At 35.1% G+C, this 72,089-nt stretch overlaps 2 protein-coding genes, 1 long non-coding RNA gene and 2 other non-coding genes across 6 annotated transcripts in view; 2 read left to right on the top strand and 3 right to left on the bottom strand.

Moving 5' to 3' along the window:
• The window catches only part of LOC140012589 (uncharacterized), a 2,319-nt gene extending 1,345 nt beyond the window's left edge, over nt 1–974 (bottom strand). Inside the window, exons 1-2 of one of the 2 annotated variants that reach the window (XR_011819767.1) lie at nt 844–970; nt 1–462 (exon numbers count right to left, since the gene is read on the bottom strand). The exon at nt 1–462 is cut by the window's left edge and continues 825 nt beyond it. This is a non-coding gene — a long non-coding RNA (uncharacterized lncRNA). Of the gene's footprint in view, nt 463–843 lie in introns of both variants that reach the window. The other variant, XR_011819766.1, reaches the window with a different exon arrangement.
• A 27,624-nt stretch (nt 975–28,598) lies between these two features.
• On the top strand, nt 28,599–32,252 carry LOC113703843 (uncharacterized). Its single transcript, XM_027225325.2, has one exon. It carries the CDS (start codon nt 28,599–28,601, stop codon nt 32,250–32,252), a length of 3,654 nt encoding a protein of 1,217 aa, XP_027081126.1.
• A 7,937-nt stretch (nt 32,253–40,189) lies between these two features.
• Nucleotides 40,190–40,296, bottom strand: LOC113733593 (small nucleolar RNA R71). Its single transcript, XR_003459098.2, has one exon. It is a non-coding gene; the product is annotated as a small nucleolar RNA R71 (small nucleolar RNA).
• A 541-nt stretch (nt 40,297–40,837) lies between these two features.
• Nucleotides 40,838–45,004, top strand: LOC113729309 (uncharacterized). The gene is made up of 4 exons (XM_072061878.1): nt 40,838–41,209; nt 41,324–43,741; nt 43,926–43,960; nt 44,359–45,004. The coding sequence occupies exons 1-4, from the start codon at nt 40,838–40,840 to the stop codon at nt 45,002–45,004; spliced, it is 3,471 nt and encodes a 1,156-aa protein (XP_071917979.1).
• Nucleotides 45,005–51,822: 6,818 nt separating this feature from the next.
• On the bottom strand, nt 51,823–51,929 carry LOC113705120 (small nucleolar RNA R71). The gene has a single exon (XR_003451768.1). It is a non-coding gene; the product is annotated as a small nucleolar RNA R71 (small nucleolar RNA).
• Between the last annotated feature and the right edge of the window lie 20,160 nt (nt 51,930–72,089).

The raw sequence follows: 72,089 nt of genomic DNA on the forward strand, positions 1-72,089 counted from the left end.
AAAACAGGTGCATCATTAAGACTCTCTTGTTGAAGCATTGACAAACAAAATTTGAGTCTTACCAATTTATTGTCATCAGTAAGGTGAGGCTTTAATGCATTTGAATGTGCTTTGATAACACCTTCTTTTATTCGTCGATGAAGAGTGGACTTGGCAACTTTCATTTTGGTTGATAGAGAACGAATATTTGTTCGACACCGTAGAGGTATTTCCATGATAGTGCTGAAGTCTATCTCTACCCTTTTGCGTCCTGCCCTCTTAGGAAACCTGCGAGAGATGTCAACCGAGCCTCCATTAATAATTGAAGACTTTGCTCTTTCCCAAATTCTTTGTACTGTCCTCGTGCTGATTTTGAACTGTGTTGCAATAACTTTGGTTAATCCTCTTTCTAGTTGTCCACCATAACTATATTGCAATAATGCTTCAAATATGGCTTGCCTTTGCTGATTTGTCAACTTTTTCCTAGAGATTTCATAATTTTGAAAACTATGATTATCCATGTTCACTGGGGAATATTATCAAACAGAATTTGTGCAATAGACGAATCTCTCTATAATCTCATTATATAGAGAATAAAGGCATCAGAATTATCAGCTTCCAAAATCTATTTATAAGAAACGTGAGAAACAAAAAGCTTAAAAAAATGCATCTACAAATTTTCAATGAACCGCCAAATTTCAAGAAAAAAAGGGAAAAACAACAAATGGCGCCAAATAAAAGATTAGCTAAATTATGCTAAGTCTCAAGATTATCTACTTCAAATTGATCAAAAGATCATAAAACAAAATGAAAATAAAAAAAAAAGCACCAACAAAGTGATAGACGGAATTGTAGAAATCTTACCTTTTTCCATTGTCAATCTTCTGTAACTGATCTTGTTGATTTTATGAAACCCAAGCATACAGAGGAATAGCTAGAGTTGGAAACGGATGTTTGCTTTACTTTAACTTGTCTTTGCCTTTTAGTCAAATGTCTTAATGGCAAGTGGTCCCCAACACCCAACAGCTTGTTATTTTACTCCACGGACAACAAAGGGCACGATTGGAATAATCAGATAAGTGTGTCCCATTATGCTACTGTACATAAAAAGTGTGTTTCCCAAAAAGCGACCCAAATTTTGGGACGGAGGGAGTAATAAAAATAAAAAAATGAAAAACCAATTCAGGAGCCGTAGAGAGAAACTAAGTTACCTAACTTCTCATTAGAGCTAACTCCTTAGGAAATTAAACATAATATCTTTGCCATGGCTAAACTAGGCTAGTACATATCTGAAGGCAGCAAAAAATATCCAAAAAGAAGTAACACAATGAATTATTCCAATTAGAAGCAAGACAATATAAAAAGTGCTATAATGATTATTATAGATAATATTTCAAATAATAATAATCTAAACACACTCAATATTTGTTTTGTCAATTTTGTAACCTTACCTTGTTTTCACTACAACAAAAATGGCTTTTCAGGGCATTTAAAAGTGTTAGTATAGATAATCTAAACTGACACTTTACCTTTCCTCACATCTCGAACGAATGTCGTCCTTTCCAATATAGGGATAGGCTAACAGTATTCAAATGTGTCAGGAAAACTATATTGTTACAACATTTCATCTGCCAACAAAAATCCCTTTTCTTGATAATCGAAAGTGTCAGAATAGCTGTAGTATCACATTATGATATCGAATTCTATGAAGGCATCTTGAGTTGTCTTAATATATGACTTTTAAGGACACTTAGCCATGTCATAAAACATTGCTTTGGATGACATTCTCATGTGTCATTAGATATTGCTTTAGAAGCTGAACTACACTGACACTTTTAATTGCCAGGAGTTTTTTTTTTTTTTTAAATAAAGAAGCAACCTGGAAGTGCTCCCTGCTATATATTCCGTCAATCAGATACCCAAAGACTTGTAAAATTATTCCGAAGAACAGAATGCATGCAGTAATTTAAAAGCAAAAGTCAATGCTCAAATATCATTTGTTGAATTAAAAGTCAGTAATAAGTACTAACATAGCTAATCGAAAAAGTTGTTTAAAATAGTGTAACAATGTTAAACAACGCCACTAGCTAAATTAAAATAAAAGATTCTCCTAATGTAAAAAATTGAAAGAACTTGCAATAGCTTGCAAACTTTCCAACCAAATGAGAGCCTTCAGTCATAACCATGAAGACACCTTCAATCTTCAGTTGGTACCACCTGTGCACAAAGTAGTTTAGTATAAGAAATAGATCTAACCATAAATATTTTAGTTTGAGCAACAAGCGGAAATAAAGCTTCAAAAACAGGAATTTTCCCTCTATTAACTAATCACAAAATATAATATGCAGTATCATTCATTAATAATCAACCCAAAACAGTCATACATACTACAATAATTTACTTACAAAAAATTCTGATTTACCTTAATCACATATACTAGCTGATTATTTGTGAAGTTAGAAAGAGAACTACTTGGACATTCCATACAAGGTGGGGATCATTAAATCATCATAGCTAGCAATAAAATTTCAGAAAAGCCAATGAGTAAATAAGTACATATATTACCAAATAACAAGGCCAAGCAATTAGTGCGCTAGGTACATCTTGAATTGTTTATTGCAAATCATACGGTCTAATCAATTGCTCACTTGGACTCATTGCAACTTGTATCTGTATCTCACACCAGTTTGGTCCAAGAGCTTGTCCCTCGACCTCATCCAATGGATTCAGACTATGTAAATATCCCTTTGCCATGATTTTTGTTGGGTCAAAGAAACTTTTCAGTGAAACCATATTCCCTACCTAGTAAAAGATCCAACAAGTACAAGAATCAAAGTCATGCTCAAACTTTCGACCATGTGCACTTTAAAAATTGAAGAGTAAAATTTAGATTAACCACTGAAATCAAGGTAGCAATTTTTTAAACAATTTAGCCACTACAATTAACTGTCTAAATATTTTAATCCTTTTCTTTTATTATCCTGATTGCTAGCTAAATTCCAGATTAACCACCTAAAAGTTTAGAAGTTGTAAAGACTTACTCGAATAGGTCGCGTTGGAGTATGGTTTGAAACATCGTTGGACGATGATGAAGGATATCTCGGGCTATCAACTGTATCGCTCCTTCCATATTGAACTAAAACCATTTTCTTCAAGTTGGCAATTTCCTCATCTTGTCGCTAAAGCCTTTCCTCCAAATGGACCAATGTTGACTGTTGTTGAATACTTATACGGTAATATGTGGTACGACTAGGAATGTCTTCCCATAAATCCATTAGATTCACACCTTTGCTAAACAAGCAAACATGACCATATTTGTCTTGCCCAATCACCTGGGCAAATATATCATTTTGACCAACTAGATCTTGAGAATCCGATGGAAGTTGATTTTTCAACTCATTCATTTTTTGCTACACAATAAAGGAAAATACTTGTTATTGCAAATATAATGAAAACAATGGTAGAATTTGAATGCTTGTGTTTCAGGGATCCTTACCAAATTCTCAGCAACGATAGTACTTGATGGAGTTCCATCGGCATGGGTATAAAATTTATTGAATATTTCTACTCTAATAGGATGTCTTTCCAACTGTTTGGCCCATAAGAAATTTAATTTTTTTTAAATTATAGTTTTAGCATCTAGCATTTAATAAAAAAAACAAAACTAACATAATCAACCATGTATAATTAAAAAAAAAAAATTAGCAACTAAAAAAGTCAAAGATATCACCATGTTATTTCGAAGCTAAGCAAACGACTTTTTTCCGGTTGTGTGGTTCATTTTTTCTCCCCTCTAGCTTTCTTGTTCCTCTCAATTAGTTTCTAAAATTGAAAATCATAACCAAGATTATGCCATTGAATAAACATAACTTTATTAAGAATGTTGTAGCGGATTTGTACCTTTGCTTCTTCACTTTTCCAATAAGTCCAAAGTTTTATCCATTGCTCTTCTCGAACCCTTACATCCTTTTGAAACATATACACCAGTTACAATAATTGGAGAAAACTTGAAATTGTATTTTGTCTATCACAATGTACTTTCTTAACCACATAGCTGAGCAAAGTTGAATGTAACTTTAATCAAGTTCAAGACTTTACAGTTTACTAAATCAAGCAGCCGAGAAAATAAAGGAAATCAACAAAATGCAAAATTTCTCAACAATCTGTAAAATAAGAAATTGCAAGCAAGCGGATAGAAATTTTATTTACCTGATAACAGAAGAAAGTCCTTCGTACCAACTCCTGTGCTTGCGTCTTTGCAAAATTCCTAATTTCAAAGGTTAAACGACACAAGAGCGTGAGTCAGCCTCTGTTTTTAAACTCGGATCGGACTTTCTGACCGAACGAACCGGGAACCGGCCAATTGTCCGGTCCGAGTTGACTCTAAAAACAGGAAAATCATAAACTCAGTCAAATTAGGTCAAAAACTGGGTTGACCGGATTTTGACCGGAAAAATAAGAACCGGGATTCCACTATGCATCTCACGCGAGGAAAGGAAAGAGAGGGTCCCCCTCCTCTTGGCTCCATATGCCCAGCCAAAATCCCAAAACGCAACACACGATTTTTGTAGTGGGACATGTATGCACAGTTGATTACTGCTGCAGTGCTGCTACATCCTTGGCCACAACTCGCTCGCGCATGTTCATACAATATCCATAGCTTCTTGCTCCCACCTCTCCATGCATGTATATAGACTCTTTTTTTTTTACTTTTTTTTGAAAGGTCAAAATATTTTTAATATTATGTTTTGACCCCTAGGTTGTTTAAAATTATTAATATACCTCAAATATTTCATACATTATAAATGTTGTCTTAAAATTTGGTGTTATTTTTCAATTAAATCCATAATTTTAATTCTAAACTTGTTAATGCTCATTAAATAATATAAATTGCTACTTGATTATTCTAATTTCTTTGTATTTTCTTGTTAAATATATTTGAAACATTGAATATATATGAATATACCTTTATTAATATTAGCATGTTATTAGGTATTTTACATACAATATTTTAATTTTTAAATAATTTTTATTTATGATATCATCCGGTTTAACCCTGATCAAATCCGATTAAACCCATTGACCCCTGACCCCTGAGTTCGACCGAGTTGATACCTGGTCCGGTTTTGAAAACATAGGAGTCAGCATGATATTCATAAAAACCTATCTACTTAAAGAGAACTTCAATTACAACTAAGTTTCACGGATTAACATTAAAAGAAATTTGAAAAAAAAGAAAAATAGGGGACTTGACATTTTATCGAACAGGTTATGGACAACAAATCCATAACAAATTAATCACATGAATCAAGTAGATAGCCGAGAGGAATCAAGATGAACAACAAGTACACTCAAATCATAAATTATTACTACATCCATTTCAATCTCAAACAGATGGGACAATCTCAAATGTAATCAATTTAGGGCAAACTTTGAAACTTAACCCACCTGGAGTCCATTTTAATCTGTGTAATTTTGCCAATTGGCTGGATGGGTGTTTCTTGTGGATCCCCCTTAGATTCAACCCTCGGAGTGTTTCGGCTCATTTTAATCTGTGTAACTTTACCGTTTGAAAAAATTCAACACAATATAGTACACAACTTCAAGGATAACTAATAATGTCGAATATAATCTCAGAAAAAAAAAAAGAACAACTTGACGAACAGACAACTTCTTTACAGCGAGATTCAGCAAAAACATTATCTAATAACTCACAAAATAAAAAAATTTACTATGCAATTACATACCTTTAATGGGAAAGCAAGGATAGTTTGTTTGTGGAGAGATTTAGTAGAAAAAACTCCAAGTGTTTTCGCCAAGAGATAATTTGCCCTGATAGCTTGTTTGCGGAGAGGTTGTTTCTTGTGAGAGAGATGAGAAGAAGCAAATTTTCACTAAGTCTTTTGGCCGGCAAAATAAAGTTTTGAGTATTTTACTAAGTGTTTTGGAAAATGAATCTTCTGCCAAAATCAAACAATGTCGTTTTGTGTCTTTCTTTTTTTCTTTTTTCTTTTTTTTTTTATATATCTCACATTTTCTCAAGTGTTATGATAGGTAGTCTAAAGGCACATTATTATTTTTATATCAGATAAAATAAAAAAAATTAGAGTATATATTATTGAGTTGATAACAAGTGTCATGATAGAAGTGCAATAATGATACAAATCAATAAGTGTCCTCATAGGTATGTCAGGAAAGGCCATTTTTGTTGTAGTGTTTGGAGTTTGTTTCTTTTGCAATTGACTCTTGGATTGTGGTTGGAATCCGGTAATGTTGAGCTCTATCCAATTAAGGAAAATGTCGGAAAAATCTAATTTCACGGATTTTGGTTTTCTCCAAGATTGACTTTCAATACGTGCAGTGTACGTGCAAAACTTTGAAAAATAAAAGTTTTACAGCCGTATGTTCTTAAAATTATGTTACATGGCATGTTACTTAATGGATACTTTGCGCAAAGCATGAAATTTTCAGACACATCATAACTTGTCACAGAAACACCTTTTACTAAACCAAAACAACTAATTTAGTTCATCGTAAAATTGAGATTCAAGAACGAAAAAAGTATGGAACTGTGTATAATTTTCCTACAGTAGCTAATTTGCCTGGATCATGGAATGCGCAATATGTCCTTCATGGTTTTTTCACATGTATAGAACACTATTATAAATAAACACCTAAATTTTTAAAGAAAACTAAATATGTGTTTGGAAAGGTGGTGAAACAATTTTCTATTCAGAAAGAAAGATAAAAAAGATGAATATTTGACATTATATTAAGGCAAAACATATTTATCATTTTTTTCCTACAAAAGTTACATGAAGTCTCCCTATAAATTAATTCGTGCAGCACTCGATCGTCAATCAATCGAAAGTCGGATAACTCAATAGTATTCACATGGATGAACAATTTTAAAATAGCTTGCTTGAAGCACATTTCTCTTAGGCCGATTCGATGCTCCATGCATGAATAAGTTCCAATAGATAGTCTAATGATTATGCATAAATGATGTAATAACTATGCACAACTCATGTAAATCAAAACAAAGAATAAGTAAGGATAAGGTAGAATAAAGTACAATGCTGAGTGTGCTCTGAAATATGGTATACTAATTCGGTCATAAAGGTGGCAGCCCGGGGAGAGGGAGATTTGGGTTCAGTCGTAACCATAACTCCGCCCTCCGATTGATCGTCGCCGTCAATTTGAAATTCAGTCATCGAATCTGCTGAAGCTAAGGCTCCGCGAGGAGAATTATTAGGAGCGTCAGCTTTGTGCTTTTTACTTCGCTTATAGAAGACCAGGACGGCAGCCCGGGGAGAGGGAGAGGGAGATTTTGTTGGGGGGGCGGGAGGTTTGGCATGAATAGGGAGGTACAGCGGTTGATGCGACTGTTGGTTTTGGGGCAGAGATTTGGATCTCCATTGCGTAGGGAGGTCCAGCTCTCGTTTCATATATGGTTGCGTGTTGTTGGGTTCAAATGATTGAACGCAACAACACGAATGAATCTGTATAACTATCGGCGTCAGTGTGTGAGGATGAGTGGCAAATAGGCCTGTGCATGTAGCTTGAGGAGTGTGAATTTCCAGAAACCGCAACAACACCACCACTGCGGCCACCACCAACTGCACTTGCTGCCTCCACCTCTTCCTAGTGATGTGAAGAAGATGTAGAAGGACTCTGACTCCTTATATTATCCAGAACTGGCTTGGGCTCACTATCCTTATATTATCAAGAAATAGCTTGCCAAATAATTATTGGTGTTTTTTATTGTTCCAGAAGAAGAAGAAGAAACGTTGCATTAGAAATAGTCTAATGGTGAATGGACTTATGAAAAATTAAAAATTTTTGCTTTATTTCATTGTAGACTCTCATCTAAAAGAGCAAGAAATGTTTGTATTAAAGCAAAAAAAAAAAAAAAAGGCCTGCACGTGTCACGTGCGTGCAAATGATCCTTTCTTCATGAGCCTTGAATTAAATGACACTGCTGTTGTGGTTGATCAGATCTTAATCAAATTTTCAATTTCACCCCATGATTTTCACATTTAAACATAGTCTGAGAATCGCTAATTAGACAATATATACACATTCATTGAAACGTGCAAAATGAAATTAACCATATGTACCTTATAGGAGGAGAATATTAATGATTTTGTACAAAATATTCTTTATCGTTGTGATAATTTGAGAATTCAAAATCTTATGTTCCTAGAGTTTTGATGCATGCCAAGTAACAAAGTGAAACAAAATTAATTGCTTTTCTACACTTAATATAAAGTTTTACATATGGAATTTTTAAAATTCTTTTTTTTTTTTGTTATGGTCTTTCATTTAGATCTTTAATATATGCTTTTGATTTTAAAACAAGAAATTAAGAAGGGTTTTGTGCATATCTTTGCAATAACAAAAACTGTGGCTCTTGCCTCAGAAGTCATCAATTTCTTCACTCTACTATAGCTGGTATGGAAAATTAAGCAAATCAACTTGAAATTATAAAAATAGAGTCCCAAATAGGAGAACAAGTGGAGGTGATCATGCAACAAGCTTTTAAGATTTGCTATTATGAGTTTTAATCAATATAAAGTGGAGAACAAGGCCCTCCTAAAATAAGATGTGTCTGGACCAATGGTAAAATTTGATCTCATGCATCAATGTTGCTAAGCACCATTCGGTACAGCCTTTGATTCCGATATTTTACTTTATTTTGTACGAATTAGCTGATACATATGAGATTGATGGTTAGTGGACTAAAATTATATCTATTGGAAGTTCCAGTCGAACTACTTTGTTTACTTCCCTTCAATTGAAAAAGTGGTGCCTTTCTGGTTGGTGATTTGAGGATGCATCAGGAATGGTCACCATTCAAAAATTGGTATAAACTAGAAAATTCTCTTTTATCCAGTCCTCTTTGTATGCAATCAGACATACAAACTAAACACAGAATGGAACAGAACTTTAACAACCAAACAAATAACAAAACAATTCGACGTTGGACAATAATTAAAGCAATAATGACAATGAAACATTGATTGCTTACGACATACTGGCAGTGTTACAACATTGACGTACAGATCACAAGGGTCCTGCAAACAAATGTTTTACTTATAATCGACCAAACAGAGTATGCATTCATCCATTGAAGGGGATTCACTACATTTTTTTGTTCAAAAGCCATGCTACACATGTGGTTAAAAGTAGTAATCGAAAGAAGCAATGAATGGAAAATAAGCATTAAGAGTACATAGAAAAACAGGGTTACAGAACAAGAAGTACGATATCCAGGAAGTAGAAGTCCACTTGTATTTGATGGATCAATTCGATGAGAAAATTTGTGAGAGTAAAAATCATATCAATTGTGATTAGATGAAATAGAACCAATTAGGAAACCGATCAGAAATCACTTCAAAGAAAGTAAAATTTAATGAAATGAAGAAGCAATTTCGAAGGAGAAGAAGGCTTCTATTTTAATGGAGTCTGTTAGAGTTCGTGAACTATTTGTGCATAGTTGTTGTAGGTTGTTCACGATTTGGTCAAGAATAGTGTCATTCAATTACAATTGGTGAATTGTACTTGATAGTTTGGTTTTGCTCGAGTGAGCTAATTTATATTTTGTTTAGATGGTGTCTTTTATAGTGTCATTGAAGTTTTCAAAAACACTGTTCAATCATCTCCTAAGCTAGCTTTTTGTTATGTTATTATTTCATAGATTATAAAAATGATTCTTTGATTTTGGTATATTATTATCTCATTGATTTTTCATGAGAATAAAAGCATGATTGCCGCAACAATTATAAAATAAAAGTTGAGGCGGTCCTGGTCAAGTAGCTAACCTAAAGTCTCAAAATTTAGAGGTTTTGAATTTAAATATCTACTGTTCCTTTTTTGTTTCTTAAATTTCATCTCTCTTCTATTAAAACAAAAAATATATATATAAAATTAAAGAGTGTAAGACATTCAAATATGTCCACAGATTAAGTTATATAAGTTATGGAAAAATAAACGTAATTGACATGTAGTAATATCATTTCGTTTCGTTTCTGTCCCTAATCCAAACAATATTTTGTGTATCTTCTGTTTTCCTTGCCTTTTGATCCAAAAAAGACGGATAGAAACTGTTTTCTTCTATTCTGCTTTCCTTTTTTTTTTTTCACTATAGTCATTCTTTTTCCCCTACTGTTTCTAGCCGTTAAACCAAATGAATGCACTAAATTAAAATGACAACTCAAATCTATCAAGTTAATTTCATTTTGTACCCTTAAAATTATACTTTGATTCTCATTTGATTTCTAAACTTTAGTATGAGATACTTCATTATCTAAAGTTTTAAACTAGCCCCTTTACTCTGAGCGCTGATGGAATGCACGATAACTAACGAAACAGCAGCTACTTTTTATTGCCTTATTGTTAAAACTAAGATACTTCTTTCACAGAGAGTGGCCTCATTCCATTGGTATTGTTGATCTAAACTTTAGTAGCTCAAGTGTTTTGGTAGTTGATCACATGAGCGAAGGGAGAAAAGTTTTAAAAAAATATAAACAAAATGGAAAAGTAGAAAAAGGTTATAAAATAATAATTAATATGGAAGGGGTACTCTTGTCCTAAAACATAAAATAGGAAGCAAAGTGCCTATTTATTGAGTTGAGGGGAGGTAAAGTGCAACTGAGGATAAAGTTCAAAGGGAGTTTAATGTGGCAACAAATTCTAAATGAAGAATTATTGAGTTGACTAGTGGGCTTTGGCGGATAACAAATTCTAAATCCTACATACTATGAAGCCATTTTTCCCGTGCGATATTCGTGAATTATTCCAATTAGAACTTTTGTACAGTTCAATGTTTAAATGCCCTAAAACTTTTCTTACGCATTCATGTCAAAATTAATTGAAGAAAACCATGATGAATTATCAGAAGCATCCTCATCAAACAAGGGTAAAAGGAAGAAGAAAGGGTTCCAAGATGAATCAAAGTTCAAGATGAGAAGAAGCTTCCCTGGTGATCATGCAAAGAAGAAGAAGACACCACCACAACTCCAATTGGAGGACTTTTTTGCTACTGCCAACGAAAATCCGATGAACCTGTTATCACCTAAACCTGAGGCTAAGAAGGTTGAGAAGAAGAATAAAAACCGGCACATTTCAGCCGATGCACGAGAAAAATTTCTTGGAGGTTTAGGAAAAGAAGGAAATAGGAGCAAACATCAAGAGGTTGTTGGGAATCAAAGTCGTGGGGAGATTGAGGAGATGATAAATGAGCTTCGCGACATTGGAGCTGATATTCTGAAATTGTATTCCTCCAAAATTCAGAGCCACGAAACATCCAGCAAGGTGGGATCAATCCAGAGGCGCCAAAATGCTCATCATCTAGCTAAAAATATAGATCAGTGCACGATTGAAGAGAGGACGAACGAGCTTTATCAGGCAGCATTTGATACTCCTAAAAATCTCCAACATCCATAGCCGCCTAACTTTCAGCAAGGTGGTAATCTACAGCTGCGCACAAATCCTTAGCAAGCCAGTAATATAGAGCTGCTAAATCCTTGGAAACTGACTGATCTAGATATTGGTTATGAACTAGGAGCGGTCAATGAACTGGGTGAGGAAAAAACGGAAATAGAGAAAATTTTTAACTGAGGTCTAGATAGATCAAGGATAATGTCATATTAAGTTCTGTCGCAAAGATAATCAGAGAAATTTCCAAGTTTGTGATGGATTTCAAAAAAATCCTACAAAAAGGGTCATTTGGATGTGGAACTCTGACAAGTGATCTTCACATTTAGGGAATGCAAAGTTAGATAAGCTAACATTTGATGAATGAGAACTCACCTGAGAAATGGGATTGAAAATATCATTTTTAAATGCGAGCTCCCAAAAAGATTTATTTAAGAATCTTTTTTAGTTTGGAGCTTGCATTTAGTCCTAGGAAATTATATTTAGAAAATATTTTTTTGTGGAGCTCACATTTGATTCAGTAAACTTTTATTTCAAAAATTTTTTTTTATTATGGAGCTCGCATTTAGTAAATGACTAAATGCGAGCTCTTAAAAATTAGGATTTAAAAAGCATTTTTATTTTGGAACTCGCATGTGGTAATTGCCAGCTTCAAGAAAATTTTATTTAAAAAAACTTTTTTCATTCTAGAGCTCGCATTTAGTAAATGTTGCTGCTTATGGTATAGGCGTTAAAGCTTAGTTTGTGTTTAAGATAGAAAAGAAGAGAAGGAAAAACTTTAAATGACATACCAGAGAGGAGAAGAGATTCTAATATTGTTTGAGTTTTGGAAACAAGTGCCAATGATTTGGACATGCAAGTCAATAAAACTTTGTTCTGCAGCTTCCTAAGGACAAACAGGGCGCTAAAAAGAAAATAGGTGTGGGCGAGCTTCCAGCAAGTTTCTCTCATTTTCTGCACTTCTCTCATTTTCTCTCAATACGTGCAGTGTACGTGCAAAACTTTGAAAAATAAAAATTTTACAGCCGCATGTTCTTAAAATTATGTTACATGTCATGTTACTTAATGGATACGGGTAACTTGTTTAGATACTTTGCTTGCATGCGTTGCAGATGCCTCTTATTCCCTAGCTGTTTTCTAGGTTGTAAATTGTTAAGAGGAAGCGTATATAAGTGACAATTCCTTGTGTTTTAATCAAATAGCCCCTTATCAATCATTAAACCACAGGATATAGTCTCAATGGGCTAATTTCTTATTTGAGCAGTCCTATTTAACAGTCAACACAAAAAATTAGGCTAAATTTTATTTTGGTTCCTTAAATTATATAAATATTCCTATGTTATTCATTAAATTTCAAATTTGAACACTTTATCCCTTAAATATGACATTTCTCTAACTTTAGACCTTAAACTTCAATTTTAAATACTTTACACCCTAAAGTGTGAAATTCATCTCACGAAATTGTCAAAACTAATAGAATAGTGGGTAAGTGATGGTCAAAATTTAAGGGCTAAAGTGGAATTGTTTCATACTTTATAAGGTGTCCAAATTTCAAGTTCAAGGACTAAAGTATGATTGATTTCATAGTTTAGAGGGAAGTTAGGACTAAGGTGAAAATACATTTATTCGGTCATAAAAGCGGCGTTAAGCATGTAATACTAAACGGCATAGTTTTTAATTTGTAGATTGCACCGTTAAGTAAAAGGTTAGGTACGATATTTCACCTTATTGTTGAAAAAAATGGACTTAGTTCCAAATAACAAAAAAAAAAACACATAGGACAGCATGCAATGGATAATCATATATATATATATATATATATATATATATAATAAAGTCGTATTCTCATCCTTATCATTTTATTTTTTCTCTTTCCTGCGTGGCTTAACGACATGGCAAGTAGGTGCAACGCGCTTTATGAGTTAACCCCCTAATAACTTACGTTATTCCATCCCTCTTTTTTCTCTTGCCTTTACAATTCTAGATAATTCTTCCATAATTATCTCTTCCATTCTTTCACCTTTTTTTTTCCTTAACCCTAATCGTCAAGCCTAAATTTCCTGGGGATTAGTATAAATAATTTTGAATTATGTTTTTAACTCTCTCTCATCTTCAACTCAAAAGTTTGAAATATCAATTCAAATATCAGATTATCGCTATCGCAGATACTCTACATTTTTACTCATATATATGGTTCTCGATCTATTACTCATCACTTTATCAAGCAGTGAAAATGTTTACACTTTTCCACCAATTTTTTTGGAAAGTTTTTTTTTTTTTAACTTCAATGCAAGGACCGGATTTGGAACTTCGTTTTTATTCCCTTCAATGGAAGGACCGCTTTTGGACTTTGTTTATGCTCGCTATATATGGTCTGTAATTTCCTACACCTTCTTCATAGTTAGGTCATTGAATTTGAATTTTCTAAATAAGTCTTCAAAAGTTACAGTTTGGTTTTTATTTCTGACAAGGTTTTTGTAATTAATTTATTATTTCAATTTATGGATTCACTCTTCAATTCAAGTAGAACACATATTGCTTTTTGGTTAGTGATTTAAAAGTGGCCTTTTAAACTATGTGTTTTCACAAGACTTTTTAATTGCCTTTGACAATTTATTAATTGTCTTCAACAATGTACTAATTTTTTTTTATTTTCTAGGTTTCTGGGGTTAAAAAAAATTTTGTGCAGTTTTCATTGTTTTTTTTTAAAACTTTGGTAGAAAGCTTCTAAAGAACAAGAAGGTGTCACTGATTACATAAATGGCAAGGCATCAAATTTATTGTCATATAGCAGTTCACGTCATGCAATATACATCAGATTATTTAGATTTTTTATGTTTTTGACTTAAGAACAAAATACATCTTATGTTTTCGTTTAGCTTCTATTAGCCGTGAACAGATTTAGAAGGTTGCTGTGTTCCTATGACTTGATTGATTCTGAATTCTGATCTTTTATTAATACTTCATTCGGCTTCTTTTCTTTTCACATTAATCTTTAAGCCATTTATATTGAGTACCAAAATTGATGTTTTGGTAACGGGTTGGCCATTCTTTTGTTTACAGAAGATCAGCCAAGACTGATCTTGCCTATTTTCAAGTTTTTGAATGTTATCATATCGTCGAATGTTTTTTTTTTTGTATTTTTGAATTATTAATCACTGAATTAGATGTTTAAATTTACATTATAAGACTATTTTTGAACAACAATGTACACATAGTAATGTGTTTAAGAAAGGTTATAATAGATTATACAATAAATTTGTATTTTATGCAAATATTTTTATGGACTACACTAAATAATTTATTATTTTTAAACAATTCCCATTCAACGAATGGGTACAAAACTAGTTCTACATAAAATGACTTAAAAATTCTGTCCAATTTCTTAAAATAATATCTATACCATATATAAAGTCTAAGGGTCCTCAGAGGTCACGTCAATTTTTTCATCTAACACTTTTACCCAAATTATTAAGGATAGAATGGTCCCACTTTAGTTAAAATTTTTATCTTATTTTTTGAGTTTATGAAATTTAAAGTTATGTTGATAACTATACATAATTGCAAATTACAACCAAATATCTAATCATCTACACATTTTAGTTTTCATCAAATTAATTTCCAGAGTGTTAAACCAAATTCTGTGAAAAAGTTCTTATAGATAAAAATATTTTTATTATTTGCAAACACATAAAGTGTGCCTTAGTTATCAGTTATGATAATTAATCCCTATGGCCAAGATTCTTTGCTTGATTCATTAAATAAAACCAGAACAAATTTTAGGATGTTAGAAGCATAATAGATGTACTCCGTTTAAAAGATGTTAAACGCTCATACAAGAAAAGGAAAACAAATATAACCTAAAATTTGGAATCAAATAAACTCTTTCAGAACAAGATACTAATTAGAAAATGGAATGGAAAATATATTCAAAAGTTGACTTGAAACTAGAAAAGCAGTTTGTGACATCCCCAAGCAATATGTAACTAATATAATCGAAGTTGTGCCTCATTTGAGAGACTATATAGTCTCATCTAAAAGAACAAGGAATAACTTACCGAAAAGAAAGAAACAGTAAGGATGCATTTGATAAAATTAAAATCTGAAAATTAAAATATAAAATCTGAAATCTAAATTTATTAAATTACTGAATTGTTAAATACTTGAGTGTATGTCACATTAAATAATAAGTAAATAATTTATTACTTATTTGTTAGAATAAGTTTTGCCTAAAAAATTTAGGTTGCTTAATACATTCAAATATTTTAATTTTGACGATCAAATGTGTCTGAACATGTTAAGATCTTAACACATTAAGTGCTGAATTAAATTATCAAACAGATTTTAAGGCTATAAGGTGTTACGTGCGTGCAAAACAAACTTTGTATATGAAAACTGATTTGATTGATATTGCTGTAGGTGTTGACTTGAATTTCAACCAAAATTTCATCTCTGACAAAAATTTAAAAGACAAAGTTTTGCCCTAATACTAAACACGCGGGCGAAATGAATGGCAAATTAAAATGTGATCTAATCAATGTATGCCTTGCCTTTTGGAATGCTAATGTTACAAACAATGTATTGAACTAATTAAAGGTATATAAAATTTTAGACAACAAATGCTATTTGCAACAAGTAGTGCACAAATTTTAGAGTACAACTTTAATGGCACAGGTTGGAGCTCATATTCGGCTGCAAAATCCAACTCAGATTCAGCTGCAACAGTTGAGATGGTGATCGTAGAGGGGCTTCTTGGGGCCATTTGGTGGATGAATTTCGTGAAACCGCCGCCACCTTGGTTGTATCTGTAGAGGCAGAAACAGCATCGCCATCGCCGCCTCCAGCTCCACCTCTACGTGTTCGCCGCCGGCACCTCTTCCTAGTGATGTGAAGAAGATGTAGGAGGACTTTGACTCCTTATATTATCCAGGACGGATGTGGGCTCGCTGTCCTTATATTCAAGAAACAGCTTGCCTTGTAATTATTGGTGTTTTTTTATTGTTCCAACAGGAGGAGGAAGGAGAAGAAGATGATGAAGAAACAACTATGCAAGTCTATTTCTAACACCCGCTTCCCCTGAAAATCAAAGGGTAAGGTGATCCCCTTCGTTTAGAGAAAACCACCCATTTCACTATTTCTTCCCAGATTGGAAACACCACGAACCACCAAAAGCAAAAGGAAAGAAAGAAATGCAATATATTTCAAATTATATTGACTGTCCTAAATTTGAGAAGCCACTACAAATCTCTCTAGAAAGTAATCAAGTAAAATACGTGTAATTCAAGAAGCCCACTTCAAGAAGCGGAAGAATCAAGAACTAAGAAAAACCACCCAATAAAAAAAAAAAAAAACCACCTAAATCTTTACATGTCAGCTAGTTTTTTGTCCTTTTGTTGAATTTTAAGCCCAGTCAATGGTTTTAGCGACTCCGCCATGAACCAAATTGGCCCAAAAAAATTTCTCGGAGGACAACGTCGTCTCGTTTTGAAGATTGATCAAGAACTGAGTCTCAATTAGTAAAAGAACGAAAGACGATTACTTGGGCTATTTGCTCTTTTTTATTCACATATGTACATAACAAGAGAAAATTTGTAAATTTGCGCCAAAGGTGCATCATCACTATGAGAATTCAAGAAATCAGAATTTTAGATTCCTACAAGTAGAAGTAACAAAATGGATATATGGTTGATAAATGGTTTTAGTTAAATGGATAGTGGATCAAATTGATCCAATCCAATTAAAACCATTTAATAAATGGATCTAAATGGATGTCATTTAAATGGATAGTGTAAACCATGATCCATATCCATTTACTCTCCCAAATCCTAAATTTAAGATCCAAATGTTTTTTTCCAAAAAATACATATCCCCAAAGTTCTATCCTTAAATCACCTAAAACCTTTTGGTAATAACAAATGCTTGTACTATTACTCTATTTCAGTTCTTCATAAAATTAGTTTAGTTCCAAGAAAATTTAACTGCTGTGGTCAATTTAACCTTTCATCATTACATTAAGTATCATTTTGTAAAGTAATGAACAATTAAGAACTTGGCTACATTTTTATAACTTTTGGGTGAATTGAATACCGCTTTACAGTGAAAAGAATTTTACGTTTCCAATTTTTTGCACTCCTGTTCAAGAGGGATGCCTTGAATAAAAGTGGAATTCTAATAAGAAATCTTATGTTATTTGACAAGTAAAATATTTTCATCGCATGTGCACGTAGTACCTAAAAATGTATGAAACTCCTTATGATACCATTGATATACAAGTTACCTTATATTACCTAGTAAATTAGGTGTCTTTTTTTTTTTTTGATAGTTGGGTTGGGTGATAAGGGGAGAGGGATTATAAGTATGAGGATTTGGATTCAAAACCTTCCACTTATTAAAAAAAAAAAAAGAAGGTGTCATTTACATATTTTAACCAATGTTGCGAGAACACTCGTTAGAAAAATTCTTTTTATAAATAAAAGAATTAAAAAAATAAAAAATTATTTTGACACTGCATGATGCATTCTCGCTTTTTCTTTACTTAAGAATGTAAATGTTTGTAAATCATTACTACATGAGAATTTAATTAAAAAAAAAAGAGTAGAGACTAAAATATAATTTTGAAAAGGATGGAAGAAGTCTAGGAACTAGAAGCAAATAAAATGCAATTAATGTTATTGGCAACTTAGCATGTGAGGAAGTTATTAAGGAAAGAATAGGTGGTCCCACAAAATTAATTTGACATACGAGGAAGTTAGGAAGAAAAGAATAGATGGTCCCACAAGATTCTATCCCACTTTTTTTATAAATATTTGCAATCACTATGTGTGTTTTCTGTTTTTTAATTTAAGTGGATGTATATGGATGACATGGATAATCCATTTAAATCCACCAACATAATTGGATTTAAATGGTTATGCATTTAAAACCATTGAATTTATACGGATCATCCAAATCCATTTAAGGTTGGTTTATATGGATGGATTGGTGGATATGAATCCATTTTGCCACTTCTACCTACAAGTATGATACATGCCAAGTAACAAATTCACAAACAAAACCTGGTTTTCAATAGTTATATGAAGAGTTAAACACGGAATTTTTGGCATGATACATACTCTATCATATATCTCTATTTTTTTTAACAAACAATTTAGAACGATTTTTTTTTTACAAATATTAAAAATTAGTATTCTTGCCAGTCATCAACAAATTTCTTCACTCTTGTAGTTCCCTAGGCAAAGATAAATCGAATCATCTTGAGAAGAGTTCCTAGAGTTATGATGCATGCCAAGTTACAAAGTGAAACAAAACTAATTGCTTTTCTACACTTAATATAAAGTTTCACATGGAATTTTTAAAATTCTTTGTTTTTTTGGTTAAGGTCTTTCGTTTAGATCTTTAAAATATGCTTTAGATTTTAAAACAAGAAATTAAGAAAGGTTTTGTACATATCTTTGCGATAACAAAAATTGTGGTTCTTGGCTCAGAGGTCATCAATTTCTTCACTCCACTATAGCTGGTATGGAAAATTAAGCAAATCAACTTGAAATTATAAAAATAGAGTCCCAAATTGGACCATTGAAAAATTGGTATAAACTAGAAAGTTCTCTTTTATCCAGTCTTCTTTGTATGCAATCAAACATACAAATTAAACACAGAATGGAACAGAACTTTAGGTTTTTTTTTTCTTTTACTTTTCGGGGTTCTTCTCCAAAATTTTGGTATTACCACTTCGCTTTTCCTGGTGTTGCATACAAAAGAATAAAAAATAAAAAGAATTGCCTAGTCCATAAATTTAATTTAATATTGTATTTTCAGCTATAATTTATTTTAAAACGATCCATCAAAATATGCATTGGGCTGAGTGAATGGAAAGTCTTAATAAGAAAAAAAAGTAAATAAGAAATTGATAAAGTATCCTTTTTGCGTATCTTCATTTGTGCCCTACTTTCTGTTTAAAATGTGGGCTTAATGGTACGTATGAACGAAGTGAAACTTTGAACATCCTTATGAATTTGATATTTTTCTCTTTATCCTTCCTGGTTTGCTCCTCGCTACAGCTTTTGTTTGTGGATCTGTTTTTTGATATGGGTTTATTGTTCTATTTTTATTTTTCTTTTCTTGAACTAGATCATGTTGAAGCTATCTCGTGACAGCACTTCTTAAGAGCTCACGGAAGGGCCATCAACAATGTGTGTGACAATTGTCTAAATATAATTGACTATTTATTCAAAATTGATTTAAAACAAGAAAATAAAAATAATTTAAAAGTAAAACTGTCAAATGACAATTTCCTTTCCAAATGGAACACATAATTTTATAGTTCTTTTTTCCCTTTTTTTTTAGAATGAAAATAGGTGTCATGTTCTCTTCACTGTCTTCTAGTCTAGGAATAAATGTGGCCTTGGAGTAATGCGGTGAGTTGCAATGCTAGCAGTGACGGAGCCAGGATTTTTTTTTTGGGGGGCCAAAATTGAAATTCCATTCAAAGATGACTAATTCATATATATATATATATCAACTCTCATAATATAAACTAAAATTGAAAAAATTTAGGGGGGGCCAATTTTATTTTACACACATATTTACATATTATGAATTAAAATTCTCAAAACTTAGGGGGGGCCATGGCCCCCCTCTGCCCCCCTCTGCCCCCCCTTGGCTCCGTCATTGAATGCTAGGGTTAGAAAAGTTGTATGTAATACACTTGTCTCGCACCTACCTACAGCTGCATTATGAGAAATTGGAGAGGTCACTCTACTGGAGAGGAAGATCATTAGGGTTCTCATATTCGGTGACATAATATATAGGTTCATTGGATGGATTCGATTTATTTTGTCTCCAAAATTATACGGAAAAAAAATTTAATGCTACTGCATTTTTAAATAAACACTGTCCCTTCATTTTTTTTTTTTTTGGGAAGTAACTAGTTTCAAGGATTTTTGCATGGGTTTACAAATTAACCTAAGTTATTTCTTATTTTTCACTCATCAAAAGTTTTTCAATCAAATGCTCGAGCAGTTGAAGTGTGAAGGGGAGATGCTGGAAAAGATGACAGCCGCGGAGGACTGTTGAGTTGACTTGTAAGTTTTGGTGGATAACAAATTCTAATCTTACGTACTATGAAGGCCTTTTTACCCGTGCAATATTCGTGAGTTGTTTCATAAAAGGTTCTACATAAGTTGTAACAAAAGTTTAGAAGTTTAGTTGTAGATTTAAATCAAACTGTTACTTCTATACGTATGCATTTATGCAGGAGATCTTGTTAAAGGTCTTGTACTTTAAGCATTTAAATTTAATAGATTTTTTGCTTTCTATAAGAATGATTTTGGTGTTTAAAATTTTAAATTGTAGATCAATTTTAATGTTACACTGGCTTGAGTTTTATGAAACTACATATACATATAGTACAAAATTTTGGTCCAAGGCAGCCCATTCTTTGCGTGATTGATGATAACTTGCTAGAAATAAACTAGAAGGAATCAATGGCTGTAAATAATTCTGAAGGGCTACCTTTGTATAATTTCATTTTATGCTTATTTTTCAATTCACTAATTAACATTGTCTTCGTTACTTTCCTATAATTTGGCAGCGAAAACCCTTTTCTTTGCTCCTAGTTTCCGATTTTTTAAACTTGATTCTTAATAAATTTTAGTAAATTGTACCTTTTGTTCAATGTAAGGAAATATTAGACAAATTTGCCACCAACAGCTTCAAGTTGTTGAGTTGCATGGATTGGACACTGTCGTGCGATTGCCACGTCCAAAAGGCATAAGCGTTACAATAGTGGAGTGGATGCCAATATCATTTTTTCCTTTGAACTTTTATTCGTTGAGAAAGCTAATTATCGATCTCGATGGGGGCAGGAAGTTTTCTTTCAACATAAAATTGCTCAGTGCAGGGTAATGGAGTCTCTGAATATTAGCTTTATTTTGTTTTTGGGCAATCAAGTTTCATTGCAGAGCAAAGATGCATAATGAGCTTACCAAAAAAGTGAATATAGCTACTTAAGCATTTGTAGGCGCTGTTTCTAGCTTCTCCCCCATCACCTGCAGCCCTGCTCTTTGTTCTTTTCCTATGAAGATGAAATCTAATTGTACATCGAGGACAATTTTCTATGTAGGTTTTCCATTAGTCTTCAATGCAAGAATTGATCCGAATGGCAAAGTCTACCATTTTTCCAACTAATTTGTCAATATATAACTCTTACCTCTTCTTCTTTTTTATTTGATTTTTGGGGCTAGTGGGGGCTAGAATGTTAAAAAAGGAAAGAGAAGAAAAGAGGGATTAGTTTTCTTGCTCTTGCCTCAAAGAAAGCAAACAAATTCATTACTGTAATAAGATTTTAGTGTATATTGATCTTCAAAAGAAACCCTAAATAGAGGACGTGGCTACTTGAAGTTCAGGTGTGTTTCGAGATTATGATTTTCTTTAATCTCTATTCCATAATTTATGAGATCCCATGTTATGAAATCTGATAATTACTAAGAATTCACCCACGTACGGTAGGCTAATTGCAATTATAATTTCAAAAAATTTTATCACAATCCGGACTAATTACTTGACAAGTCTAGTAAAATTGATTTTCAACTAATGAAAATATTCTAAATAAAATTTTAGAGCTCGTTAATTTTATATTATATACAATTTGAATAAGATTGTAAGATCCTTATTTGTTCATCAATCACTAATTCACTTGTCAAAGACCTAGTAATAGTTAGTCTAGAGTATAATAAAAAATTTTCTTATAGTTTCCCATGTTCGTGTATAATGCATTGTCAACTTTTGTCTTTCCCACAGAATCCATCATCACAGCATGGAGCTAGTTTGTTGCTGTTAAAAAAATCCCTTTGGACTTCAACTGTGGTTTCTTGTAGTGAGAAATAGAACAGAATAGGGAAAAATAAAAGATGACTTGAATATTATTATATTTCTTTTCTTTCAAGGCTAGAATCAAATTGGCGTGCGGTTTATGTGTTTCTTTCTCTCTTTTTTTTGAGTTTTATTTTTATATTCATTTTTGAGTCTGTACTTCTCTATACATGTACAGAATTCTTCCAGAAGTAAGGAGTTTTTTTTTTTTTTTTGGTACATTCTGTCCTTTTATTTATGCTTTTGATGTAGTCTACCACTTCAATTACAGATCGAAAAGTTCTTGGGCTTGTTTGATGAGAATAAAACTGCATTACAAAGATTGTTCATCATTTCTACATCCAATATGATACTGATTACAGAAAAGCCTTCACCAATTATTAGCTTTTCCATTTTTTCCCTAAAAAGTAATGGTATTGTAAAAACGAAAACCAAATCCAATTCAACTAATTTGCCAAGCTAAGTTTGCACATTAAGGTGCACAAAATAGTCATTCCATGCTAATTGTATTTATCCTAAATCTATACTAAATGAAAACGTGACAAAAAACAATACTAGTTGTATATATGTATAGTCCCAATTATCATTATATTGCTAATTTCTTGTGGTTTACACCTATAACTTTTCTGATATAAACAAAATCCATAAATGGACAAATTTCTACTTAAGCAAAGCCTAGTGCACTATACATGTACTAGAATTCCATCTTGAACTTGACAATAAAGAGAAACTAGTGAATTTACAAAAAAAAAAAAAGTCATTTTGCACATTTCTGCATTAATCCTATAACCCAGAAAAAAAAAGTTTGTTTAAGTATCACCAATATGATACTAAGCTTTTGAGTTTTTTTTTTATATTCATTTTTGTGTTTGTAGTTCTCTACACATATACAGGATTCTTCACTACTCTAATGATAAGTGTTAGAAGACTAATTGTGCATTATACTTATGAATATTTCCCCTTTATTTTGCTAAAATATGGTGTTAATTGATAGATTTTACTCATGTTTGATTTTTGGTATTGTTTCTAGGAAATTGTTGTGAAAAAGGGAGTAAAACGGACATTAAAGCTGAATTTTCAGAAGACTATATTCTATAAAGCATGACCACGTCTTATCCTATTACGGAGTCTGAATCTTGCAGGACACGAGATGAATCTATCGTTCGATTAAGAAATCAGCTACGTCTCTTGGTTGTCCATATTAGCCACGAATTAGGATTTTACGTGTTTACATGTTTGTTTCTTTTTTTTTTTTTTTTGAGTTTTTATTAGCGTGCAGTTTACGTGTTTCTTTCCTTTTTTTTTTGGGTTTTTATTTTTATGTTCATTTTTTGTCTGTAGTTCTCTATACATTTACAGAATTCTTCCAGAAGTAAGGAATTTTTTTCTTTTTTTTTTTGGGTAAATTCAGTCCTTTTATTCTTCCCCCAGCTTGTATCTCCTCTGCATCTTCCAACTTATTTATGCTTTTGATGAAGTCTACCACTTCAATTACAGATCGAAAAGTTCTTGGGCTTGTTGGATGAGAATAAAACTGCAGTACAAAGATTGTTCATCATTTCTACATCCAATATGATACTAATTACAGAAAAGCCTTCACCAATTATTAGCTTTTCCATTCTTTTTTCCTAAAAAGTAATGGTATTGTAAAAATTAAAACCAAATCCAATTCAACTGATTTGCCAAGCTAAGTTTTCACATTAAGGTGCACAAAATAGTCGTTCCATGCCAATTGTATTTATCCTAAATCTATCCTAAATGAAAACGTGACAAAAAACAATACTAGTTGTATATATGTATAGTCCCAATTATCTTATATTGCTAATTTCTTGTGGTTTACACCTATAACTTTTCTGATATAAACAAAATCCATAAATGGACAAATTTCTACTAAAGCAAAGCCTAGTGCTCTATACATGTACTAGAATTTCATCTTGAACTTGACAACAAAGAGAAAATTAGTGAATTTATGAAAAAAAAAAATCATTTTGCACATTTCTGCATTAATCTTATAACCCAAAAAAAAAAATTTTTGTTTAAGTATCACCGATATGATACTAATTTTTTGAGTTTTTATTTTTATATTTAATTTTGTGTCTGTAGTTCTCTATACATGTACAAGATATTTCACTACCCTAATAACAAGTTAAATATGCACTATAAATTACAAATTGGCAATTTAATTGATATAATGTCTATGACAATACGGGAAGGAATCATCAGCATTCATAATCTATTATATTCTACAAATATACTCTATTCTATAAAAGAATACGCGGATGGAAGGGACAAAAATAGTTGTCAATACAATCATACATGTACAATTTAACAATTTTTACACAATTTAAATTTCAACATTACTAACTTATTTTGAATCATTTATTATTTGAGATTATTATTACTGATAACCGTTCATGCCCTTAGTCCTCATCCAAGAGAAGACAAAAAGACTACAATTATTATTGGTATTAGTAAAGCTAAAAAAGCCCACAGAATGTTGTTGTTTTCTTTTCCAATACGTACTTGTCCACTTTGCCCCGTCACTCCACAGTCATTACTTTAACTTTCATCTCTTTCGTCGTCATCATTACCTTTTCATTTTGTCTCTATCTCTTCTCTCCTCAGTAACAATTGGAAATTAGGGAATTCTAATTTAACAAAAGGAACCAGAAGCTATTAAGTTTATGCAATAATATCAGGCTAAAGGGAAAGTTTCACAAAACCAGATCAAGGATATTTGTTTCTTTGGCTTTTTCTTACGTGCAAAGAACGGGTCAAAAAACTAAAAATAACATTAAAAGGATATATGATTTTCATATTGTTTCTAGCATGTTATGAACTTCTAACTTACAAACTCCTACGAATAAAATGCTACAAAAAAAAAGAAAGTTATGAACCTTATGGTCATGTATATATGTGATCAAGAGTATGTGAAAATTGAACTTTTTAAAACCGAATTTCCTCACCAATCTGAATTAGTATAATCCGTGAAAGTTTAAAAGAGGTCTCCTTATCATTTACATAGGTTTTAAACGTGAATATGCTTGAGAGGAGAAATTTTATAAAAAAAAATAATGTAATAATTTGATGTATGTGAGATTAAAAAAATAATTAAAAATATGTCAAGGAGATATTCTAAAATTTTTCTATTGAAACTCATGATCCAAACGTAATTTTTCTTAACCTTTTTATAAATGCTGACTCATTTTCTTCTTAGAAAATTTCATTGGGTTAGTCTCATAAGAGAGGCTGGTTGAGGGTATCCTTCAAATTGGACTCTCATTATCCAACCTGCTGCTCAAAATTGGTTCATTTCTTCAATCTTCAATAACCGTAGGTTGATTTTAGTTTAGGCGGTAAGCACAAATCGATGTATTAACAGAACTATTAGACAGTTTTTTTTTCTTGTAGAGAAAAGTATGAGAAAGTAAAGGAAAGTTAGTTATTTTTTCTTTCATTTATGTTTGGTTGGCTGGAATGTTAAATAATTTTCTTGTACTTTTGTGCACTTCTTGCATTTTGTGTCTTGCAATATTTGCAGGATTTTGAAAGAAAATAATTTTTTTGATAAAAAGTAAATTTCATTAATAGATTGCTGAAAATCAGTCCAACACGATTTGAATTACATCATTACCCTAATGACATGATAAACATTTACTAGAAATTGTAGATTTATAATTTAACAGATACAATAGATCTGAAAAATTATGAATAGTATCTAAAAATACAATAAATTTTAAAATTATCTTCTAATGGATAAATCGCTAAAACTCCCTTTTTCTGCATATTATAATTGTCAAATTTGTTGATCAATAGCTTTAAATTTCAATAATGATAATGAGATTTATCAAAATAGATCTAAGATCCAAATGAATTTCAAATCTGACTACTAGAACTGAAATAAATTCAGATCTAACAATAAAATAAGGGAAAAACACAAAAAATCTCTATAGGAATCCCTAAGAGAACTAAAAAAAAAGGGCAAATTACATTTTATCCCCCTGTGGTTTAGAGCATTATCCAACAACCATTGTGTATTTTTCTCTCTCTCTCTCTCTAAAAATTTCTTCAGTTTGCTCTACGTTTCATGGCTGCCCTTCAGCCGTCGGCTGAGGGGCAAGGATCTCCTACAAAAAAAAAATCTTTCTCCCAACTTTTTTCACAACCTTCAACATCATTTATCCCAATTCGGCAAGCGACTGTCTACAAAGGTGAAGCTGCAGTCATTTTCTCTAGAGCAGATGCAGAAAAACTTTCGGAGCCGTTTCGATGGTCTTTAGTTGGAAAATTCTCTCATGGGAGACCTTCTTTAGAAGATATTCGCAAGTTCTTTGCTTCATTAAACCTAAAAGACCACATTTTCATTGGCTTGATGGATTACAGGCATGTTCTGATCAAGTGCTCCGCTGAAGCAGATTTTAACAGGATTTGGACGAGAGGGATTTGGCAATTAGGCAAATTTCCAATGCGTGTATTTCGATGGTCCCGGGAATTTCATGTGCTCAGAGAATCCTCTCTGGTTCCAGTTTGGGTTGAGCTTCCAAATTTACCTATCCATTTTTTTGATAAACATTCGTTGTTTTCCATATTATCTCCAGTAGGAAGACCATTGTTTTTGGATTCGGCAACGGCTGCTGGGACGCGTCCTAGTGTGGCAAGGGTATGCGTGGAGATTGATGTAGCAAAGCCTGTTTTATCGAGAATCTGGGTGGCGGTTGAAGGAGAAACCGGCTTTTGGCAAACGATTGTACCAAATGATATGCCAAGCTATTGTTCATCTTGCTGGAGATTGGGTCATTCATCTGAAAACTGTAAGAAGAACTTCATCGATGGTGGACATCAACACCAAAACAATCAAACCAAAAGGACTAAGCATGGTTCAAAGCTATCTGGAAATACTCAACATAAATTAGTCATTACAAATGAATGCAATGACTCAGAAGCTAAAGAAAAAATATCAAAAGAGGGTACAACAGCTCCTGAACAAATGCAAATTTCTGGTGAGACAAAAGACGAAGGAATTACAACAGCTGTAACAAAAGAATCTGAGGGAACTGCTGACAAATGCAACACTGAAGCCAAAGGGAAAGCATCAATGGAATTCAAGTCAGCTACTGAAGAGGTGCGACTTCCGGGAGTAATTGAAATTGAAAGAACGTCAATAGGTGCAATGGAGCAGTCTGGAACACCTGAGCAAAACGATGCAGATGCCGACGCTGATGCGGTCAAGGAGGGAAAAAAAACAGCAGCTTCAAATACTGATGCACATCCACAGTCGGTTGCTGATGTCGCCATGCATGTCCATAAGGAGCATTCGGTCATGGAAGACCAATTGACAGTTTGCTATGGAAATGATTGTGAGGGGCCACAAATTCTCAGGAAACATAACGTGGGAATGGTTCAGCATCAAATGATCAGCACCACAAGCACAATTAACCAACAGCCCGACAATTCCAATGGGAATAATTCATCGGGGCCCCAGCTTATTGAGGAGCATAACTTGGGATTAGTTTATCATGAAAGGTCCGACACCACTGAGATAGATAATCTTTATGTCGAATTGCGTGGAGCTGATGATGAAGATTCCAAATCCAATGCGGCTGATGAAGTAGCTTTGCCAACTAACGTAGGAAATCTATCTCCGAGATTGATTATACCACGTGAGAAGTCGGCTGAGCCATCAATACACACGCTAAACATTGACCAATCTGTAGGTGTTCAAATGGATTGCCGACAAGATCGTGTTAAGGGTGTGCGAGCTGGCTTCCCATCCGACAGACAGCTACGTTCAGCAACATCATCTCAAAACTCTTTCCAGGTTTTTTCTCATGATTAGTGGTTTATTTTGGAATATCAGAGGGGTTGCTAAAGCCCCTAATCTAAGAAGATTGATAAATTTAGTTCGTGCTCACCATTTGAAGTTTGTTGTCATTTGTGAACCAAAGTCAGACGTGTCCAAAATTGAGTCCATTCGTCTACGATTATTATTTGATTATTCATTTGTTAACTTATCGGGTGATATTTGGATATTCTATAGTAGCCCTTTTGTGTGTTCCATTATTGGTAGTTCGGATCAGCATATTTCCATACAGGTTCAAAGTCAATTGTTTTCTTCTCCAATCATCATGTCTTTTGTCCATGCTAAATGTTCATTAGAGGAGCGTTATGGCTTATGGTGTTCATTATTAAATGATAAGCCTGTTTCACTACCTTGGTGTATTGGGGGGGACTTTAATGTTATTTTAGCCCCTCACGAAAAACGAGGTGGACGTCCGTTTGCTATAGCGGAAGGAGCGGATTTCATGTCTTTTATGGAAGAGGCAGGGGTTTTGGATGTCGGCTTTTCAGGAGCTAGTTTCACATGGTCTAATAATCGGAGAGGTAGAGCTCGGGTTTCAAAGAGATTGGATAGATTCTTAATTAATGGGTCTTGTTTGGATTTCTCAGACGTGATTTCTGTACTCCATCTCCCAAGACATCCCTCGGATCATGCACCATTGAAAATTACTTTTTCTGATCGATCAGACAATAGTCCACGACCTTTCAGATTTTTGAATGTCTGGACGACCAAACCAGAACTATTGGATGTGATTCGACAGGCTTGGAATCAAGATGTGAGTGGATCTCCGCTACGTGTTTTGTGCTCTAAATTATTGGCAACGAGGAGGGCTATTCATACATGGAACAAGCAACATTTTGGGAATATATTTGATGCTGTACGTTCGGCGGAAGAGGTGGTCAAACAAGCAGAAGAATCGATGGATCAATATGCATCGGAGGAATTTCAGGTTGAGCTCAGTAAGGCTCAGGCAGAGTTGCGGAATGCATTGTCAATAGAAGAGCAATTTTGGAGCCAAAAAGCCAGGGCAAAATGGCTTAAACAGGGAGATCGCAATTCAAAGTATTTCCATGCGGTCGTAAGACAGAGACGGATTAAAGGAATGATACACCGTATAAAAAAGTCAAACGGAGTTTGGGTGGACACCAATGCTGATATAGCAACTGAGGCCATATCATATTTCTCTGATCTCTTCACTGGCTATCTTGAGTCATCTTCTGGTATGCGACATATGATCCCGCACATGATATCGGAAGAGGAAAATAGAAAATTGGAAGAAGTGCCTTCGATTGAAGAGATTCATCGAGTTCTAAAGTCAATGGATGGGGATAGTGCTGCTGGCCCCGATGGCTTCACAGGCAAATTTTTTAAATTCGCCTGGGAAATTATTGCCCAAGATGTCTACAAGGCAATTCTCAGCTTTTTCTGTGGGGCAGAGTTGCCTCGATTTATCACATCTACCTCAATTGTATTAATTCCAAAAAACCCAAATCCTCAGGAATTTTCTCATTACAGGCCAATCAGTCTGTGTAACTTCTTCAACAAGTTGTTATCCAGGATCTTAGCTGATAGAGTGGCTTCTCTTTTGCCCAAAATTATTTCGCCCCAGCAGACAGGCTTTGTAAAGGGCCGTAATATAACAGAAAATTTTTTGCTAGCACAGGAGGTAGTGTCGGGTATTGGGAAAAAGACTAGAGGTGGTAATGTGGTAATGAAGTTGGACATGTCTAAGGCATATGACCGAGTGGCATGGGATCATATCATTGGTGTTCTCAGGAGATTTGGCTTTGGAGAAAGATTCATTGATTTGGTTTGGCGATTGATCTCCAATGTTTGGTTTTCCATCATTATAAATGGGGCATCACATGGTTTCTTCAAATCTACACGAGGCCTACGTCAGGGTGATCCATTATCGCCTGCCTTATTCATCATAGGAGCTGAGGTGTTATCTAGAGGATTGAATAATCTTGCTATGCAACCGGGGTTTGTGGGTTTCAAAGTCCCCTTTGCATGTCCTACTATAACTCATTTGGCTTTTGCGGATGATATTCTAATTTTTTCAAATGGATCCTCTTATTCTCTAAAGCTTATCATGCGGGTGCTAGATGCGTATCAAAGGTGTTCTGGACAATTGATAAATGTGCTGAAAAGTTGTTACTTAGTACATCCTTCGATATCACTGGCACGAAGAAGGGTGATTGAACGTATAACCAAATTCAATTATCACCCATTTCCGATACGTTATTTGGGATTCCCCCTCTACTTTGGCAGATGTAAATCATCATATTTTGGGGAAGTTTGCCAATCTATCCTAGGGAGAATAAGGTCATGGAAATCAAGGATGCTTTCTCTTGGAGGTAAAATAGTTCTAATCAAACATGTGTTAGCAACGATGCCAGTACATCTGTTGTCAGCAGCGGTTATCCCAGGTAAGGTATTTAGAACTATAGAAAAAGCCTTCTCGACCTTCCTATGGGGGTCATCCTCTGAAGAGTCTAAATTTCACTGGATACGGTGGTCTCAAATGTGCTATCCGGTAGATGAGGGAGGAGTTGGTTTTCGCAGGTTACAGGACATCTACACAGCATTCTCATTCAAGCTTTGGTGGAACTTCAGAAAGGGATGCTCGTTGTGGGCTTCGTTCATGAAAGCTAAGTATTGTAGACTACTACATCCTTGTCAGGTAGAAATCAGATCAATGGATTCCGCAATCTGGAGAAGGATGGTCAATGTAAGTCGACAAGTGGAACTATCTATGCTATGGGATATCAAAAACGGAGCTTGTCATTTTTGGTACGACAATTGGTTGGGAGGGGGTGCCTTGTTTCTCCGTATGACGGTGGTCTCTAATTTGTCGTTTGGTGATTTTATCATCAATGGACACTGGGATGTGATTAGATTATATCAAACATTGCCTACAGATTTGGTTCCCTCTATTTTAGAGCATCCAGTCCCGGAAGACTGGGGTGAAGCTGAAGTCATTTGGATGTCCACAACATCTGGAAACTTCTCTCTAGCTTCGGCATTTCAGGATATTAGGCAAGCACGAAACAAGTCTATGGTTTTTGATAGCATTTGGCATCCTCAGATCCCACTCAAAATTTCATTCTTCATGTTAAGATTGTTGCTGGAGAGGCTACCTTTACCGGATAGGTTATGTAAACTTGGTTTACATTTACCATCAAAGTGTTTCTGCTGCGATTCCGCTTCTGAGGAGTCAATTGAACATTTATTTTCCAAAGGCCATATAGCTTCAACAGTTTGGAATTATTTTGGAGCTTCATGTGGATTGACTTTTCCTGGTTCTTCTTTACGCTCCCGTATAGTGGGTTGGTGGTTGCACTCATATGATTCAGAGATACAGCGATTCATTGGACGAATTCTTCCGAATATAGTATGTTGGCAAATTTGGAAAGCAAGAAATAAAGCATTATTTGAGGATGTCCACATGAGATCGCGCGCCATTTGTCTTGCCATTTCCTTGGAAATTCAGACCATTGTGGAAATTTATTTCAAACAGGTTTTCAAGGCTCATTCATTCTATCATTTGTACGATTGGCCATATTCATCTCACATTTATCTCACGTACAAACTTGTTTATTGGGAACCAAAGGAAACTGGTCGTTTTACACTAAATACAGATGGCTGTTCTAAGGGTAATCCAGGTTTGGGTGGAGGAGGTGGGGTTCTTCGGGATTCACATGGTATTCCTTTGATTGGTTTTTCGGCATATCTTGGAGAAACTACATGTCTAAGTGCAGAGGCCCGGGCTCTTCTTATTGGCATTCAAACATCCATACATAGGGGTTTTGAAAATCTCTATATTCAATCGGATTCTTTGGTATTAATTGGAATTCTTCAGAAACGTATACACTGCCCTTGGAAGATTCGACGAGAGATTAGGCAGATTTGGCAGTTCGTGGAAGATCCTGATCGTTTTTCACATTGTTATAGGGAAGCTAACACAGTCGCTGATGCATTGTCCAATGTGGGCGTCTCTCATCCAGAGCATCAACTCAAGTTATACGACTCCTTCCATATGTTCCCAACTATGGCTCGTGGAGCAATTCGCCTCGACAGATTAGGGATGCCTTCAATTCGGAAAATTAAGCGTATGAAGGGCTGAGGATTAAGGAGAATTGGAGCTACTTTGCTTTTCAACAAAGCACCAAACATCTCTGGTTCATTTGCTGTCTTTATAGTTCGATCATGTACTTCAAAATGATGTTTCTCTGTGTGTAACAATTATTCTCATCAATAAAAGACTACAATTTAAAAAAAAAAAAAAAAAAAAAATCCCCCTGTGGTTTAGCATTTTTTTACATAACCCCCCTATGATTTCAAAAGCTATACATAACCCTCTCATGATTTGGATTAAAGTGTCAAAGTGACGGAAATAGTCATTCGTAACAGAACTTCTAAAAATGTCGAAATTACCCTTATAAATACATGACACATTAACCCCGTATGATTTTATATTTTATCATATAACCCCCTTATGGTTTAATATTTTACCATATAACCCTCTTATGGTTTTTAAAATATACACATAACCGCCCTTGGTTAATAAATAATTTTGAACTTTACATAAGGGTATTTTTAACATTTTAGGTGACTCCGTTAAGAATGATCATTCCCGTCACTTTGACACTTTAATCCAAATCATGAGGAGATTATGTATAGCTTTTGAAATCATAAGAGGGTTATATAAAAAAACGCTAAACCACAGGGGGGTAAAGTGGAATTTGTCCAAAAATAAAATTCACTAGGATCCCCAAGAGAAACAAAAAAACTCTCAATAAAAAAAAATAGGAGAAACTTTATTAGAAAAATAAAATAAAACAAATTTCATGGGAGGGAGACCATGGTGTAGTCTCCTTCTGTAAGGGAAAGCTTTTGAAAAAAGAAGAAAAAATAGAGAAAATTTGGAGAAGAACAGAGGTAGAGAGAAAATTTGAGGTACTGAAAATAGTTGGCTACTCACAGAAGTTTTAATAACTGCTACTAACTGCCGTTAACTTCCTATATTTTCTTAATTGTTTCTAATAACTAAACATGAATGGAAAACTCATTTTTATTTTCCTTTACTTCACTTTCCATCACAATACTTTCCTATATAACATTCCTTCTGTACAAACGGAATGCTTGGGCTTACAAAGATTGCATGATTGCTTTTTAAGGATGCAAAACAAAGTTTAGAGACAACCTAGAAGGCAATGTTACTAATTTCAATCGCAACTAGCTGTAGATAAAGGGAAAAAAACATCTTGGCACAATTTTGCATTCTGTACACTTGGATGCTAGCTTTATCTACGGACCCTTTCGAATAAATGATTAGATGCATTTGATCCATTTTTAAGCTTTTGCTATAAATTTACAACTGGCTATGAGTTGTGGTTGGGATATAGCCCAGAATAAGCTCACAATCCTGTGTCAGTGGTAGAAGCTTAATTACTTCATCCTTAGTTTGATGAACGACAGAGAGAAATGGAAATGACAATACCTACCAAAAAATATAACAAAAATAAATAAATAAAAAGTCACAAGCCACCTAAACCGCACGCCATCTAGTTGCATGTCGTGATGTGATCCTGCAGAAAAGACCAAAAAACGACAATGCATCATACCCAAACATGGGAAACTATTGTGAGGACTTAGCCTATGATTTGTGAATTCTTGATCTGGAATTTGATGAATTGTCGACTAGACATTCAAGAAAGTCTCCAGACACTTAATTTCAATTGGGACTTTGACGACTTCGCTGTCAATTCAAGAAACTCTAGTTCTTGATAATTGATATTAACTAATACAATGATATAAAAGCATTCAATTAGAACATTAATCCAAATTCACTTGATTCCTCTCTTCAACTGTCACAATTGTTTGGAAGCATACAAATCTGGTTCATAAATTTGTCGATCACATTTTTTGCATCCCAACACCACTTCATTGAACTAAGAGAAAAACGTATTTTGGTATATCCTACAAAACATGTGACTGGGTTTTGATATACGTACAAGTTAAAATCCGATTTACACCCGTTTCACTGCAAATATACAGGTCAACTAGTAATTTAGGGCATATATCGGGTCGATCCCACGAGAAAGATTGAACAATTACCGGTACTACTAAAGTTTCTCTATTATTTAGACTATCAATGAAATATAAAAAATGAAACCTACTGAACTTATGCAAAATAATAAAAACTCCTTAGGTTATGATATCCCTAACTACTCATGCAAGTGCTATATTTGGATCATTGAGAACTACTATCTTGGCTAGCTATGGTGTAATTTCCTTATGCACATGAATCCTACTTTCGTAGTGAATCAATTATACTCATAACTAATCTATACCTATTCTCATGGTTAAGAAATTAGTTACAAGTTCATTTTTTCAATGAAATTACATGAAATGAATCACTTAAAACCGCATAGGTGCACCTCTACTCTCGTGAGTGTACTTTCTATGTTTAGCACTTCTTGAACCAGTGTTAAATTTCAATTTTTATTGCAAAAATAACACCTTAGATAATCACAACTAATGGTACCAGATTAATCATGATTTTAAGAGTTAAAGTGCTAAATAACTTGCTCAAATAATAGCAATCAAATAGCCAAATAATAAACACTAACAATCATAGGAAGTTCAACCAAACCCAAGGTATAAACTTTAAAAATACATAATAAATATAAAATCCAGAACTTGCATATTAACCATACTTAAGAATCCAATACAAAAGATAAAGAGTTTAGAAGGAATGTAACCCTTGTCACATGAGTTCATCTCCTTGCCTTCTTCATCCTTCATCTTCCTCTTCATGTAGCTAACATACAAGAAAGGATGAACTAACTAGCTAAACTATCCTACACTAAGGTAATGGAAGAACTACATTTTTGCAGACTCGAAGCTTCTCCCGTTATGTCATCTGACCTCTATTTTCTCTCTGCCTATAAACTGATCAAAAGCTCCCTTTTCCACCGTTACATCTCCTCTTGATTGATTCTCAAATCTTCATTTTGTTAAGAAAGTCAAAAACAATGGTTTTTGACTTGGAACTTTGGCTATACCTCTTCCTTTTTGTCTTCTGAAGCATGTGCAACCGAATTCCCTTACCAAAATTAGCTGGAAAGTGGTGTGAACATAAGAGAAATGGCTGAACAAATTGCAGAATTTCGGCTACAAAATGCGACTTGACAAAACGCGGCTTCAAGCCACGTTTTGTTGACTCGCGTTTTCAACTCTGTGAAATTGACCTCATTTCAACTGCGGTTTTTTCTATGATCGAGGTCGAACTAACCTTTGTGCAAAACACAAAAGTTGTAGTCCTTTAAATTAGCTTTTTTAAGAATCATCCAAATCGGAGTTTTGTAGATTGAGATATGATCAAAATACTATCACCTAATCAAACCCATGTTTTCAACTTTGGACAGCAGTGTTGAATTTTGGTATTTAGACCTTTTGACTGAGAAAACGGCTGAATTGGATTCTGATGTCTTCATACCAAATTTAGATCTATCTCTTAGCTTCAAAATGGTGTAAATATCATCTCAATCCAATATGTGTAGCTCTAGATATAGGCAAAATACGAAAATGTGTCAAAGTTGTTTTCACTTGCATTTTTTCAATTCACTTCATTTCTTCTTTATCACTTAAATTCATCACCAATTATCCACTTTTCCCCTCAATTGACATCCTTTGGTGATTGAATCATTACTCCTGCAAGAAAATGAAGTTTTTACCATTAAAATCAATAGAAATGCAATGTTAGCCACTTTAACATAAAATGTAGATTTTTACCAAAACCTAGTTATTTTAGTTATAAAACTAAATAATCAAATCAAAATTAACTAATGAAATGCACTTAAAAATACATAAAATAAACCCTTATCAATATGTACTATATCTTTATCGTTCTCATTCAAGAAAATGGACGTGAGGTCTAAGCCATAACCTTAGAAAGAAAATATCATTTTCGCGCTTCCTTCCTGGAGGTGTGGAAATGGGGAGATCGGCGTTTAAAGCTCTGAAATTTTTGGTGATCGACACCGGGGAGAACGTAAAGAATCTATTGCAGTCGTGGGATGGGAGAATGAAGGCCATTAAGGAGAATCACATCCTTTCTTTCAATACAGCCTCTAACTACCCCATCGATTGTGTTGAGTTTGATGTTCAGACAGATATTTATTATGAGACGAATTCGTTGGAAGAGGCCGTGAAGCCATGCTTCGAAGGGGGATTGCAAGGTATTGTTTCCGACGTGAAAGGCATCTTCAGAAATCCAGGGGCAGTCAACAAGATCAAAGACTCGAAGCTCTCCCTAGTCCCTTCTAAGTTCTAACATACGGCCAACTGAATAATGTGCCTGGGGCCGTCCACCTGCAATATTTGATGGGCATTGAAGGCGTGAATGCGACTATTCATTGCATCCTTAGTGTGCTTCCCCATTTGGTAGATTTAGACATGAAATTCAGACGCTTCTTGAATGTGGATAGTCATTCTCATGCTCTTATTCATGTTCTTTAAGCAAAATACAAATCCTTCTGTGAAGACTGCAAAAACAGATTGGATTGGGAGGAGGCTTTTGAATGCGCAGCATGCAGATTTTATCTCTGCCCAGATCACGCTTTTGAGAGAGAATTGTGAGCGTTCTAACTACATTTAATTAGTTACTTTGAAGAATAAGAAAACACACACTACTGTCATAAATTCTTTTGTAGGGAATGCTTATGTTCATTCCCGGTTTTTACCTTCAAAGTACGGGCATGCGAATAAGGAGCATACTTTTAAATGGAAAAAGTTGCTAGAAATAGGTTTTGGGAACAAAATAATAAGGTTGATCTATATGAGGAAACATTTTACACCGTTTTATAAAATATTTGTACCAAGGTCATATAGATATTTTATAAAATTCCTTAACGCACTTGTGCTGCACGATTCACCACTCAAAATTTGAATGATAGATTTGTAATACACATTATTTGTGAATGTTTGTACCTTGCGAATTAGGTTTCTTATTAATAGTGACAGAGCTAGGATCCAAGATTAGGAGGGACAATTGCTATTTTGTATAATACACTATAACTAATGGCAATATTTTTTCCAACAGTAACTAATGGCAATATTTTTTTTTCCAACAATAACTGCATAGAAAACTATAAATAACTAGTATGATAATTGTCTTAATTCTCTTGAATTTTACACAAAATTTAGAATAATAACAATATTGAACAAACTGGATGATAATTATTTTTTGGGCAGAAGATCACCAAAAAAATTGTTTTTACTTCAATATTCCTTTTTTTTTCATCTAGTACTTGGTTTTGTACTTAACATGCCATGGCATCATTTTTAAAGTAGGTGATGATTATAGATTTCAAGAACTTAAGGATTCAAAATAAACGAAAATAAGATATTATAGAAATTTTAGGAGGTGCAATTGTAAAACAAGATTGAAAATTTAAAATTTTTTCAAGTCAATTTTAACAATTTTTTAAAGTTGAGAGGAGCAATTGTTCACCTTCACTTGAATGTGACTTCATCACAACCCAAGGGGAGACTCCAAGGTTGATAAAGGGAAAGAGAGAAAAGGAGGACATGAAAGTCGATCTGCAGGAGACGTGGCTACTTGACTAATGTTTTGCTAGCAAAGCTAGGCAATAGTGTTAAAAATGTGTATATTCACTTATTCACAAAATCAGACCACCTAATTTGCATTTTCCAAGTATAAAACGTTCAAATGAAGAATTGCACTTCAAGTCAGTTTTGACACTCTTCAGTATTTTGACCATATCTGGAGCTACACTTATCGGATTGAGATGATCTTTATACCATTTTAAAGCTAAGAAAGAGACCTACAATTCGTATGAAGACATCGAAATCCATTTCTGCCATCTTCATGGGCAAAACGTTGGAATACAGAAGCTGCATTCTGTGGTCGGAAGTTAAAACAGAGGTTTGAACAGGTGACAGTATTTCGATCATATCTCAGGGTACAAAGCTCCGATTTGGATGATTCTTGAAGCATTGGAAAGCTAACTCAAAGGGCTACAACTTTTGTGTTTTGCACAAAAGCTAGTTCGGCCTGCATCATGGAGAAAATTGCAGTTGAAATAAGGCCAGAGTGAAAACGCGAGTAGACAAAACGCGAGTTATGCCGCGTTTTTTGTAGGCGCGTTTTATAGCCGAAATTCTGCAATTTGACTCAGTCAATTCTCTTGTGTTCATACCACTTTCCAGCTATAAGATGCAAGGGAATTCGGTGCACATGCTTCTGCAATAAAAGAGAAGACCAAATGAGTGTGGACAAAAGGAAACATCATATCTTTGACTTCTTTTTACAAAATCTGAGTGGAGGAAATTATGAAGTGAGAGGAATGGAATTTCTACCACCTTTTATGCAGAAATATGGGGAGAGGTCTGGGAGCCATTCGTAGCTTAGCTTCTTACAGAAAATCATATTCTCTCTACCTAGGACTTGCAAGGGGCAATTGGGATTTCATCTTGTAATCATCTAAGTTCAAGACAAAGGAGATTTTTGGAAGGCTTCACCATATATTGGCTAAGACTTTCTTTACTCTGTTTGTATTTGTAATTCATGATGATTTACATTAATGAAGTTATGAGTGTTTTATCATTCATGAGTAGCTAATTTCCTTTATCTAGGGAGTAGATGAAGCTTATGGCCAAATGATATGAAGTGATTGTTATTCATTCTTGTTATGTCTTGTATTAACTTATCTACTTGTGTATGTTGGATTACTTGTTGTTGCTTGATCACCAATAGCAGGTTTATAGTTATTTTTATTCATTGAGAAATGGTAAAAATAATGGAATGACACAAGTAGAACTTGAGTTGTATATTCATGAGAATAGAAATACGTTCAAGTGGATGAAATCTGCATTTCATGTGTGAATAAGAACAGATTTAGTATTTACCAAGAGATTAGGACAAACTAATCTGTTTTAACCCATTATTATCATGAGAATGTGATTTTGGTATTTCTGGAAATGAATCCTTGGTTAAACAAGAGCAGTAACAAGTGTTGAATTAATTCATTTTAGATCTTTTGTGTCATAAGTGGAATCTACATCCCTAGATCTTAATATTTAGTGAATTCTACTCCCCTTGAGATATTGCATTTATCTATTTAAGAATTTTTGTAGTTGAATTAAAATCTGAAGTTTCTGCTCAAATTAATTGTGAGTCTAAATAATAGAGTAAATTAGTATCTAATAATTGTTTTAAATTGCTCCTCGTGGGATCGACCCGATACACATCTCGTACTACAATTGCGACCTGTATACTTGCAGTCCAACGGGTGTAAATTCGGAATTAAACTTGCACTTAAAGTAAAAACCCGTCAAGTTTTTGGCGCCGTTGCCGGGGAGCGGCAATATTAGAGCCTAATCATCTTTATTAATTTAGACAGCTTTATTTTTTAGATTATATTTAATCTTGTATTGTAATCAGTTTTTTTTTTACCATTGAAGTTGCATAATATCCCTTATTTCTGTTTGTAGTGTATGCACCGGGAGTCTCGAGAAGTCGCACCTTTCAATCCAGAAATTGAGAGGACACTACATAGACAAAGGAGGCACACACAACAGCAAGAGGAACAAGAGATTTGGCAACCGATAGAGGAAATTTTGATAGAACTACCATTTGCGGAAGAGATGGCCGAAAATGACCCAAATAGGCGAGTTCTACGAGATTATACTCTACCGGGAACACAAGGATCTCAAACAAGCATAGTAAGGCCTACGGTAAATGCTAACAATTTTGAGATTAAACCATCACTTATCCAAATGGTTCAACAATCTCAATTTGGAGGTAATGCAGTAGAAGATCCTAATACACACTTAGCTACATTCTTGGAAATTTGTGATACAATTAAAATGAATGGAGTTAGTGATGATGCTATAAGGCTAAGATTGTTCCCATTTTCATTGAGAGATAAGGCCAAACTTTGGCTACACTCTCATGCTCCTAATACTTTCACTGGATGGGATGAACTATCAAGAGCATTCTTAAATAAGTATTTTCCACCAGGTAAGACTGCTAAGTTTAGAATGGATATCACTAGTTTTAGTCAATTGGAAGGAGAATCATTATATGAGGCATGGGAAAGGTTTAGAGATTTGCTTCGGAAATGTCCACATCATGGACTGCCGGAATGGTTAATCATACAAACCTTCTATAATGGTTTAGTTTTTTCTACTAAAACTATGATCGATGCAGCTGCAGGTGGAGCTTTAATGGGTAAATCACCCCAAGAGGCTCATAATTTGATAGAAGAAATGGCAGCAAATAACTACCAATGGGCCAATGAGAGAGGTAATACAAGACGTCACGCAGGTATGATAGAAATGGACACTCTCAATATGCTGAGTGCTCAAATGAATAATGTGATGAAGTTGCTAAGTAGACAAGGTGGAGTTGGTCCAAGTTCATCTAATGCACATGTAGCATGTTGTTCTATATGTGGAGGTGAACATGATAGTAATGAGTGTGTTGATTCTGAACAGGTACAATTCGTCAATAATTACAATCGTAATGCTCAAAATAACCCCTACTCGAATACTTACAATCCGGGGTGGAGAAATCATCCAAACTTTGGATGGAAGGATCAAGGAAATCAACCAAGGCCAACCAATCCACCGGGATTTCAATCAAGGCAACAACAAGCTGAAACTAAACCTGGTTGGGAGATGGCAGTGGAAAAGCTTGCAAAAGTTACCTCGGACAGATTTGAGCGAGTAGAAGGAAGGTTGGACCAACTCACTACAATGTACAGGAATGTAGAGGTCCAAATTGGTCAAATTGCTAGTTCTTTGAATAATCGAAATCAAGGAGAATTACCTAGCAAAACAGAGGTCAATCCTAAGGAGCATGTGAAAGCCATTACTCTTCGTAGTGGTAGACAATTAGAAGATCCTCCAGTGAAGGAAGTTGAGAAAGATGAGAATGAAAAACAAGAAGAAAAGCAGAGGAACCAAGAGGCGATTGTGGAGGAAAATAGTCGGGAGAATCCAAGAGAAAAGCAACCATCATCTTCCACTACCATTCCAATACCCCCTGCGGTTCCATTTCCACAAAGATTAAAGCAAAATAAGTTTGATAAAGATTTTGAAAAATTTGTTAAACTTTTCAAACAATTGCACATTAACATTCCTTTTGCCGATGCTATTTTGCAGATTCCATCTTATGCGAAATTTCTCAAGGAAATCATGACTAGAAAAAGAAAGTTGGAAGACTGCGAAACAATAGCATTAACGGAGGAATGTAGTGCAATTATTCAAAATAAGCTACCACCGAAGTTGAAGGATCCGGGGAGTTTTTCTATACCTTGCACCATAGGTAACGTTGATTTTTCTAAGGCATTGTGTGATCTTGGTGCTAGTGTATCATTAATACCTTTAACGGTGGCTAGACAATTGGGTTTGCATGAGCTTAAACGCACTAATATCACTTTGCAACTAGCGGATCGGTCTATTAGATATCCATTGGGAGTGTTGGAGAATGTATTGATAAAAGTTCAAAAATTTATCATTCCAGTGGATTTTGTGGTATTAGATATGGAAGAAGATATATCTATGCCAATTATTCTAGGTAGACCATTTCTAGCTACTGCAGGTACTATTATTGATGTAAAAAATGGCAAGCTTAAGTTTCAAGTAGGTGAAGAAGAGGTAGAATTTAATTTGAATGAAATGGAAAAATACCCTTCTTTTACCGATCATGCTTATTCTATTGGCACAATTGATAAACTAACCCAAGAGATGAGTCAAGTCAACTTTGACTTAGATCCTCTTGAGTATTGTTTAATGAGTTTAGGTAAGCAAGAAGATGTTTGTGAAGAAATTGAAGAATTGGCCAAATACTTGGATTTTCAAGCACCTTATAAAAGGGGTAATTTGTATGAAAGTCTTGGCCAAGGAAAAGGGTTTTCACAACCTTCAGAAATTGAACCTCCAAAGTTAGAGCTCAAGCCACTTCCGACTCATCTAAGGTATGAATTTCTTGGAGAAAATAAAACTTTACCTGTAATTGTTAGTGCTGACCTTGATGATGAACAGTGTGCAAAGTTGTTAAGAGTTCTAAGAAGGCGTAAGAAGGCAATTGGATGGACAATTTCAGACATTAAAGGTATAAGTCCTTCTATATGCATGCATCGAATTTTATTGGAGAACGGTTGCAAACCAGTGGTGGAAACACAAAGAAGACTCAATCCAAACATGAAAGAGGTGGTAAGAAATGAAATTCTTAAATGGCTTGACGCAGGTATAGTTTTTCCTATCTCCGATAGTGTTTGGATTAGTCCAATTCATGTGGTACCAAAGAAAGGTGGAATGACTACAATCGTGGGTAAAAATGATGAATTAATTCCATCTAGACTTGTGGTAGGGTGGAGAGTGTGTATCGATTATCGTAAGTTAAATACGGTAACAAGAAAAGATCATTTTCCCCTACCATTTCTTGATCAATTATTGGAGCGAATAGCCGGATATGAATTTTACTGTTTTCTTGATGGTTTTTCAGGATATAATCAAATAGCTATAGCTCCAGAGGATCAAGAGAAGACCACATTTACATGTCCTTATGGCACTTTTGCCTTTAGAAGAATGCCATTTGGGTTATGCAATGCTCCCGCAACTTTTCAACGATGCATGATGGCTATTTTTTCTGATTATATTGAGAAAATTATGGAGATATTTATGGATGATTTTTCTGTGTATGGTTCATCTTTTGATCAGTGTCTTCATAATTTGGAATTGATTTTGCAGAGATGCGAGGAAACAAATCTTGTACTGAATTGGGAGAAATGTCATTTTATGGTAAAAGAAGGAATTGTTTTAGGACACAAGATTTCCTCCAAGGGAATTGAGGTGGATCAAGCCAAAATAGAAGTCATCGAAAAATTGCCACCCCCAAGCAATGTCAAGGGGATAAGGAGTTTTTTAGGACATGCTGGCTTTTATAGACGTTTTATTAAAGATTTTTCTAAAATAGTAAAGCCATTATGTGATTTATTATGTAAAGATACTCCTTTTCAATTTGATGACAATTGTTTGGTTGCATTTGAAAGGTTGAAGAAGGAATTGATTTCGGCCCCAATTATAACTTCGCCTGATTGGTCACTACCATTTGAATTGATGTGTGATGCAAGTGATTATGCGGTTGGAGCAGTTTTGGGACAAAAGAAAGAAGGACGGTTGCACGTCATTTACTATGCTAGCAAGTTGCTAAATGAAGCACAACTCAATTATGCAACCACAGAAAAAGAGCTATTGGCAGTGATATTTGCTTTGGATAAATTTAGATCTTATCTAGTAGGATCTAAAGTTATTATATATACGGACCATGCGGCTCTTAAATATTTGTTACATAAAAAAGATGCAAAACCAAGACTAATTCGGTGGATTCTTTTATTGCAGGAATTTGATGTGGAAATAAAAGACAAAAAGGGAACAGAGAATCTAGTAGCGGATCATCTATCACGCCTAGAATATATTCCAGTCAAGGATCAAGTTCCTATTCAAGAGAATTTCCCGGATGAGTTTGTCCTAGCAATTATCAATTCTCCATGGTATGCTGATATTGCTAATTTTTTGGTAAGTGGAGAGATTCCAAAGGGAATTAATTACCATCAAAAGAAGAAATTCTTACATGATGTCAAAAGTTACTTTTGGGAGGAACCATTGCTGTATAAACATTGTGCCGATGGTATGGTACGTAGATGTATTCCCGAAAACGAGGTACATAATATTTTATATCATTGTCATAACCTTGAAACAGGTGGACATTTTAGCACCTCAAAAACTGTGGCAAAGGTATGGCAATCAGGGTTTTATTGGCCAACTATGTATCGAGATGTTCGGGAATATGTTAAAAGTTGTGATGCATGCCAAAGAACTGGAAATATATCTCGAAAGAATGAAATGCCCCTAACTACCTTCTTAGAAGTTGAATTATTTGATATATGGGGTATAGACTTTATGGGACCATTTCCAAGCTCTTTTAATAATAAGTACATCTTAGTAGCAGTGGATTATGTTTCTAAATGGGTAGAAGCAATCGCTTCACCTACTAATGACTCTAAGGTTGTACTCCGATTCCTTAAAAAGAACATTTTTTGTAGATTTGGCATACCTAAGGCCATAATAAGTGATGAAGGAAAACATTTTTGTAACAAACAACTGGATTCCTTATTGTTTAAATATGGTTGTAGGCACAAGACATCACTCCCGTACCATCCTCAAGCCAATGGACAAGCGGAGCTAGCTAATCGTGAGATAAAGCTCATTTTGGAGAAAACTGTGAATAAATCACGCAAGGATTGGGCTACAAAGCTAGATGACACACTATGGGCTTACCGAACGGCATTTAAGACTCCCTTAGGGATGTCGCCGTATCGTTTAGTCTATGGAAAAGCTTGTCACTTACCTGTAGAGATTGAACATAAAGCTTATTGGGCTATTAAAGCAATTAATATAGATTTTAATCTTGCAGGTGGAAGGAGATTACTTGAGCTGAGTGAATTGGAGGAACACCGGTTACATGCATATGAAAATGCCAAAATTTACAAAGAAAAGATCAAATATTGGCATGACAAGCACATTATTCCTAAACAATTTCAGGTAGGGCAAAAAGTGCTTTTATTCAATTCACGCCTGAGGTTATTTCCAGGAAAATTGAAGTCAAGGTGGTCTGGACCATTTGAAGTCACTCAAGTATTTCCCTATGGAGCGGTTGAAGTGGCAAATTCAAGAAATGAAAGGTTTAAGGTCAATGGACAACGATTGAAACCTTACTTGGCAGGTGAAATCGTACCCAAAGGACTCATATGTCTTTTGGGCGACTCTTCTTCAATTTAAGAAACTGAATGTGTGAGTCGAGCCAACGACTATAAACAAAAGCGCTAATTGGGAGGCAACCCAATATTTAGGTTATATTTGTTAACTTGGTGTGATTTTGTGGTTTGAATCAATGTTTTAGCTAAATTGTTGTTTTTGTAATGTAGGGTTGGCAATTGAAGGCAAGGATGACCAATTGAGTACAAAAAAGGCGAACTTTGATCAAACAACTCAACCCCTCGATTTGCGTTAAAGGTGTTTTTGATTCATTATAAAGGGGTAAAATGCATGTTTTTAATGTTTTACATTTGTTCCAGCCATTAAAATTGGCAAACAAATGATCTATGATGCATTTTGAGTCATTGGGGTACCTTTTGTAATTTTTCAAAAGTTGAAATTCTGCTAAAAATCGAAGCAGAAAACGCGTTTTCAAAGCAAACGCGACTACAAGTCGCGTTTCTAGGAATCGCGTTTTCAATTCTGCACCTGCAGAACAGAAAACGCGCCTTCAAAACGCGACCCAAAGTCGCGTTTTAATGGAAGTCGCGTTTTCAAGCCTGGATCAAGACTCAAAAACGCGACTTCAGAAACGCGACTCGAAGTCGCGTTTTCCATCACAGTCGCGTTTTCATTCCTGCAAGATTTGTGCAGGAAACGCGACTTCAAAAACGCGAGTTGAAGGCGCGTTTTTAGTCGCGTTTTCCGTATCTGAATATAGCCTTCAGAAACGCGATTTCAGCCTTTCTTCTTCACTTCTCCAATTTTTCCAGCCGCGTTTTTCCCTCTTCCTTCTACCCAACTCACAAATTTTCATTTATACTCCATAATCTTGCTAGAAATCATCACCCCAACACCTTTTGAGCTTCATACAACCTTTTTAACCGATTAAAATCCAAGAAAAACACCTAAAATCAGGTTTTTGAGGGATTGAAGGTTAGGGTTCTTAAACTCTAATTTCTTCAATTGGAGGTCAATTGGAGGTTGTTTCATAGGGCTTTTTGCATTTTTAGCATCACCAAACATCCTTCTATGTGATTGAGGTAAGTTTCTTCATCAAATCTTTTGATTTTAGAAGTTCATATTTTTTATCCTGAGCTATCTGACATCTTTTAATTTCGAAAATTTGATGAGGTTCATGGCTATTTTTGATTTTATTCATGATTATTATGATTGTTTAAGCATGTTTAAATGTTTAAATGTAGCAATTTATTGGTTTTCAAGTACTTTAAAATTCACAATTGCTATATTTAGATGAAATTGGAAAAAGGAACTAGGATGTTTTCGAGCCATTGGTGATGTTAAATTATGGTTAAAAATGGTTAGTTGATGATGTTTAAGCATGTGCATTGTGTATAGTGAGTAATTTGGTTGATTTGGGGAGTTAATTAGTTTAATTTTTGCCTAAACATGATTATAGCTAAAAGCATATTATTATTGTTAATTCTAAATAGTTATAATCATAATTGTTCCTATTTTCACTAATTAAATTATAATTGATACATATCTTGTGTAATTTGGTGATTTTGGGCAACTTTAGGCATAAAATATGTCTTGTACGATCATTGAATGATTAGAACTTGAGCAATTGTATTTGAGGTTATTTGGATTAATGCTGAACTTTTGTTGCCAAATAATGAGTTGTAGTACATGTGGATAATTGAAATATTTTTTAGGTACTATGCCAAGGGGAAGAAGAGCGGTACTTTCATCCTCTAGTAGTGAGGAGAGGGAGGTTAATGAAGAGATGGAGGTGACTGAAGAGGAGAATTCACCTTCTCCTCCACCAGTTAACCGTCGACCTGGTGAGGGCACCTCCCGTGAAGCGGGTAGATCGATTTTTGACAGTGCTAGGTTCAATACTCGCAGGAATCAAGAATGGCATGAGGAGCGTGCTAATTTGGAGTTCCTGTTTGAGATGCATGTGAATCCAACAGTTGAGATGATGTACAACATCTCAGAGGCTTTTGCTCAGCTAGGATGGGCTCCTATTCTCACCCTTCCAAACCATTACTACCCAGACTTGGTGCGCGAGTTTTACGCCAACATTGAAAGTAAGGCGCGCCATAGTGGAGAAATAGTTGAGTCCTGGGTGCGTGGAAGACGAATCACCTTGTCACGGCAAGATTTGGCTGCTATTTTGGGGTGTATGGATGACGGACGTCCAGTAGACTTGAAGAAGGAGTTTGTTCCCCCGAATAGGAGGTGGGATCCCTCATTGGCCATGGCTAGGTTTGGTCTCGAGTACCAACCTTTTCGCTCTACCAGAAAGGAGACTATATTGGCGAATGTATTCGAACCTCGTCATCGTCTTATCATTTACATGATGGCTCACAATGTCATCCCAAAGAAGACGGGGCACACGGAGGTCCGCAAGAGCGATATCTACTTCTTGGATTACATGTTCCATAACCGGACATCTCCATATGCTCGGATTTCATTGCCTAACATCATCATCAGCCACATTAGGTCTACGGCGAGGCGTAAGACAACTTCCTTCAAACTATCATTTCCTCGTCTACTGACTTTAATCTTTCCCCGTTTTGAGGTTCCCTTGGAAGGCATGCGGCGGGAGTATGTTCCACCACGTGCTGAGATGACTATCACTACTCTTCGCCGCCTTGGTATTGGCACGGGAGACATTCCACGCCCTGTTCAGGAGCGGAGACAAAAGGCTAGACATGGTCGGGATGAAGCTGGACCTTCTACTGCAGCACCACCTCCTCCTCCACCACAAACTAATTGGCAGCGACTTTTTGATCATATGGAGGACTTTGCATTCCAGTTCGCTGACGTTAGGAATCGTCTAAGCCGAATTGAAGATCATTTGGGCATTCATCCACCGCCCAATCGTGATGCACAGGATGACGATGATGCTGAGGGGGATGACTGACTTGGCACACTGCAGAAGCTATCTTTAGTTGATGAACTTGCTTGCCTAATTATCTTAACTTGTGGAACTTAAGATGTTTAACTTCATTTTATTTTTCTGTTTTCTATGTGGTAGGTACTTGTATTTTGACAGTGGTTCGTGATTAGTGGCTGATAAGGATCTCAGCCATTGACTTGGGGAGTACTTCTTTCTTTTCTTTTCTTCTTTTGTTTCATTTCTTCCCTACACATTGAGGACAATGTGTAATTTAAGTGTGGGGGGAGAAATATGTGTGATACTTGTGGTTTTAGTTGTGTTTGATATAATTCTTGTGCTTAAATGGTGTTTCTTGTGGTTGCTGGCAGGGAGTTTTAGTCCACTTTTAAGGGGAGATTCTGTCAAAATTTTTCCAAAACCTTATACACATATATGTTATTAACTATAATAAATAAATAAAATGTTGTCACTTATCCTTTTAAAATAAATATATGCGGTTTTGATACTTCTTTTCTCATGAAATTTGGAAATGATTTTTATGTGATTATAATTTTTACATCTATAGGAAAGTATATCTAGTAAAATGGAGAAAATTATGCCTACATTTTGTATATTTGATGAAAATTCTTCTTTTTATCTAATTTTATAAGATAAGAAATTAATATGGTTAATAAGTGTCATACTCTTCTCATGATTACTCTTAGAGGGAATTTTATTATATATATATATATTGAAAAAAAAAAAAGGGTTGTTCTACTCCAATGATTCTCATACCGAGTAACCGGGGGTTGGCATCTACAAATGTCGACATTCGCGTAAAAAGGTACTTGAATTAAGAGTATGCAAAGCAACTTGAGTATGTGAAATGTTGAGTAACCGGGGATCTGCATCTAAAAATGTTGATCTTCGCGTCAAAAGGCATTTTTCACAACTTAAGTAATATTTAACCCTTAAAATATAAAAAAAATAAATAAATAAATAAATAAATAAATAAAAAATTAATTAAATCCCTCTTTAAGAAAAATAAGAAGTTGATCATGAGATTAGTTAGCATTTTTATTGACTATAGGAGTTGCTTGCTTGCGAAATTGGATAAAAATAAGAAGTTGAGTTGAATTGGTAAAATTATGGTATACTTGGCTCTTCTTTGCTTGATATTATGAGTACTTGAACTTAATGGAAAGATCACATAAGAGTTATTTACCTTGATTCAAGGAAATGGAGTTGAAATACTACATATGTTTATTTTCAATTTTTTTGGATCATTGATGGTTAGAATTTTATATTGCTTGAGGACAAGCAATGATTCAAGTGTGGGGGTATTTGATAAGAGTTTATTTTACGTATTTTTAAGTGCATTTTATTAGTTAATTTTGAGTTGATTATTTAGTTTTATAAATAAAATAAAGAGGTTTTTGGTAAAATTATATATTTTTGGTAAAAGTGGATAATATTACATTTTTAGTGATTCTAATGGTAAAACCTTCATTTTTATGCAGGAATGATGACTCAATCACCAAAGGATGGCAAATGAGGTGAAAAATAGAGATTTGGTGATGAAATTAAGTGGTGAAAAGAAAAATGAAGTGAAAAACGTTCAAATGAAGAATTGCACTTCAAGTCAGTTTTGACACTCTTCAGTATTTTGACCATATCTGGAGCTACACTTATCGGATTGAGGTGATCTTTATACCATTTTAAAGCTAAGAAAGAGACCTACAATTCGTATGAAGACATCAAAATCCATTTCTGCCATCTTCATGGGCAAAACGTTGGAATACAGAAGCTGCATTCTGTGGTCGGAAGTTAAAACAGAGGTTTGAACAGGTGACAGTATTTCGATCATATCTCAGGGTACAAAGCTCCGATTTGGATGATTCTTGAAGCATTGGAAAGCTAACTCAAAGGGCTACAACTTTTGTGTTTTGCACAAAAGCTAGTTCGGCCTGCATCATGGAGAAAATTGCAGTTGAAATAAGGCCAGAGTGAAAACGCGAGTAGACAAAACGCGAGTTATGCCGCGTTTTTTGTAGGCGCGTTTTATAGCCGAAATTCTGCAATTTGACTCAGTCAATTCTCTTGTGTTCATACCACTTTCCAGCTATAAGATGCAAGGGAATTCGGTGCACATGCTTCTGCAATAAAAGAGAAGACCAAATGAGTGTGGACAAAAGGAAACATCATATCTTTGATTTCTTTTTACAAAATCTGAGTGGAGGAAATTATGAAGTGAGAGGAATGGAATTTCTACCACCTTTTATGCAGAAATATGGGGAGAGGTCTGGGAGCCATTCGTAGCTTAGCTTCTTACAGAAAATCATATTCTCTCTACCTAGGACTTGCAAGGGGCAATTGGGATTTCATCTTGTAATCATCTAAGTTCAAGACAAAGGAGATTTTTGGAAGGCTTCACCATATATTGGCTAAGACTTTCTTTACTCTGTTTGTATTTGTAATTCATGATGATTTACATTAATGAAGTTATGAGTGTTTTATCATTCATGAGTAGCTAATTTCCTTTATCTAGGGAGTAGATGAAGCTTATGGCCAAATGATATGAAGTGATTGTTATTCATTCTTGTTATGTCTTGTATTAACTTATCTACTTGTGTATGTTGGATTACTTGTTGTTGCTTGATCACCAATAGCAGGTTTATAGTTATTTTTATTCATTGAGAAATGGTAAAAATAATGGAATGACACAAGTAGAACTTGAGTTGTATATTCATGAGAATAGAAATACGTTCAAGTGGATGAAATCTGCATTTCATGTGTGAATAAGAACAGATTTAGTATTTACCAAGAGATTAGGACAAACTAATCTGTTTTAACCCATTATTATCATGAGAATGTGATTCTGGTATTTCTGGAAATGAATCCTTGGTTAAACAAGAGCAGTAACAAGTGTTGAATTAATTCATTTTAGATCTTTTGTGTCATAAGTGGAATCTACATCCCTAGATCTTAATATTTAGTGAATTCTACTCCCCTTGAGATATTGCATTTATCTATTTAAGAATTTTTGTAGTTGAATTAAAATCTGAAGTTTCTGCTCAAATTAATTGTGAGTCTAAATAATAGAGTAAATTAGTATCTAATAATTGTTTTAAATTGCTCCTCGTGGGATCGACCCGATACACATCTCGTACTACAATTGCGACCTGTATACTTGCAGTCCAACGGGTGTAAATTCGGAATTAAACTTGCACTTAAAGTAAAAACCCGTCAATGTTCCAATACTTAGAATCTGGTTTTGATTACTTTAATTGACAACTAGGTTTATTTTTATTACTGCACAGGCATCGACAACCTGTCAATTTTTGGCGCCGTTGCCGGGGACTGACATTAATTATTTGTTTCTTTTTAAGTTCATTTATGTTCTAATTTTTTGATATTTTTCTAGTTTACGTCTCGTTCTTCTCGTATAGGCGAATTAATTGTTGATCCTGAAGTAAAGAAGACTGCTCGTAGAATAAGAAAAGAGACCAGACATCTCAGAGAGGAGCAGTCCAGTGTTGCATCTCAAGGACTTGATTCAGAGATTGAGTCGACAAATTTGCGTGGTGATAATTCAAGTGATTCAGACCAAGAGGAAATCACCATGGCGAATACACGAATACTAAGGAAGTTGGTTGCACTTGATTTAAATCAGCAGCCCTTATGAATTAGTTTTTCGCATTTAAATGATAACACATCTTTTGAGTTAAAATCTGGTCTAATTTATCTCTTACCATCTTTCCATGGTTTATCAGGTGAGGAACTTTACAAGCACTTGCAAGAGTTTGATGTCGTTTGCAATAGCATGAAACCTCCGGGGATTACAGAAGAACAGATAAAAATGAGGGCATTCCCCTTCTCCTTGAAGGACTCCACAAAAGACTGGATGTACTACCTGCCACCAGGTAGCATCACCATGTGAGACCAGTTGAAGAAAAAATTCTTAGACAAATATTTTCCTGCGTCTCGAGCTGCAAGTCTAATGAAGGAGATATGCGATATCAAACAGCATCCAAGAGAGTCGCTTTATGATTATTGGGAGCGATTCAAGAAATTATGCATCAAGTGCCCTTAACACCAAATAATTGAGCAATTGCTCATCCAATATTTTTACGAGGGGCTACTTTTCAGAGACAGGAGTATAATTGATGCTGCAGGTGGATGGTCATTGATGAACAAGACTCCTCGAGAAGCGTGGGAGCTAATTGAAAGGATGGCTGAGAATTCGCAGCAGTTTGGTACGAGGGAGGATGTCCTAACACGTAAAGTAAATGAGGTAGAGACATCTTCTATCTAGCAGCAGTTGACTGACTTAACATTTTTTGTTAGGCAATTAGTTGTAAGAACTGCATCACAAGTCAAAGTGTATGGGATTTGCACTGCTATGGGTCATTCTACAGAGATATGCCCAATGATTCAAGAAGAAAGTGCGGAGCAAGTGAACATGACTGGTCACGCGCCCACGTCAAAAAAGTAATATGACCCGTACTCGAATACGTACAATCCAGGATGAAAAGATCATCCTAACTTCAGTTATAGAGGAAATAGACAGTCAAATTTCGCACCGAATATGCAGCAAGGGTATCAACAAAAGTATTAACCTTGCCCACCACCCCCTTCAAACTCAAGTCCATCTATGGAGAAGATGATGAAGTAATTAATTGCTAATCAATAAAAGACAAATTCTGACCTACAAAGTATGAGGAATCAATTGGGACAGATGCAAGCAATGTAGAGTCAGATAGCGATAGCAATTAACCGCATAGAATCCCAAGTCCTGTCTCAACCTGAATTGAACCTAAAGAATGTAAGTGCGATGACCTTAAGGAGCGGGAAGAAAATTCAGGGACCTGAACTCACGATTCCAAAGGACAATGATGAGAAAAAAATCGAGAACGAGCTTGAGAAAGAGGACAGCAAGGGCAAAAATTCAGTGGTACTCCCTGACCCGATCGTTGAGGTAAAAATTCATCCGCCGCCCTTTCCTAACAGGTTGAAAAAATCGAAGAAGCAGGATAAGGAGAAAGAGATCTTGGAGGTGTTCCGTCAGGTAGAAATCAATATTCCCCTGTTAGACGCAATCAAACAAGTGCCGAAATATACCAAGTTTTTGAGGGGAAATAAAAGAGTTATTGTGGGAGAGAATGTGTAAGCGGTTCTCCGGAGGAAACTCCCACCGAAGTGCGGGGACCCAAGTATGTTTACTATTCCCTTTAGGATAGGTAACACCTTGATCAAAAAGGCCATGTTAGATCTAGAAATCTCGATTAATGTCATGCCAAAATTCATATATGCTTTTTTGAATTTAGGACCTCTAAAGGAAACTAGGATAATAATCCAATTAGCTAATCAAACCAATGCATACCCTGACGGGTTGATTGAAGATTTTTGGTAAAAATTAAAGCATTAATTTTTCTAATTGATTTTTATGTGTTTGATATGGATAATGAACACTCCCACAACCCATCACATTTATTATTAAGTAGATCTTTTTTTAGCACGACACAAACTAAAATAGATGTTAACAAGGGCATCTTGTCCATGGAGTTTGACGGAGAAATTATTTATTTTAATATTTTTGATACTATGAAATACCCCTCAAACTCTAATTTTAGCTCTATTTTTTCTATAAGTGCTATTGACTCCACAATGCAGGAAGTGTTTGAAATTGTTGGTAGGTATGAGTTGGAGGTTGCTTTAATCAAATATCTCGAGTTGGAAACAACTCCTGAGGTAGAATAGAGTGAAGATCTGAAATGTACAATAGGGGCATTACACTCATTGCCAACCACGACGAGGAGGTATAAACTCGCACCTATTTTTGTACCCGAACCTCACCAGAGGATACTACCATCTGTGATGCAGGCACCTGTGTTGGAGTTGAAACTTCTGCCGAAGCACTTGAAATATGCTTATCTGAGTGAGAAAGAAACACTCCCAGTGATTATCTCAGCGGCTCTCTCAAAAACTCAGGAGGAAAAGGTAATCTGGGTCTTTAGAGAACATAAGGAGGCGATAGGATAGACAATCGCCGACATTAAGGGGATCTGCCCCTCTATCTGTATGCATCGAATAAGGCTGGAAGAGAATGCCAAACCTGTACGACAAGTTCAAAGGAGACTCAATCCCCTCATGATGGAAGTGGTGAAGAAGAAGATATTAAAGTTACTGGATGTGGGGATCATATTCGCGATATCAGATAATCCACGGGCAAACCCAGTGCAGGTGGTCCCGAAGAAAGCAGGAGTGACAGTGGAGGCCAACCAGACTGGTGAGCTCGTGCCAGTACGCAAACCCACTGGATGGAGGCAGTGTATTGACTACCTCAGATTAAACGCCGTGTTGACCTTGGTTCCTATCTTTTGATGTTCACAAAACAATGGATAATACTAATATTTCTTTAAAATATACTTTCAATTATGAAGTTATTTGATTCCATGAACAAGTGCAATTGAAAGAATACAAAGGTTGCTGAAAGCTGTCGGACGCTTGTGATGACGGTACCGGACGTCCGATAATCATTGCACAACTTCGGACGCATGCTTCAGACGTCCGATAGGATCCTTCGAAGTCGAAGAAACCATCGGACGCTGAATATGTCTCCACCGAACGTCCGATAGAAATAAGATGATTTCTCAAATCTCTTTGTTTGCTGTTGGACGCACAAAGAGCTTGCACCGGACGTCCGATAGAATTGAAAAAAATTTCTCAAACTCACTGCTTGCTGTCGGACGCAAAAAACAGGAATAACGGACGTCCGATACTCCAACGGCTAGTTGACTCTTCATCTACTTTCTATCCGTTGGAATCGTTAATGAGGCACTTTCTTGGTCCTATATAAATTGTGGTTGGTCAGATACATAAAATAACTTTTGCACACTGAAAATACAAAAGATCTAGAGTGATTTTAGTGAGAAAATACTCTTCAAGGAAGATTTGTAGTCTTAGTGGTGTGAAATTCTTTGTAAATTTTTCATTTGTGAGTGAATACTTCATGAGTGTAGCTCTGTGAGGGTTGTTCTGAGTGATAGTAAAACGTCCTAACTTGACCGAGTGGAGTTTGGGGTAAGGAGGAGGTGAACCTTCCTTTGTACACAAGAGTGATTGTAATTCATCAACTTGAAGAAGTTTGTTTGAATTAATCTACAAGCTCAAGAGGAGTTGGGTAGTTAATGGGTTTGCAATTCTTTTCTTTTTATTTACTTATTGTTACATTTGTGATATGTATATTGTTTATCTCTTCTACTTGATTGTTTTCGATCCTTACAATTGGTATCAGAGTTTGGTCTCCTAGAGATTAAGCTCAATCGGCTTAGGAGTAAAAATAACAACCAATAATGCCATATTTTTTTAAGGACATTCTGTCATTAGACCACCTATGTTTAATGGGTCAAATTATGTGAGTTGGAAAGAAAGAATGATTATCTTCTGCAATCAATTGATATTGAATTGTGGGTTATTATTAGTGAAGGTCCATATGATGCCTCTCTTATAGATGAAAATACTCGTAGATCTAGACAAAAAATAAGAAGTGAACTGACTGCTGTAGATAGAGCTCATCTCACTTTAAATGCAAACGCCATGAATGTGTTATATTGTGCTTTAGACTCAAATGAATCTATTAGAGTCAAAAGTTGCATGTCAACTAAAGAAATTTGAGACAAATTGAAAGAAATTCATGAAGGTAGTGAGAATACTAGAGAGCAAAAGAAATCTATCTTAGTTACTAAATATGAGTCGTTTAAGATGGAAACTCATGAAAATATTGATCAAATGTATTGTAGATTCAATGATCTCATTAAAGATTGAGAAGTGTTAGAAAAGGAATACTCTTTAGGTGAGAAAAATAGAAAACTCCTGAATGCCTTGTCCAATGATTGGGAAAATAAAATGACTGCTATTGAGGAAGTTAAAGATTTGAATACTATGCCTATTGAATCACTTATTAATTCTCTGATCTCTTATGAGTTGAAACTTAAGTCCAAAGTGCAAGAGGAAGAGGATGCGAAAGTAAGAAGGAGTATTGCTCTAAAGGCGTCTCAAGATATGGATGATTCTGCCTCCCTAGATGAAGAAGATACGGAAACTGATGATAATGATCTAACTCTCATCGCAAAAAGTTTCAAGAGAATTCTCAACAAACGAAGGTTTAGAAAAGGAGGAAACATCAACTTATTCCCAAATCAGTTCAGCAACATAAGAAACAAAGAGAAGCAAGAGTACAATAAAAAATAAACTGATAAATGTTATGAATGTGGCCAACTTGGACACTACATGAGTGAGTGTCTAATGAAGAAGAGAAAAGGTGAAAGAAAATTCGGATTCAACAATTTCCAGTTCACATGGAATGAATGCAACTCCGATGGTGAAATTGAAGAGAAAAAAGAATCTGCTCAATTGGCTTTTATGATCATTGGAGATGATGAGGTCACAACATGTAACTCTCAATTTGAAAGTGATGATGAAATTGATGATGATCTTGAATCTTTCATTATAAAATTGCATGATAGTTTGAAAGAATCCTATGCTAGAAACAAGGAGTTAAAACAGAAAATTAGTTTTTTGTTTCGAAATAATGCAAATCTTTTTCAACAAAATAAAAAGTTGAAAGCTGAAAATGATTACTTGAAAAAGAGTGAGACTGTTTTACACTTTAAACTTGATAGAAAAATAAAACTTTGTGAATTATTCAAAAAGGAACAATGTGATTTTAAAAGAAGAATGGATGGTGTAAATGAATTGCTTAAACACAAGAAACAAGTCTGTTTTCAAAAAAATAGGTTGAATTCTAATTCAAACGAATTTACTGTTTATAAGAGAAAATAAATAAGATTTATTAAACCTGTTCATGTAAATAACTTCTTGATTATGTATAATTTTTTTGTAAAAAAAGTCACATGAAAAATGATTGCTATGTGAGAAAGAATATGAAAAAAGGCATGAAATGCATGTGGATAGTTAGACATGATACTAACTCTAACAAGTAGGAAATATTGGTAAGATTCATGAGATTCTTGTTCATAATATTTTTTTGTAATTCTCTTTTGATATTTCTGATGCTTTGATCTGAGTTTTTCTTGATTTTTTACTGAATTTGTATGATGTCAAAAAGGGAGAAAAAAGAATAATGCTGATCTCATGATGATTTGCTGTGATATGTTGGTGATTGCTGTCATTTCTCTGTTTTTATTTGAAATATTGGATTCTCTGTTATTGTTACTGGATTTTGGTAGCTGATTTTTACTCTCATCTTATGATGACAAAAAGGGGGAGAAATGGATGCTATATGTTAGGGAGAGTTATTCTGAGATTATAAGTTTGGATGCAATGAGTGAGGGGGAGCTTATGCTCATTTGCTCAATCTTTTTCCTTTTTTCATCCATTGTTTTGTCATCATAAAAAATGGAGAGAATGTTGACCGTGGTTCCTATCTTTTGATATTTACAAAATAATGGATAATACTAATATTTTTTCAAGATATACTTTCAGTTATGAAGTTATTTGATTCCATGAACAAGTGCAATTGAAAGAAGACAAAGGTTACTGAAAGCTGTCGGACGCTTGTGATGACGGTACCGGACGTCCGATAATCATTGCACAACTTCGAACACATGCTTCGGACGTCCGATAGGATCCTTCGAAGTCGAAGAAACCATCGAACGCTGAATATGCCTCCACCGGACGTCCGATAGAAACAAGATGATTTCTCAAATCTCTTTGTTTGATGTCAGACGCACAAAGAGCTTGCACCGGACGTCCGATAGAATTGAAGAAAATTTCTCAAACTCACTGCCTACTGTCGGACGCAAAAAACAGGAGTACCGGACGTTCGATACTCCAACGGCTAGTTGACTCTTCAACTACTTTCTATTCGTTGGAAGCGTTAATGAGGCACTTTTTTGGTCCTATTTAAATAGTTGTTGTCAAATACATAAAACAACTTTTGCACACTGAAAATACAAAAGATCTAGAGTGATTTTTGTAAGAAAATACTCTTCAAGGAAGATTTGTAGTCTTAGTGGTGTGAGGTTCATTGTAAACTTTTCATTTGAGAGTGAATACTTCATGAGTGTAGCTCTATGAGGGTTGTCCTGAGGGATAGTAAAACGTCCTAACTTGATCGAGTGGAATTCGGGGCAAGGAAGAGGTGAACGTTCCTTTGTACACAAGAGTGATTGTAATTCATCAACTTGAAGAAACTTGTTTGAATTAATCTATAAGCTCAAGAGGAGTTGGGTAGTTAATTGGTTTGTAATTCTTTTACTTTTTATTTACTTATTGTTACATTTGTCATCTGTATATTGTTTATCTCTTTTATTTGGTTGTCTTCGATCCTTACACGCCGTCATAGAAAAGGATCATTTTCTCTTCCATTTATTGACCAAATGATTGAGCGTTTAGTTTGTCGGGGTTATTATTGCTTTTTGGATAAATTTTCAAGGTATTTTCAGATTGCAATCGCACTAGAGGACCAAGAGAAAACAACCTTTATGTGCCCGTTCGGAACCTTTGCATACAGACACATGCCATTCGAGTTGTGCAATGCACCTGCAATATTCCAGAGATGTATGGTAAGTATCTTTTCAGAATATGTGGAGAAAATTATTAAAGTTTCATGGACAATTTTAGTGTATATAGGGATAGTTTTGATACTTGCTAGATAACCTAAAATTGATCCTGTTGAGATGTATAGAGACTAATCTCGTGCTTAATTGAAAAAAATGTTATTTTATAGTTGAACATGGGAGAATCCTAAGTCATGTTGTGTCTTCTAAGGGTATTGGGTTGACAGAGCTAAAATAGACATTATATCTGCTTTACCTTACCCCGCAAGTGTGCGGGAGGTGCGCTCTTTTCTTGGACATGCAGGTTTTTATCAAAGATTCATCAAAATTTTTTTGAAGATTGGAGCTCCGTTGTTGCAACTTTTACAAAAAGATGTGGCATTCGAGTTCGATGACAAGTATGAGAGAGTTTTCGACAAGTTGAAGAAACTATTGACCTCGCCATCGATCATCCAATCCCCTAACTGGAGTTTACCCTTTGAGATCATGTGTGACGCTAGTGATCATGCTGTGGGGGTTGTGTTGGGGCAAAGAATAGGAAAGGCAGTTCACATCATCTACTATGCATTCCGAGTCTTGAATGGGGCTCAACTAAATTACTCCACTACTGAGAAAGAGTTTCTTGCGGTTATCTTTGTTTTAGAAAAGGTTAGGTCATATTTATTAGGTGTTAAAGTTGTTATATTTTCTGATCATATAGCATTGCGGTACCTAATGACTAAGAAGGATGCGAAATCGAGACTCATCAGGTGGATATTGCTCCTACAAGAATTCGACCTGGAGATAAGGGATAAGAAAGGCTCAAAGAATTTGGTAGCCAACCACTTGAGCCGCATACCAGGGGGAAAGGAGAATGAGCCATTGAGGGATACATTCCCTAATGAATATTTATTTTCTTTAAATTTTCAATTGCCTTGGTATGCTGATTTAGTTAATTACCTAATAACTGGAAATGTCCCTGCAGGTTGGCCAAAAGCGAAGAGGAACAAGTTGAAAAGCGATGTCAAGTACTTCATCTGGGATGACCCGTACTTGTGAAAAACATGCGCTGACCAAGTAATGAGAATATGCGTAAGTGAAGTTGAATTTCAATCAATTTTAACTTTTTGTCATACTTTTGCCTGTGGAGATCATTTTGGATCTAAGCAAACCGCACATAAGGTATTAGAGAATGAATTTTATTGGCCTTCATTATTTAAGGATGTATATGTGTTTTGTAAATCATGTTATCGCCGTCAAAGGGTAGGTAATATAACCCGTAGGAATCATATGTCCCAAGTCCCGTTGATTTTTGTAAAAAATTTTTATGTTTGTGATATAGACTTTATGAGACCTTTTCCTACATCGTTTGATTTTGTATATATATTGTTGGAAGCCGATTATATTTTCAAATGGGTGGAGGCTAAAGCCACCCGAACTAATGATTCGAAAGCGGTTGCAAATTTTATGAAGTCTAATATTTTTGTGCGTTTTGGAATGCCAAGAGCCATTGTTAGTGACAGGTGACGCACTTCTGCAATAAGACCATAGCTGTGCTGTTCCGACGGTATAGTGTACTCCAAAAAGTCTCAACATCATACCACCCTCAGACCAATGGTCAAGCGGAGGTACTGAATCGAAAAATCAAGTCCATCCTGGAGAAAATGGTGCGATCCGATAGGAAGGACTGGAGTCAGAGATTGAAAGATGCACTTTGGACCTATCGAACTGCATACAAGACCCCCTATAAGGATGTCACCCTACAGATTGGTATTTGAAAAGTCGTGTCACCTTCCAGTGAAATTCGAGCACAAGGCTTTTTGGACGATAAAATAGTGTAACATAAATCTAGAAGAGACCGGTGCCCAGCGGAAATTGGATTTCCAAGAATTGGAGGAGATCCGAGATGAAACATATGAGAATGCATCAATTTACAAGGAGAGGAGTAGGGCGTTCTATGACCAACAAATCTCTAGAAAAACTTTTGTAGTTGGTCAAAAGGTCCTCCTATACCAATCCAGACTCAAACCATTTTCAAGTAAGTTACGTTCCTGTTGGATTGGACCTTTTATTGTTATTCACTTTTTTTCCAATGGTACAGTAGAAATTCATAGCGCTAAGAAAGACAATAAGTTTGTTGTAAATTGACACCGTTTCAAACATTACTACGAGCGCTTTCCAAGTGGAGAAGTGGAGATGATACGTCTGGCTGCACCAACTTGTTCCAATTAATGACACGTGGCCATGTTTAGCCAAAGACATTAAAGAAGAGCACTCATTGGGAGGCAATCCAATTTCTTTTAGTTGTTTGTTCAGTTTTGTTTGATAATTTAAATATGTTTTCCTTGAATTTGACTGATTTCTGACTTCAATTTTTATTTTTGATGATTCGTAGGTATTTCTCTGACTTGACGTGCCCGCGTCAATTGGGCACGTGGCACGATGCGACTTCCTGGTACTTGGCCAAAAAGGTTTCCATCCGCATGACGTATCGGCATCGAGTTACTTGGAGAGCTCTTCGTCAGAAGGTTTTTGCCTTCATGACGTGCCCGTGTCATGCTCGCAGGAAAGGTAGGCATTCAAACCTTGAAAATTTTCAAGTTCATTTTAATTTCAAATTCTGAATTTCGAAAATAAATTTTATTAATAATAATAATAATTAAAAAAAGAAAAGAAAAGAATATATATATATTAAATTAAAAAAGATTTTGAAATTATTTCTGTTTAACCATAGCTTTTTGATTTTCAAAATTCAAATTTTAAAATTTAAATTCTAAAAAAAATGAAAAACGAAAAAAACCTAGAACTATTTTATTTTTCTTTTTCCTCTTTTCTTTTTCTTTCTTTTCTTTCTTTCTTCCCTTCCTTTTCTTTCTTCCTCTTTTCTTTCCTTCTTCCTCCCTGTTTCTCGTTCCCTTGACCAAAAGCTCTGTGCTCGCCCGCGCCTCCTCATCTTCCACCAACGATGCTCGTCTTCCGTCGCACATCACGCGCGCGCCACTGCTAGCCCACTACAGTGCTCCACCGTATCTCCTCCGCTCTCGCACAGCCGCGCGTCTCTCTCACGGCTCTCTTTCTCTCTCCTTCGCCAATCGCCATTTGCTCCCATCCGGCCTCCGCCGCTCGCGCCGACGAACGACGCCGCTACCCGCCGTGGCTATTTCCTCACCTCTTCTCTCTCGCTCGCCGCTAGCGCCAATCGCACGCCACCACTGTCGCGGCCATCTCGCACTCTCCTGGTCGTGAGCGCCATCACCCACGGCCATCTCGCGTCACCTAGCCCGCCTTTTCTCACTCCTCCTCCAAAACCCCCAGCTCGCGGCGGCCAGCGACACCATCACCCTGACTCGAAGACGCGTGTCGCCGGATCTCCTCGCGCTGTTCTGCCGTCAAGGTGGAGCAATGGTGAGACCAAAATCAACTTCTAGGTCTAGAGTCTCTCAACCTCAGCCCCCATCCCAACCCTCCATTCCAGTGAATGCAATTACCAACCAACCTTTCTCTTCCAGTGCCCAAACCCGCTTAGGCAGGGGTAGGGGTATTCATGTGACTACCCCCGCTCACTTTGGGGGGCATTTAAACTTCGCTAGACCTGCAGATCAGCGGCAATACGCTAAGATTTGTGAGCGGCGTATCATCTCGTGTAAATGCTCTGACGAAATGACTATGAGTGTTCTGGGTATTCAGGAAGTGGTTGAGCACATGTTTACCTCCATTGGATGGCGCCGTTATCTCGCTATCTTCCATCCCGTTTTTGTCGAGTTGATTAGGGAGTTTTATTCTACTTTTGAGTTTGAGTTGCCTTCGAGATATGCTGTTGATACCCCAGATGTCATTCATTTCCGTTTAATGGGTCAAGAGTTCAATTTCTCCATTACTCAGTTTAATCTGGCATTTGGTTTCGTTACTCAGGAGTATGCTGAGACTAGAAAATACGGCGAGAATACTTGTGATTACGTAGAGCCATTTCGCTCCTCCTACCACGATGTGTAGTAGGACATGTCTATCGACAGGCACCGCTATGACCCTTCTAGATCTAGGAGCTCCTTTTTTAAGGACCCTAGTGCCCGGTATGTTCAGCGACTCTTGGCCTACAGCTACTTGGGTCGCAAGAACAGCTCCGGTATATTCTTTCAACTCGAGTTTTTCTTCATCTGGGGTATGAAAAATAATATCAAGATCAACTTGGTATGTTAGTTGACAGCACAGTTCAAGACTGTTTTAGTAAAAAAAGAACAAATCCTTGATCCTCGGGTCCTACATATCACACCTGGCAGTACAGTTGAGGGTTCTTAATCTACAGGATCACGATCTTTATTTGGCGTTTGAAATGAAATTTCTAAATGCGGAATGCTTGGAGAGAATGGGAGTTCTCGAGTACGTCGATGGTTTCTACCGGTTCACTCCCCCGGGACCACCTCACGTCCCTCCTCGATCCTCTTTTGTCCGTTCGTCCCCTGCTGGCGATGATCCCGGACCCTCTACCTCCGTTTTGCCTCCTCTACCCCTAGGGGTTGATGACTGGCACCAACTCCGAACGCAAGTTCAGAATCTGGAGGCTCGAGTGATCAACATTGACGCCAACGTGGCTAGCATGGCGCAGAATTTGGCAGCATTTATGCACCATGCGGGTCTTGCACCTCAATTTCCGCCTAATCCATCACTTTGACCCAACTTCAGGGGAGTTCTATTGCTCTTTTTCCTACTTTTGCTATTTATTTATTATATTGAGGGCAATGTGTCATTTAGGTGTGGGAGGATTAGATGGGATGCTAGTGTTTCTAATTTTTAGTTTTTAGATGTTTTTTCTTTATTTTTAGTTTGATATTTGCCTATCTTTCGTTCATTCTTTTTTTTTCTTTTTAATGATTAGCTCTCATGTGAATACCAAGGTTTGATATTGGATTGTTGATTCTAATTCTGCTATTGCCAAGTTTTAGTAATAAAAGTGTATCAAATTAATGTGGTTGAATCCAAGAACATCTCTTTGATGAATATCAGTGATTGTCTGACTCTTCTAATTTTTTATTAAATTTTCTAGGCATAGGGAATGATTGTTGATATTTTTTATGTAAATTAGTCCAATTATTAATTTTAGTTCTCCATGTTTGAAGAAATGAGACTAGCTGCTGCTATTTTTATTTTTTTTTGTTGTGTTATTTTGAATTATTGTATTATCTGACTGTGAATAAAAGTTGATTGCACTCCACTAGTTGTTACTACTGAATAACCAAGGATCTTCACCAAAAATATCGATTCTCGCGTAAAAAATAGTAATTGCTATGAGTACGTGATCGCGTGGTGATAGGAGCTGAGTAACCGGGTTCTTTCATCTGACAAATGTTAGAGCTCGGGTCAAAAGGCTCTAATGGCTAGAGACTAAGTTTTTTGTTCCCATTGAAAAAGAAAACAAAAGAAAAAAAAAATGAAAAATAGAAAAACGTGATAAAAAAGGTGAAGGTTGTGTCAGTGTATGATAAAAGTCAGCTTGTTAATTTTTGAATTTAATGTTGAGATTTTGGTTAATAATTGGATCATTCGCTGATAAATGTTGAGCGACCATTCTTTTTTTTAGACTAATTTGCCTTAAATTAGAGGAGTTTCTGGTTTAGAAGCTAATCGGGGTGATGTTTCTTGGACTTGGCCATTGATGCTTGATTTATGTTTTTCTTGGTATTTTGACAATATGATAGATGGAGCAATAGCCATTGTCAGATATTGGTGCTTCTTGTTTTTTGGTTGCCTGCCACGGTATCCAGGGCTTTACCCTGACTAATCCGTTGGTCGACCCGGGTCGCACACCTGGCTGTGGTGGGTGAGTCTCCCAACAAGAATAACTGCATACGCCAGGTTTCGAACCCGAGACCTGCTTAAGCGGAACCAAGCTGCTTACCACTTGGCCCAACCCCAGTTGGTTGGGTGCTTCTTGTTGTTCTCACGTTTGAGGACAAGTATGGTTTAGGTGTGAGGGGAATTGATAGATTATAATTTTATCATTTATTTTATAATTAATTTCTCCCGTTACCTTACCAAATGTGGATTAATTGTCAGATTCTACTCACTTTTAAAAATTTTCATTTACTACAGGGAGTAGAGCAGAAATATCATAACAAGTGTCAATTTGACGGTTATCAGGAAAATAATTGTAGCAGCAGTCAAAACGAGGGAGAACAAGTCAACTCTGCCTTGGTACACCAGAGGCACTTTTGGAAAAGGAGAACTTTTCCCCTTTTGGCAATTGCCAAACAGAGGAGAGATGGGAGAAGAATGGAGTCTTCCTTTTCCCTCGGGGCCGCCGCATAACAGAGTAAAAAAAAGAGCTATTAGATAGGAAATAGGATAGGAGACAACAGGCACTATTCTCCTAGCTTTTCTCTTTAACTTTTGTTTTTCAATTTTTTGTGGTTTTCCTCCCTCCTATGTCAGGGATAATTAGAAACAATTGAATCATTCCCTGTAGTTTCTCGTTTTCTTTCATCATTCGAACAAATTGAATTCTCGCGAGCAAGGACACTGGCCGCTACTGTTGTTCCAATTTTGTGTCCTTCTTGTCAGCGATGAATTAAATCTCCCTTTTCTAGTCAAGAAACAACAGAGGTTTTGGTTCGTCTAAAAATTATGAGATCGATTTAATTTTATCTTTTTCTTTTATTTATTGGTATCCGTATATTCTCTGATTACAGTGCTTATGATTGTTCAATTAATTGATTGTCTCGGATCTGAATAATTAATTGATTTGATAATCTATTATCAATTGGGGTATTAAATCCGTAATTATTTAATTGCTCTGAAATGGTGACAACTGACATAATTAGATTTGTGTCAGGGGAATACGCGGGCTAACCTGCAATAACCCTGGTAGTGCGTTATTTGGTTAGAATGGGGCTCCTCTAATACGTAAGGCAATTGAGAAATTAAATCTTACAGGCGTACCTAAAATTATTTCTCAATTAAAGCAGTGATTAACGGGTGTACCTTAATCACCGACACAGTAAGGAGGGGTTGACTGTCATCGCTTGTTTGACAGTTATAACCTATTTATTAGTAAATAATTGAAATTGCCTTTGCATCGATGATCAATTAGGTGAACCATTGTTGAAGTTATTTCTTGGCTAGACTTTTAGTTATTATTACTCTGATTTTCGTGAATTGTCATTTAATTTTTAGTTAGCTATTTGTTTTTAGTTGAACTGCTTTAATTGTCGTCCTTTATACAAAAACATCCCCCGTGCTACTTTGCATTTCAAAAGAGATAAATATCCTAAATCCTTGAGGATACAACCTTGCTTGCCCTGTTTACAAATCAATAATTATTTGTGCATAATTCATCCCATTCAGGTATATCGGATTGAGCAAACTCTTCGCGAATAGGGTGAATCAAGTAACCCACTGCACACCTAGAGTCCCTGTTCCAGTACTTAGAATCGGGTTTTGATTACTTTAATTGGCAACTAGTTTATTTTTATTATTGCACAGACATCGACAACCTGTCAATTTTTTACGCCGTTGCCGGGGACTGACATTAATTATTTGTTTCTTTTTAAGTTTATTTATGTTCTAATTTTCTGATATTTTTCTAGTTTATGCCTCGTTTTTCTCGTACAGGCGAATTAATTTTCTACCCTTAAGTAGAGAAGACCGCACGTAGAACAAGAAAAGAGACCAGACAACTCAGAGAGGAGCAGTCCAGTGTTGCACTTCAAGGACTTGATCCAGAGGTTGAGTCGACAAATTTGTGTAGTAATAATTCAAGTGATTCAGATCATGAAGAAGTCACCATAGCGAATGCACGAACATTAAGGGAGCATTGTCAACTTTTGTCTTTCCCGCAGGATCCATCATCACAGCATGGAGCTAGTTTGTTGCTGTTAAAAAAGTCCCATTGGACTTCAACTATGGTTTCTTGTAGTGAGAAATAGAATAGAAAAGGGAAAAATAAAAGATGACTTGAATATTATATTTCTTTTCTTTCAAGGCTAGAATCAAATTAGCGTGCAGTTTACGTGTTTCTTTTTTTTATTTTTTTTATTTTTTTTGAGTTTTTATTTTTATGTTCATTTTTGTGCCTGTAGTTCTCTATACATGTACAGAATTCTTCCAGAAGTAAGGAGTTTTTCCTTTTTTGGGTACATTCTGTCCTTTTATTTATGCTTTTGATGTAGTCTACCACTTAAATTACAGATGGAAAAGTTCTTGGGCTTGTTGGATGAGAATAAAACTGCAGTACAAAGATTGTTCATCATTTCGACATCCAATATGATGCTAATTACAGAAAAGCATTCACCAATTATTAGCTTTTCCATTCTTTTTTCCTAAATATTGCAAAAACTAAAACCAAATCCAATTCAACGAATTTGCCAAGCAAAGTTTACACATTATGGTGCACAAAATAGTCGTTCCATGCCAATTGTATTTATCCTAAATCTATCCAAAATGAAAACGTGACAAAAAACAATACTAGTTGTATATAAGTATAGCCCCAATTATCATTATATTGCTAATTTCTTGTGGTTTACACCTATAACTTTTCTGATATAAACAAAATCCATAAATGGACAAATTTCTACTTAAGCAAAGCCTAGTGCTCTATGCATGTACTAGAAGTTCATTTGAACTTGACAATAAAGAGAAAAGTAGTGTATTTACGAAAAAAATGTCATTTTGCACATTTCTGCATTAATCCTATAAACCAGAAAAAAAAAGTTTGTTTAAGTATCACCAATATGATACTGATTTTTTGAGTTTTTATTTTTATATTTAATTTTGTGTCTGTAGTTCTCTATACATATACAGGATGCTTCATTACCCTAATAACAAGTTAAACATGCACTATAAATTACAAATCTGCAATTTAATTGATATAATGTATATGACAATAGGGGGAGGAATTATCAACATTCAAAATCTATTATATTCTACATATATACTCTATTCTATAAAAGAATACACGGATGGGAGGGACAAAAACAGTTGTCAATACAATTATACATGTAAAATTTAACAATTTTTACATAATTTAAATTTCAACATTATTAACTTATTTTGAATCATTTGACAAACATCTATGCCCTAGGTCCTCATCCAAGAGAACACAAAAAGACTATAATTATTATTAGTATTAGTAAAGCTAAAAAAGCCCGCAGAATGTTGTTGTTTTCTTTTCCAATACGTACCCGTCCACTTTGCCCTTTCACTCCGCAGTCATTACTTTAACTTTCACCTCTTTTATCATCATCATTACCTTTTCGTTTTGTCTCTATCTCTTCTCTCCCAGTCACAATTGGAAATTAGGAAATTCTAATTTATCAAAAGGAACCAGAAGCTATTAAGTTTATGCAATAATATCAGGCTAAAGGGAAAGTTTCACAAAACCAGATCAAGGATATTTGTTTCTTTGGCTTTTTCTTACGTGCAAAGAATGGGTCAAAAAACTAAAAATAACATTAAAAGGATATATGGTTTTCAGATTGTTTCTAGCATTTTATTTGTAGAATTTTGTAAGTTATGAATGTTATGAACTTCTAACTTACAAACTCCTACAAATAAAATGCTACAAAAAAAAAAAGAAGAAAGTTATGAACCTCATGGTCATGTATATATGTGATCAAGAGTATGTGAAAATTGAACTTTTTAAAACCGAATTTCCTCACCAATCTGAATTAGTATAATCCGTGAAAGTTTAAAAGAGGTCTCCTTATCATTTACATAGGTTTTAAACGTGAATATGCTTGAGAGGAGAAATTTTATTTTAAAATAATGTAATCATTTGATGTATGTGAGATAAAAATAATAATTAAAAATATGTCAAGGAGATATTCTAAAATTTTTCTATGGAAACTCATGATCCAAACATAAGTTTTCTTAACCTTTTTATAAATGCTGACTCATTTTCTTCTTAGAAAATTTCATTTGATGGGTTAGTCTCATAAGAGAGGCTGGTTGAGGGTATACTTCAAATTGGACTCTCATTATCCAACCTGCTGCTCAAAATTGGTTCATTTCTTCAACCTTCGCTAAAAGTATGTTGATTTTAGTTTAGGCCGGAAGCACAAATCGGTGTATTAATAGAACTGTTAGATAGTTTTTTTTTCTTGTAGAAATGTATGAGAAAGTAAAGGAAAGTTAGTTATTTTTTCTTTCATGTATGTTTGGTTGGCAGGAAGGTTAAATAATTTTCTTGTACTTTTGTGCACTTTCTTGCATTTTGTGTCTTGCAATATTTGTAGGATTTCAAAAGAAAATAATTTTTTGATAAAAAGTAAATTTCATTAATAGATTGCTGAAATTAGTGATGGTGTAGACACCAAAATTTCAATTCTATTTAATTCCATTTTTATTTTATTTTATTTTATTTTATTTTTCATTCACAAAATAATACTTAGCTATTTTTGAATTAGGTTCATCTTCTTTTAAAAAATAATCAACAAAACAAATGTTTTTTGCATTAAATTTCAGAAAAAAGAAAAGAAAATTCCCACAAAAATTCGTTTTTAAGCTTTTCAAATTCAATTTCTTCCAAATAAAATGAAAATTTACAAGGCCATTTCAATTAGGAGTTTAACATTTTATTTACCCTAAATTTGTTTTGAAAAAAACAAAATAAAAAGAAAAAACAAAAATAGATGGAATGCATACAAGATAGTTAGGTGGAATGCATGCAAATGAGCCATGTGTCTTGGTTTGTTGCACAACACATGCAAAGGGCTAGGTGGCAAGACAGGTGTAGAGTTGGAGGAAAAATCTGGAAACAAGAGGAACAAAAGAGAGAGACTTCGGGATGGAGGAAAAAAAGAAAGAACAAGCAAGAGGGCTTCGGGGGCAAGGCAGGAGAAAAAGGAAAAAACTGAGAAAGGGAAACAAGAGAGAATCTGGGGAGGAGAACAAGAAAAAGGAGAACGAAACTATGGAAAAGGAGGAGAGAAAGAAACTGAAAGAAAAAGAAAAAGGAAAAGAGAGGAAAGGGGTTTCGGGGAACAAGCAAGAGAGGAGGAAAAAAAGAAAAAAGAAAGGAAAGAAAAAGGAGAAAACCAGAGAAAGAGGGGAGAAAGGGGGAAGTTTGGGGAGGATTAGAAAGGGAAAATAGAAAGAAAACGGGAGGAAAAAGGAAGCAAAAGAAAGAGAAAACGAGGGAGGAAAAAGAGCAAAAACCTCTTCTGCAAATCCACAATCAGGTTGGCGGATTAGCCTCATTTCCGATCAAATTTTGACCTAATCTCTAGTCTGTAAAGTGAGATTTCTTTTTTTGCACCATCTATGAATACCCATGAACAACTCTTATTAAGGAATCATCGGGAAAGAATGTCTCGAACCCTCTCAAATCGTGGCTCAAAGTGACAAGCTCGTCACTGCTGGAAATTTCTGCAGCAGAATTTCTGGGTTTCATTCCAGCAATTTCAGGCAAACATTTCACGTCTTCTCGCGTTGAATCATCTCCAATCGCTTACAGGTAATGATAGCTTCTTGTATTAGTTAGTTTAACACCTTCCATGAAATTTCTTTAGACTGATACATGAAGTTTTTGTATGTGACTCTTATTTCTCTTTTGGGATTCCTATCTTTCCAAGAAGTCAGTTTGATGACTCACAATTCGTGTAAAGAGGGTTTAGAGATGGTCAGTGATAAGAGAATATTTAACGTACATTTTGTACAAGTTTGGCATGAACTTTTGGTATGTTTTGAGAAGATTAAAGTCATATTTGAACTCTTTTAGTGATAATTGCTTAAATATTGTTTAAGTGTTCAAAACTTGATAAATGAGTGGATTAATGCGTTAATTTTGTGAAATTGTGAAGGATATTGATATATGAAATTCATGCACGAGATGAAGGAAATGTAAGGATCGTCCAGAGGATAAACTACAAAAGAAACTAGCAGCAAAAAAATGAAGAAAAAGGAAAGAAGTGAAAAACTGGAAATTGATCAGCACGGATCCGAGCTCGGATCCGTGTGAACAAAGGGCAATCCGAGCCCTCGTCTGTACTTCTGGAGCAGTGCATCCGAGGCTAGACGATCCGAGCTCAGATCTTTAAGAAAAGGCCTCGGATCTGCCTTGATCCGAGCTCGAATCGTTCTGCACCCTTCGGATCCGAGGCTCGGATCTACCTCTCTCTTCTGCAAGTGACACAGACGTTTTTCTTACTTTTCACACAACTTTCCAGCTATCTTGAGTGAGTGAATTCGGTGGCACATGCTTCTGCAACAAAAGGGAAGACAAAATGAGTTATTGACAAGTCAAAACAACATTTCTTTTGACTTTCTTTACAAAATCTGAGTTGTTGGAATCATGAAGGAGAAAAAGGTGCCTTTCTACCACCTTTTATGCAGAGAACCAAGAAAAATAGGGAGGACCATACGTAGGGAGTTTTTCCTCTTGTAACAAATTTCTCTCTAGTTAGAAATTCTTGAAGAAGCACTTGGAGACTTCACTTGAAATCATTTTGTACAAGAAATAGCAGAAATTTGAGGGCTTCACCATTAATTGGCTAAGCATTTCTTTATCTTTCTTGTACTTGTACTTTATGATATTTTGCATTAATAAACTTGAGTTTGATTGTTATATCATTCATGAGTAGCTAAATTTCTTTATCTAGGGAGTAGATGAAACTTATGGCTAAATGATATGAATTGAATGTGATTTACACTTGTTGTATCTTGTATTAACTTGTCTATTTGTGCAGTTGTAATTACTTCTTGTTGTTTGATCGCCAATAGCATGTTTATAGTTGTTATTAGTCAATGAAAATTGGTAGTAACAATGAAAAAATATGAGTAGAGCTTGAGCTGTATGTTCATGAAAATAGATGTATACTTAAGTGGATTATCTAGCATTTCATGAAGGAAAATAGAATAGCACTAGTATTTCACCATGAAAATAGGGAAAACTGGATTGCTCTAGGCCATTTTATCATGAGAATGAGATTTGGTAATATTGAAAATAAATCCCTGGTTAAACAAGAATAATAACAAGAGGTAAATCTATTCATTTGTGTTGTTTATGCCATAAGTGGAATCTACATCCCTAAATTCAATTTTGAGTGAAATTTCTCCATTTGCATTTAGCATTGATTATACCAGATTTGTAGACAATAGCATTATAATCTTCTTGCTCAGATTTATCGTAAGTCTAAATAATAGAGAAATAAGGGTTTAGTACTTGTTTAAATTGCTTCTCGTGGAATCGATCCGATACATACCCTACATTACGATTTTGGCCTGTATACTTGCAGTCAACGGGTATAAAATCGGATTTAAACTTGCATTGATATAAAAATCCCGTTAGTCAGATATTGGGTTTTGATAGTCTAGCTGGAACAATATCAGTTTTTGATGATTCCATCTTTGATCTATCAGAAGCATGGTTTCATTCCTTCTTTTGCTGCCGTTTTTTTTCCTTTCTGTTTGGATCCCCTTTGTTTGACATTCAATGATCTTTGCATCAGAATTTGGGATTATGTTGGTGATTAGTGTTTGTTGTTGGGTCGTAGTTGATGAATCTATGGTTTTTTGTTTGGGTTTGCAATGATTTTGTCTTGAATAAGTGTCTAAAGTTGCAAAAGGAAGTTGCAAACAGAAAGCCTCTGCAAAGAAGATGCATGCAAAAGTTTCAAAAATTTCACTTTAACCCCTTAGTTTTCATCTAATGCTACTATGGCCTAGAAAATTGAAAACATTAATCGATCTTGTCCCTTCAAAATTTTAC

This window comes from Coffea arabica, chromosome 8e (assembly GCF_036785885.1).
Source record: "Coffea arabica cultivar ET-39 chromosome 8e, Coffea Arabica ET-39 HiFi, whole genome shotgun sequence".
Classification (NCBI taxonomy): domain Eukaryota; kingdom Viridiplantae; phylum Streptophyta; class Magnoliopsida; order Gentianales; family Rubiaceae; genus Coffea; species Coffea arabica.

Excerpts from the sequence above, each read along its gene's own strand:
- LOC113703843 (XM_027225325.2), top strand. The coding sequence starts at position 28,599 with ATGGAAGAGGCAGGGGTTTTGGATGTCGGCTTTTCAGGAGCTAGTTTC.
- LOC113729309 (XM_072061878.1), top strand. The coding sequence starts at position 40,838 with ATGGCAGTGGAAAAGCTTGCAAAAGTTACCTCGGACAGATTTGAGCGA. Across the intron at positions 43,742-43,925 it reads CTGATATTGCTAATTTTTTG|GTGGACATTTTAGCACCTCA; the intron begins GTAAGTGGAGAG and ends ACCTTGAAACAG. Across the intron at positions 43,961-44,358 it reads CCTCAAAAACTGTGGCAAAG|GCACAAGACATCACTCCCGT; the intron begins GTATGGCAATCA and ends ATATGGTTGTAG.